We start from the raw sequence: 72089 nt of genomic DNA, 5'->3' as shown, positions 1-72089 counted from the left end.
CACAATCATCCCAGTGCCCGGTTTCACAGGCGCAAGCGTGCGCTCATCCATCCATCCCTTGAACACAGAGCCAAAGCCTCCCTCCCCGAGCAGGCTGTCGGGCCTGAAGTTCCTTGTGGAGCTTTTCAGCTCACTGAAGGTGAACTTGCGAACATTCGATGACTCCAGGATCTCTGTCTCCGTACGAGGAGTTGGTGGCACCGACGACGAAGAGCCGGACGTCTTGGTACCAAAGGTGCTGGTGTCGGTTGCATTCTTGCTGCTGTTTTTAGAACCGGTCCCTGGATTACAAGCATCTCTACTAATTTAGCAAGGAAGAAAAGTTTGTTCCTCGTGATGCTATGCTTCCAGAATTGAAGTGCTAGTGCTACTAGTACTTCTTTGGCTAATAAACCTCGCATTGTTACCATCCTGGAGGGGCCCTACTCTCTCCACCTAAAATTGGACAATTCCACTCACCACCTCTGACTCAATAGTCCCGAAATGGACTATTGAAGTCCTGAATTGTTCTATTCTTGGAGGCGCAGAAAACATGGAGATTTTTTTTCTTCAAATCCAGGTCGGCTATTACTTGTTTTTCGCCCCAAGTGCAACAAAACGAATCAGTAAACGCTCCTACTCCTACATCGGAAGATAAAAACAAAAGGTCGCTCCAACAATCAGAGACTCGGAGTTAAGAAGGCTGCGGACTTAAACACGCTGGCTCTCAGTAACGAGGAAAATGAGATTCTAGTACCTGACGAATTGGGGGCACTGAAGGAAGGGTTGATCTCGGCGTTCCCCTCCACGCCGGCACAGTTCCCCATCAGGAACAAAGATGCCCAGCACGAACGAGGCGGCAGCGCGCGGTGCTCCCTGCTTGCTGGATTGCACCGAGCTCTCGCGGCAGCCAGCGCGCGGGGAAGGAGCTAGAGGCAGATGAACGTCTGGGTTTATTTGCCTCGTGGTGTTACCCTTTCGCTGCTGCTCTGCTGGGTTGGAAGCAGATGTAGAATCATGGCTGCTGCTGGTGCTGGCCCGGCTGGCTCTGGCTGCCTGCCTGCCTGCGAGCGAGGGTGGTGGTGGGAGCCGTGGGGTCCGTTAGCTCATTAATGGACGGCGACGGCCAAGGCCGCCTTTCCGTCTCGGGCCTTGTTCAGATCCAAGTTTTTTCGCTCCTTTTTCATCACATCAATTTTTGGATATATGTATGGAGCATTAAATATAGATAAAAAAATAACTAATTGCACAGTTTAGTTATAAATCACGAGACGAATCTTTTGAGCCTAGTTAATTCATGATCGGACAAAGTTTGTCAAATACAAACGAAACGTGCTATAGTGTCCAGATTACAAAAATTTGCAATCTAAACAGGGCCTCGTCTCCCATTCTCTTTTCCAACCCTGAAATTTTTGCTTCCATGCGCTTCACGCCTTCGCCTCCTCACATCATCAGGTTCAGGAGTACCAAAAATTTGATTTGTTCCATCCGAAATTGTATGATGCGACCAATTCAACGTTTATTCAGTTTTTGAATTACGACGATGTCAGAGAATGTTCTGCTTCTTTATTTAATGTAAATTCACAAGGTCTTATGTATGGGCCACTATGTTAATTTCAAGTCTTGACTCTAGACTAACGGTATTTGCTAGCATGTGCAACCTTGAGGTAAAATGCCTAAAGTTCGCTCGATCGTAAACGATCGTGCATTATAAGTTAGAATAGTATTTTTCTCTCATATCAAATCAGTCAGCAGTAATAATCCACGATCATTTCAGTCGAAACGCACTGTATATGAGTGTGTCTATACGTGTCTTGAAGGGAAAGGGCTACAAACATACCTTTATATGGTTATCAAAAGTTAGACGGCACAAATGATTTCGCTTTTCCTTTTTGAAAAACAAGCACACCGCTCTTATCGAAACATTGTACCTGGAAGCCCCATTTGGAATATATAGAATTGAACCCTTTTTTTTCCTTGGTTATTTCAACCTATCCAAACAAATCAATCCATGGTCATATTTGGTAATATTATTTAGGGCTCAAAACATTAGGAAGTTGAAGACATAAAGAAGTACAATGTTACACGCTAGTAGTCTCATGCAAAGCTTCCTAGGGCTTTTGATGGCGTGGATTCGAGAGAGGGATGCCAGAGGAAAAGGCAGTTGTTTCGTAAAGCGATCGTCTTATAAGCTAAAATTTAGGAATATGACAACTTTTATACCTCCTATATGAGTTGTGGTTGCCACGGTACTTTGGTTCTACACCGGTTAATAATTGTGAGTTACTTTGAGACAAATAAAAGTATAACTTATTGTATAAGTTGTCTATTAAATTGATTAAGGATTCCATAGCACTGCGTTAGACTATTTATAAGAGAACACCACCCCTAAAAACACAAATTCCGAACCTCATCAGCTTTACGTGGTCTTTAGCTTTACGAGTTGTAGAACTGATAGTTTTTACGGCTGATAAGTTGGCTGAATCTGTTTTGTTGTGAGGAAAAAATACTGTACCATAACTGATAAGTTTAAACGATCGGGGTCTTAATAACTTAAAACAAACATCATTCCTAAAAGGGTCGGACATCTGGATTCGCGAGTATGTTTGGGAGATATATTATCAACTGTTTGCTTATTGGTTTTAGCCAGGGCTTATCAGTCATGGTACAATATTTTTCTCTCATAACAATCCAGCACCAGCTGAGCTTACCAGCCCACAAACCCACCAGCGAATATGCCGTATATATATATATATATATATATATATATATATATATATATATATATATATATATGAACAAAAACGACGCCATTCCAAACTGGACAGGTACAGGTACGCTCTTTTGGCTTTAATGATGTACATACACTGATACACATGTTTCATTTCCATACAACATCCAACAAGACGCAATCACACGTTATTATATATATAAATGAAGAAAAAACAAGACGCAATCACAGATCCAGCGAATACACAGTACGGCTACAAATTCGTGCAAAACAGCGCGCGATGGGGATGTATCGTAGGGCCCCCGGCCGGTGCTGCTGCACTGCACCTGTTTGACTAAGGGCACGCTCAACGGTGGCTAGGAGAAACCTTGACCGCAGCAAAAAGCGGTCATCCAGGTAGCTCTGGATGGACGGGGCTATCAATTCTCGTAGCTCAAGTCATTCGTATCTTTCTCTCTAAACATCGCTATTAGACTATTACTTTTTTAAATCTAACGGCCAATCTCATAGTGTTCTTTGGCTGCTTTGCGTCTTTTTTAGCCCAAGCCTATGCTTTTTTTCTGACGAGGCGATAGGCTCCTCTGCAAGACAATATGACACAATGTGAAGCCACCTTCACACCGTCTCTTTCCTCCATCTGTTTATCCGAGCCTACATGTCTCTACGGGGCTAAGGTACACGCTGGCGCGTTGGGCATGGCCTAAAGAGGCTCGGCTAGGTTGGAAGTGGCGGTGGTTGGAGCTTGCTTGGAATTTAGCGCGTGCCGATGCCGTGCCATGCCACCCCCCAAGGCCCAAGCTAGTCCAGCCAGCGAATCACATCGGAAACCTCCTCTCCTCGCCGTGCCGATCGCCACCCCACGACTCGGCCTCACCCTCACCCGCGATGTTTCTTTGTTGCTTGCCACCTACGCGCGACTCACTCGAGCCGCACCGTAATGCCCCGACGAGTCTTCGCGGATTGACAAGTAGTCGCGCGCGCGCCGAACGGGGGAGCGCGCGCGGAAGTCGCCGCAGAAACGTCACGCGCTGCGCCATCGCCGGCAAGTGGCCGTGGCAGAGGGAGAGGATCTCCAATCTCCGGACCGGAGGGCGTCGTCGCTGGATTGGCTCGGATGTGATGAATTCGGGGCGTCGCTTTCGACGGAGCTGGAGGGGGGGGGGGGGGGGGGGGGGGGGGGGGGGGGGGGGCGAGCGTCAGTCCAAGTGTCCAACCACTGGACTTGCCAAGTTGCCATGCAGTGCATGATTGATGTCTGAATTTTGCCGATTATTGTATGGGGGAAAATCGGAAACGTGTTGGTATACGCGCGTGTGTACGGTGTCCTGTACTACTAGCCATGGCAGGTACTCCTAACAGGCATTCGCATGTTTAGTTATTCATTCCACAGAAGCTTCGAAGCGTAGCAATATATCCTAGTATTTCCGTTCCACGCTGACGACAGAAAAACCGAATGCTAAGAGCTTGAAGAAGCTTCGAAGCTAGCGTAGCAATCCTATTTCCGTTCCACGCTGACGACGGAAGAACCGTCTGTTAAGAGCTCGAAGAATCTTGCTTCCAGCTACCACATGCACGTAACAAAGTTAGGAGTGTTGAAGAACATAATCTTAGCCATACATCTAGCAGGTACATCTTTCTATAAATATGATGAACACATTCTATAACTTTGAACTATTAGATCTAGAGGGAGAGTAAGGGATATAAAGGGCTGACCGTCTGTGCCCTTGGAGGAGGATCCGTTCGTGTCCGTCATGGAGTCGGTGAAGTCTGCGCACGGACAGCGAGGGTCGGTGAAGACGCTGACGGCGACCGGAGGTGGCGACCGGCGGCGGCAGAGCTGGTGGCTTCCCGTCACTGGCTGCGCCCCTCTCTGATCGGGTTAGGGTTTGTCGGTGGGGAGCTCAGCTCAGGCGAACCTCATACTCAGAGCCATCAACCCCCACCTCTATTTATTACGCAGTGTGACAGGGGCCCTCCAACCATAGTGGGCTGGGCGCCCCCGATCAGGACACGGATCAAAGGCCCAACTGGGTCGTTGGGCCTAGTTTGGGATTAGAGATCAATCTAACAATCTTCCCTTGATCTCCTACCATCTTTCAATTTCATATCATTTACCTTTGTTCATTCCATTATAGATTAACGCATAAAGTATATATGTTTCATCGTTACGGTCAATTGCCGATAGATTTAACAACTACAACACACCACTCTGTTCTGAAATAGATACTTAACTTTATGTCTTTTTTTATAGGAATTGTAGGCTTTCCCTTAAACCTATGCCGGCTATATGTTCTCTGAACACGTTGGGTGGCAAGCCTTTTGTAAATGGATCCGTGAGCATCTTTTTGGTACTTATATGCTCAAGACTTATGACATGATCTTGGACTTTATCTTTCACAATATAATACTTTGTCTCAATGTGTTTGGCAGCACCACTTGACTTATTGTTGTGAGCATACTGTATTGCCGGATTATTATCGTAGTATAACTTAAGTGGTCTATAGATGTCGTCAATCACCTTCAAACCGGGTATGAACTTCTTTAGCCAGTTCACCTGCCCCGTTGCCTCATAACACGCTACAAACTTGGCATACATTGTGGACAATGTAGTGACGGTTTGCTTTGAGCTTTTCCATGAAATATCTTCCCCTACGAGAGTGAATACATATCCAGACGTGGATTTTCTATCATCTCCCGCATAATCAGAATCTGAATATCCCACTATATGGAGTGAATCTGATCTTCTATACGTCATCATGAGGCTTTTCGTTTCTTACAAATAACGCAAGACTTTCTTTACTAATTTCCAGTGTTCTGTTCCAGGATTGCTCTGGAATCTGTCAAGTAACCCGGTAACAAATGCCAAGTCAGGGCGCGTACATACTTGAGCATATGCAAGCTTTCGACAGCTGAAACATATGGAACCGTTTATATTTGATCGATCTCATACTGATTCCTGGGGCATTGAAAATCCCTATATATGTCACCCTTGACTATAGGAGCAAGTGGAGGACTACATTTGTGCATATTGAATTTCTTTAAGATCTTTTCTATGTATGTCTTTTGTGACAGTCCTAATACTCCTTTACTTCTATCTCGGTGAATCTCGATCCCTATAACGAATGAAGCTTCACCAAGATCTTTCATATCAAATTTTGAGGACAAAACTTCTTTGTCTTCGGTAGTAGACTGACATCACTACTAGCAAGTAAGATATCATCCACATACAGGACAAGGAAGATAAACTTCTCATTCTTAAACTTTGCATAGACATAATTATCCTCTACATTCTATTTAAATCTAAAATTCCTTATTGTTTTGAAGCTTTTTTTAATCCATAAATGAATTTCTTCAAGCGACATCCCATTCGTTCTTTTCCTTCCATGACAAAACTTTTCTGTTGTGCCATGTAAACATTTTTCTCCAAGTCTCCGTTGAGAAATATCGTCTTTATATCCATCTGATGTAATTCTAAATCGTAATGTGCCACTAATGTCATTATGATTATGAAGAAATCATTACATGAGACTAGAGAAAAGGTTTTATTGTAATCAATCTTTTCTCTTTGCATAAAGTCTTTTGCCACAAGTCGCGCTTTATATCTCTCTATATTCCCTTGAGAGTCAAGTTTTATTTTGTAGACCCATTTATAACCTACTGTTTTGGCTCCTTTAGGAATTATTTTCAAGTCCTAAACTTTATTGGCATTCATAGATTTTATTTCATCTTCTATAGCCTCATGCCACTTTGATGAATGATCACTTCTCATGGCTTCCTCAAAATGAGGTGGGATCATCCTTTATTTGAAATTTCTCAGTGTTGTATATCTCATAGTCAGTAAGAATAGCTGATTTTCTAACTCTTTGAGACCTTCTAGGGGCCTTCACATTTGGCACATCTTCTGTTTGAGGTTGTTGTTGCCCCCCCCTCATGTGTGGCAATAGGTTCTATAGGATCCTGAAGAACAAGTTCCTCATCGTCATTCGTTGTTGCCACAGGCGAAATAACAACAGGTGCTGGCACCACAGTATCTTACACTGTCGATGCAACGATAGCAGGTAGTGAGAAAAATGACTCATGAATCATCGGAGTGGGCGCATACACCCGCTTCTTTTCAAGGTCAATTTCTCGAGCTACCATGCTCCCCCTCATCATTTTATCCTCTAGGAAGACAGCGTGTCTGATTTCCACAAACTTTGTATATCTGTCTGGACAGTAGAAACAAAAACCTTTTGACTTTTCTGGGTAGCAAATGAAATGGAAACTTACTGTTTTGGGATCTAGCTTCCTAATATTTGGGTTAAATACTTTAGCCTCAGCAGGACTCCCCCACACACGTAAGTGATTTAGTGAGAGTACTCTTTCTGTCCATAACTCATACGGTGTTTTGAGCACCGACTTACTTGGTACTCTATTGAGAATATGAATGACGGTTTTTAACGCCTCCATCCATAGGCTCAACGGTAAGGTGGAGTGACTTATCATACTGCGCACCATATCTATTAGGGTACGATTGCGTCTTTTAGCTACTCCATTCTGCTGAGGTTCGCCCAGTGTAGAATACTAGGCTACTATACCATTCTCCAATAAAAACCTTGCAAAAGGTCTATGAACTTGGCCATATAGGGTATGCCGACCGTAGTACTCCCCCTCACGGTCGGACTTGACTATCTTAATCTTTAAATTGTGTTGGTTTTCAACTTATGCCTTAAATATCTTAAATTTATCCAATGCTTCTGTTCTTTCTTTGATCGGATAAATGTAGTCATAACGGGAGTAATCATCTGTGAATGTTATGAATAAATCATAACCATCCACACTCTTTATAGAAAACGGACCAGCCATGGCGGCCGGAGGAAGTGGCGGCGCCGCTGCGCACCCCTTCGTCGGTGCGTGCGTCCACCCAAGGGTGAGCGGACCGCCGTTGAAGGGTTGCGCTGCGGTGCCCTTAACACTCGAGCCCAAGGCGGAGCCACGCGGTGGCGTGACCTGCCCGGTCGACGCCTCTGGTTCTTCCCGCGCGTCGGCCATGTAGATGGTCGGCGGCGAAGACGGGACGGCCAGGCCCTAGGTAGGAAGCCCCTTCTCTACCGTCCCCTTTCTCTTTCTAGGGTTAGGGTTTCTTTTTTCGATTCGATTCGTTTGAATTCGGTTCATCTCTTTCATTTGATTTCTTTTTCTCTGTTCTTCTCGGATTTCATCCGATTGGGGATTAGAGTTAGGGTTCGGTGACCCTCTTCTTTTCATTCACCCTGTTAGGGTTAGGGCTTCGTTAGGGTTAGGATTAACCCGGTTCATTTTTTCATTCACCCGATCTAGATCTAAAAGCCCTAGAAGACCTGGCTCTGGTACCATTGTTGAAACAACATAACCTTAGCCATAGACCTAGTGGGTACATCTTTCTATAAACATGATGAACACATTCTAAAACTTTGAACTACTAGATCTAGAAGGAAAGGAAGGGATGGAAAGGGCTGACCGTCTGTGCCCTTGGAGGAGGATCTGCCCGCGTCCGCCATGGAGTTGGTGAAGTCTGCGCACGGACAGCGACGGTCGGTGAAGACGGTGACGGTGATGGACGGTGGCGACCGGTGGTGAAGACCGGTGGCGGCGTAGCTGGTGGCTTCCCGTTACTGGCTGCGCCCCTCTCTAATCGGGTTTGGGTTTGTCGGTAGGGAGCTCGACTCAGACGAACCTCGTACTCAGAGCAGCTGGCCCCCACTTCTATTTATTGCGTAGTGTGATAGGGGCCCTCCAGCCATAGTGAGCTGGGCGCCCCTGATCAGGGCGCAGATCAAAGGCTCAACTGAATTGTTAGGCCTAATTTAGAGTTAGAGATCAATCTAACCAGGAACGTACTAAGTAGATTCAGGCCCGTTCGCTTTGCTGCTGTTCGCTGATTGCGAACAGGGCCAGCTACGGTCTCGTGGGGCCAGCTACGGTCTCGTGCCAGTCCATTCCTGGGCCTGGCTTATATCGATCTATCTCATCGGAGGGAAACGTTGGTGCGGATTTTGTGGGAAACTGATCCGTTGTCATGGATGGAGGGAAACGTTGGCCTCTGAACGACTCGAAACAGTGCGAGATTAGACGGCGAACAGCTCCGATACAACTTGCAATGCCATCGGCCCATCGCTAGAAAAGAAGAGGCCACGGCGCACATGAAGCGTAGCATCAGACACTCAACTAGAGCAGTTAATTCGGGGTGCCCCACCCCGACGACCCATCGCCCGGAGTCGGCGCGCACGGGCTAACGACCACCGGCACGGCAGCGGCAGAGCCAGGCAAGTAGCCAACGGGCGACACTGCTCTGCCTCTGCCCCTGTTTCATCAGACTGCGTCTGCGTGTAGATGCATGCATCTGCAGATCTGCCCCCGCCCCCCCGCTTCGTTTTCACCTCCGCTGAATGGATACTGGCGCTCGGGCGAGGTGGATACCGGCCGGGTCAAGAACTCAAGACGGGCGCGCCTCGCGTCCGCCGCCGGCCGAGAGGACTCGCTAGCTACCTAATCGGAATTGCTTTCAGAAAGACAGGGACGGATGAGCCCCGGCTCGCCACAAGCGAATGAACAACGGTACAAGCCGTGTCGAAAATTCTGCTGCTGCTGGTATTCTATCGTTGATGTCGACGGAATCCACATATCGGATTCATCATCAGACACTACACTAGGATTTCTCTCTGTGTGTGTGTGTGTGCAGCGATCATGTTAGATCCATCTTCAGAGTCCTGACGGTCGTCGCTGTAGCTTACGATAACAAGGATCGTCCAAACTCCAAAGGCCGTTTATTAACTTGGCGATGGTGTGGCTGTGAGAGTCTGGCAGCGCACCACAAAAAGCGTGACAACCGGGCAGTTTTGACTCCGGGAGCAACCGCTCTTCGATACAGAGCGCCGACGGCAGCGACGGCCGACGGCGACAGGTGACGCCGACGCTCTCCTTACCAGAGAGGGCATCTCGCCCACCGTTGACTCGTGCACTGCTCCTGCACGGCATGCATATTCCTGGACGAAATGGAAACTATAGTAGAAAGACTCGGAAATTGGGAAGGCCCGTCAAAAGCATTGGCCCAAAATAACAATAACTGTGCCTTTAAAGTTCGCTTCGGCTTTGGGCTAACTTCCAGCGGACTGGAAAGACGCACGGGCCGATTGCCCAAAAAAAGGCCGCCATGCTGGCGAGCTCACAAGTGGGCTGAGCGTACAAGTCTGCAATTGTTTTATTCTTTTCTATTTTTATAGATGAGTGTTCGTGCGTTGCAACGGGTGCAACATAAATTGAATGAGATGTTTATTAGCCAAGTCAAAATCAAGAATATATCAATTTAATTTTTCACGTGTATTATACCATGATAATGTCTAGAAACACATTCATTATCGTAATGAATCTGAAATAAAAGCTAGCCTTGGAGCTTGTTGTCTGAAAGTTACGACAAACATTAGTTGCCTCAAAGGCTGAAAATTTATTGATAGGCATCGAATTGAATTTATCTATGCTCTGTCTTGCCAAAACATGTATACTCGGACTTACAATATCCTAGCCTGCACGAGGCATGGCAATAATTCATTTTTTGGGGAAAAAAATATGTGTTGTCAACACGCAACGTGAAGGACGATGAACGAGATTTGGATCACGATCATGATCATTGCGTGGTGATATTCCAATAAATTCCTTTCTCTTCCCATAATTCCCTTTCCGTTTTATTCTATTTTATTTACTTGCCTTAGAGTGTCTCCATGCGGTGATTATTTGTCTGTCGGTGGTTCCGTGAGTTTTATTCCATTTTATTTACTTGCCTTCCAGTGTCTCCATGCGGTGATTATTTGCCTGCCGGATATGGATCGCATGAGATGCGGTGATTATTTGCCTGCCGGATATGGATCGCATGAGTGTTTTGGTCCTGCCGGGTAGATGTTGACAATATGTATATTTTAGTTGTAGAGATAGAGATAGAGATTATTTACTTGCCTTACAATGTCTCCATGCGGTGATTATTTTGTTATAAACGATAGACAATATAAACGACGAAGAACAGCAGATCAAGCATAGGGGACACAAGATTTTAACGTGGAAAACCCTTCCAAGGTGGAATGGAAAAAACCACGGGCACCAGCCAGCAAATCTTCACTATATCGGGTGAGGTTACAAACGTCGGGGATTTACAACTTTTCTTATCCCAAGACGACGGCTTACATGAAGTATATATAGATGGAAAACCCTAATAGGTGATGGTCCGTACTGCCCCGGCAACGGGTTTTGCTTCGCTCCGGCCAAAACTAGCCTTTATCTTGTACATAACTGAATTTTGATCACAACTCAACATATTTGCCCGTCCCGTGATTCCGTGAGTTTTATTCCATTTTATTTACTTGCCTTCCGGTGTCTCCATGCGGTGGTTATTTGCCTGACGGATATAAATCGCATGAGATGCGGTGATTATTTGCCTACCGAATATGGATAGCATGAGTGTTTTGGTCCTACCGAATAGATGTTGACAATCTGTATGTTTTAGTTATAGAAATTTCTTTTTGCAAAAAAGTCGTCCCAACAAAAAAGGACTGTATATTTATATTTCCGTTGCCAATTGCAGTTTGGCAGGACTCCTTAGAGCAGATTCTCTATGATAATCACTCTTCTTCATCCAAACAACAAAACTTTACATAGATTCTTTTTTTTCGTATCACGCAAACTTTACATAGATTCTAGTAGGGAGCAGACAAGGATCACTTTCCATTTGACAGCTGTGAGCTCAAAAAAATACGATTCTCACTATTCCTTATTCGATCTCTGCCAAAATCATGCTAGAATGAATTGTCAGCTGCTCCCCACCCTGCTCCATCGTCAGAATCAGTTATCGATGAATCAAGGTAGCTAGAACTAAAAATCAGGGAGTGGCCAAATAGGAATATGACGATATTAACATATTGCCACCAAAAGAATTTCCCATACTACCTACTTGAATGGCGGAATTTCTTTTTTTCTAGATAATACTCCTTAAAATCATAACATTCTCATATGAATTTGGATGAAGATAAAATTTATATAAAAATTATAGAGCTTGATAAAATCTATAATTTTTCTATTTGAAACCATATTGGTGTCAAAATAAATCAATCTAAGATATGAATCCTGTATTAAGCGGCTTATCCTCTATTGAATATCTCAACACCAATATGGTCTCAAACAAAATTGTTGTGAACTATAAAATTATATATCTGGTTGAGAACTATAACTTTGATATAAATTTTACTTTTAGTATAACTAGATGCATACCCCATGAGTTGCTGTAGGAATTCGGGATGATTTAGGCCTTGTTTAAATCTAGGATGTAAAGTTTTGGGGTGTCATATCGGGTGTCACATGAGGGTGTCGCATGGGGTGTTTGGATACCAATAAAAAAATAAATTACAAAATCCGTCAATAATCCGCGAGACGAATTTATTAAGCCTAATTGATCTATCATTAGCATCTGTGTTACTGTAGCACCACATTGTCAAATCATGATTAATTAGGCTTAAAAGATTCGTCTTGCAAATTAGTCGCAAACTGTGTAATTAATTATTTTTTAGTCTATATTTAATACTCTATGCATATGTCCAAACATTCGATAGGATATGAAGTAAACTTTAGAGATAGAAACTAAACAATGCCTTATAATGTTATAAATTAATGTTAGTGGATTGTGTGGCATGTTGACATGGATTGCAAAATGCATGTGTGTCTTGCTTGAAAGCATCTAGGCCCCTAGTTGGGTTTCGGTGATTAATGACAATACGTGATTACTGTGACTAACGTGTGTTTTGCAGAGACAATTAAGTTAGGTCACGGTAATGAAGATCGATTGGGCTATCATGGGGGTCATGCCCCTACGATGGAAATCGTTTCGGTTTTCAAATGATGGACGACAAGGTTATGGATGGAGTAGTTCTAAGTATCATTTGGTGTTGAAGAGACACTTAGAGTAGTTTAGGGCTTTGTTTTTTCTTTGGCCGTACTATTAAGGGGGGTATGGATGGGTAGCTTGACCTAGGTGAGTCTAGTGGGTTAGGTGTGATGCACACTTGCTAAATCTAGCACTAGATAGCTCCTAAAAAGCCCTTAGATCCATTAGAGCAAACTTCATTCATGTATGATTGAGAGTTGAAAGTGAATGGAGGGTCCAATGCTGACCGAACGCTGGTTCTGGTGTGATCGTACGCTGGCGCAAAGTCCAATCAATTCATTTGATCAAGGTGATTTCGTCTAGTGCGACCAGACGCTGAGAGGTGAGCGACCGAACGCTGGGTGCCAGCGTCTGATCGACTCCAGTAAGGTTCCAGAGAGGGAAATTCGTGACCGGACGCGTTCGGTCACAACTTAAACACCGAATTTCTAGGAGAACTGATTGGAGCGTCCGGTCAACATGATCGGAGCGTCCGATCACCTCACAGAGGCACATAACGGTTCGTTTTTCAGCCGTGTGTATAAATACTTCCTCCATTCGTGTGTGGGGGTACTTTTGCTCATTCCAACAGCTGAGAAACACCTTTGAGAGTGCTTAGAAGAGCAAGGTCTTAGTGAGGTGATTGAGATTTGAGAATCCCAAAGAGAGCCCTCATTAGTGAAAGCAAGAGTAGCAAAGTGTGCATCCACCCTTCTCATTAGGCTTGTAATGGTCAAGTGAAAGTTTGTGCTTGTTACTCTTAGTGATCGCCATCACCTAGATGGCTTGGTGGTGATTGGGAGCTTGGTGATCATTCGACAGAGCTTGTGGATATCCCAACTCAAGTTGTGAGCGGTTGTGGGTAATTCACCGCGACGGAGTATCAAAGAATCAACCCGTAGAGAGCACTTGATCCTTACGCGAATCAAGAGGGAGCTACACCCTTGCGCAGGTGCTCCAACGAGGACTAGTGGTGAGTGGCGACTCTCTGATATGTCGGTAAAATATCGCCGCGTTCTTCCTTCTCTCTTTACTTTGAGTATTTGTTTTGAGCAATTCAATTCTTGCCATTTACATTCATATAATTGCCATGCTACAGTAGGATTGGAACATAGGTTGCTAAACTTTTATGCGGTAGATCAATAGAAACGCTTTCTAGGCACAAGGGGTTAATTGGGCTAACTGTAGGGTTTAATTATTACAAAGAATTTTAGAATTAGCTCAATTCACCCCCTTTTGGGCATCTTGATCATTTCATTGCTGACGTAGACATCATAATTGCATATGCTAATGAGTTTTAATTACATATGATAGCGCATCACTGAGGTGGACAACTTGTATGTTGAGACATATCGCTAGTGGAGTTTAGAATTATTAGATATAGAGATAGAGATAGAGTATCTCTAAACGTCAAAGTCTTTTTATGTGACCTCACATAAAAATAAAATTTATATGAAAACAACAAGGCTCGACGAGATATAGAATTTTTTTCATTTGAAGTCATACAAGTGCTGAAATCATCGATACTAGCGTATTGATTATTTTGGTACTAAAGTTGCTTCAAACGGGAATTTTTTAAACTTCAACAATACAGACCTACGCTCTGTTCGTTTCGGCTTATTTGGCTTATAAGCCATGACTGAAAATATTGTTGACTGATTTAGTATGAGAGAAAAATAATATTCATTGACTAATAAACCATGACTTATAAGCTAAATACGACCGAGAAAACACGCTGCTAGTGGTCTCTATAACTTTTATATAATTTTAAGGTACACTGCCAGAAAAAAAAGAATGAGAATGGGCTCTATACTCATTATTTAGAACTCAGATTCTCATTATGAGAATGAGATAGTATGCAAATGTTTTGTTGGGATAGTTAATTTTAAAAACGAATGTTAGTTTAAAATATAAATTATAAATTCATGGTACTATCATCATGTTCGCTTGATCGTATCGGTCATATTTATTGGCTATGATATAGTATTTTTCTATCGTAAAACAGCGTGAGGCGGCTTATAACACACGCGAACATGTGCATGTCTGCCCGGCACGGCACCGCCGCACCGTCGCGGCAGGGGCGTGCGCTGCGCGGACCTCGGACGGAGGCGTCACGCGGAGTCACTAGGGGCGCAGCCGCGCAGGCCCCTGGCAACGGCATGCGCGGCCGCCGCTGCCCGCCTTGCGTGTGTGCGGCTCGATCGGCGCAGACCCGCAGTCACTCAGGCGGGACTGCGCGTTGGTGTCGTCACTGTGGCCGATGCCCGATGGCAGTTTGGCTGCCAGTTTCGTTGGCACTAGAAAAACCAGGCGCGGCCTGGATTGAGTCCGTATAAGTAACAGCCATCAATGTAGTACAATATATATATATATATATATATATATATATATATATATATATATATATATATATATATATATATATATATATATATAAGAATTCATGTGGAAAAGCTTTTAAGTACAACACTGTATGTCTAGTATTTGAGCCCATCCCAATTTATTTTACATAATTATGTGTGAATGTTCTCAATAAATATAAAGCTTTCAGTAGTTTTGCTTTTTAACTTCTGAGTGGCTGTAGAGCACTTTTTTTTAATACAAATTGGGGGGCTGTTTCAGTATATACAGAAGCTTTTTAAAAGCATTACGCTCTAGTAATATTTCGATAATGGAATTGCACACTTAAAATTTGGAACTTTTTTTTCTTCCACAAAAGGTTGAGGAGCATAAGTATGAAGAGCAAATTGAGAAGGCCAAGTGGTCACTATACTTCGTCCGTTTCATCACAAAGCTTGCAACTATGTTGTTTCATTATCTAAAATGTGGAATTTTATATAGATCTTGTCCTGTGCGGAGTAGGACTAAGACTGTCTCCAATAAGGAGACCCAAATCTAAAATGGGTAGTGAGAGATCTAAAATCAACCTCCAACAAAGTACCTATACGGGAGACCTATTTTGGATTGTCTGAGAGACACAACCCAAATATGGGTATCCTCTCTCCTGAAAACCCATTTGTAGAAAGGATTCTCTTTTGGGTCTTATTGTTGGAGAAGATACCGAATATGTAGTGACCCTTTTGCCTGTAGCGCTACTAAAAGTACGAATGTGTCTTATATTTTAGGTGTTGTTGTTGGAGATAGCCTAAGAAAGGGAACAAACATTTACCTTCATAGTATGAACATGTCCTTGCTGACTGCTCAGGCACGCAGGAGGTTGAAGTGTAGGATCCGTTCGCTTGTCTTATGAGCCGTACTATTTCAGCGAACGAATAACGTTTTTCTCTCATAACAAATCAGCGAATAATACTTTTAGCCATGACTTTTCAGCGAAGCGAACGGGACAGTAGTACTGTAGTAGTGAATGGGCGTTAGAAGCTAGGAGCTCTTCAGCCGGCGTTGCATCTCCATCTCTATGCAACATGGTCTTCACATGGGCCAGTGTCATCGATGCAACATGGTCTTCACATGGGCCAGTGTCGTCCTTTTCTCCATGGAAAGGGCCTTGAGCATTGCTGTCGTCTTGAGTAAGCTCAAGCTAGGTGGGACATTCTGTTGAATGGTAGGCACACGAGTCATGTGAAGCTCGCGTGTCGAGACGCTCATGGCTGTCGGCTGTTGCTGTGCGTGAAGAGCCTTGTGTTGTGGACCCAATTTTTTTTACAACTTGGTCCTTTTTTAAGAAATTTTTTGTTTGCCCCTAGAGACGTAAACTTATCTTTGAACCCTAGGATCGGCGTCAGGACTCATGGCTCCGAGGTAACATGTCTTGGCGCCATAGATCTTGGCTCCAAGGTGCCTAGCCATGCACAACAGACCATCCTAGGTGGCGTTGACGTGGCCAGTACCTCAAAGCCATAGATCTTGGCTCCGAGCTCGGCGCCAAGATCTGTGGCTCCGACCTCGGCACCCGTAAATGTAGTAGGTAGGACAAATGGCATACCTCCTGTTGACGGTTGAACACATGACTTATCCTCCCACTCACCAACCTATGTCGGGTCATGTCGGTGTTTCGAGTTGTCACCAATAAGTAAATTTTTAATGTTGCGTGTTTCGCTTGGATGGTTTGCTAAGAGGACATGACGTTTATATTGGTTCAGACAGAATGTTCCTACGTTTAGTTCATTGCTGCTGCTCGTGTTACTAGCACTGAAAGTTCATAGTAGGGTGAAAGGTCCTTGTTTGGTTTTGGTAATTGAGTGACAACTTAGGTGGACTAATTGTGTTTATGTGAGATACACAGGTAATTAGTCCACAGGTACATGTGTGTGAGCAACATATGCCATGAAGGTGAAAATGGCTTGCAGATGTTGCAAAGCTCACACATGTGATGATGAAGGAGCTTAAATGCACATGTGACACGACATTGAGTCATGTGATCAAGATGGAGAAGATCAAGACAAGACTTGGCTTGATGGACCGGTTGCAAGCGTGAAGGACAAGTTGAAGGCTTTGGAGTGATGGACCGCGTGGCGGTGAAGCTTGAGCAAAACTTGGCGCCGATGGACGATGGCAACAGTGAAAAGCCAGTAAAGTCAAGATCGATGAACTAATATGATCATGTGATGATATGAAGTGGATCATATCATTATTGATCGTGTTGGTGCATGTGTTGCATCGACATTGGAGGAGATGGAATGGAATGCGCAAGGCAAAGGTATGACCTAGGGCATTTCATTTCACCGATCATAGGTGTGTAGAGAAGTTTATGATCGGGTTTAGGATAGATGACCGTACTATCAAGAGGGGCAAACTTGTTTGCATATCGGTCATCTAGTGCCACTCGAGTGATCTAACTTTGCATCATCGCTAGGATTGATTGGCGTGGCATGTTGAGTGGCTAACATCCATTGGGAAATGATTGTGAAAAGCTAACACATATACACATGGTGGTGTACACTTGGTAGTGTTGGGACATTTACAAAGGAGGTGGTGTTTGCAAGCTCAGCGAGATTCGGTGCCTTCGGGAAAATGGAATGCCTATTTTTCTATTGCGCTGGATGCAAATTCTTGTGGTTGACACATTAGAGTAAGGGTGAAGAAGTTAGAAGTGAAATCGAGTTGATCGCGAAGATGCTGGCGTCGGTCAACTGACCAGACGCTGGATCTGAAAGCACCGGACGCTGGCAGGGTGCGTCCGGTCAGGATAACGTACGGTGACGTAGAAGCTGGCGTGTGACCGGACACTGGGCTGCGTCCGATCACATGTGACCAGACGTGCCCGGTCGAAGAAATACACCTCGGGTACCTTACTGGAAACGACCGGACGCTAGGGTCCAGCGTCCGGTTAGTTGAAGCTGCTGCGTCTAGTCAGGACAAGTGACCATTGGAATCGGGACACGTGGCCATCTGTGGGCGACCGGACACTGAGGTCCAGCGTCCGGTCAACACAACCAGAGCGTCCGGTTGGCCCGACTTTTGCCCAGTGAAGGGGTAACAGCTAGTTTAGCCCTTGGGGCTATAAATAGAAGTGGCCTTCAGACATGGCAGGTGCTGAGCACCTAAGGGGACTTAGTGTCCATGCTTGTGAGTGCTTAGGTGCCCTCCATCTCACACATACTTGATAGCGATCATCCGATTGTGTAAGTGAGCGATTCTAGTGCGATTGTATTATGAGGTTGCATCGAGTGGCACTAGGTGATCAAGTTGCATGCTGGTGGTGCTTGTTACTCTTGGAGGTTGCCACCTCCTAGACGGCTTGGTGGTGGTCTCCGTCGAAGCGCGCAAGAAGCTTGTGCGGCGCTCTGGAGAAGTGCTTGTGAGGGGCACTTGTGCTCGCCCCGCGGGAGTCGCGAAGAGCAACTTTAGTAAAGCGTGTCATTGAGCTACCCTCACTCAAGGGGTAGGTTCTTGCGGCACCTGATGTGTGGGCTTAGCGGGTGATGCTAATTAGTCGCCGAACCACCAAGTGAGCGGTCGACACAACGGGGACTAGCGTGTTGGCAAACACGTGAACCTCGAGAGAAAAATCATCATGTCAACCTTGTTCTTCCCGTTGGTTTGCATCCCCGCTACACAAGCTTGCGTTTACTTTTATATACATTAAGCTTGTGTTGTTGCTTTTGTAATTAGTTAGCTTTTATAGCTTGCTAGTTACCTTCATGCTTGTGTAGCATAGAAGTAGCTCACTTGCGTGGCTAATTTGGTTTGTGTAACCTTGTTAGTCATATTACTTAGTTTGTGTAGCTAAGTAATTGCGCTCTCTAATTTGGCATTGGTTGTCTTGTTATTGAGCATTGCTAGTGAGCTTAGTTGGCTTTGTGCTTTTGCTTACTAGCATGTGTAGGAGCTCCCTTGTAGCTTAAAGTACTAGTGGCATAGGTTTGTGTGACCTTGCTTCTAGAATTGGTTAGGAGAGCTCTTGCTAGCTCGGCACCTTTATTGCTTGATTAGTATCTTTGCAAGGTGCTAGTGAACATAGATAGAGGGGTGTAGTCTTGGCTAGACCGATAGTTTTAATTCCGCACTTGTTTCGGTTAGCCAACGTGATTAAGTTTTAAAAAGGACTATTCACCCCCCCTCTAGTCACCATCTCGACCCTTCATAGGGGTTACCAACGATCGAGAGAGGGACATGTCCCAAGTCTCTGGTGAGAGGAACGAATGGGTGCCGAGAGCTCGGTCGCTTCTCGGCTATATGCTTGTGTGTTCTAATCGGTTCCGGGTTTGAGTCCGAATCGGTGTGATGTGTTTCGATGCAATCGATTCGAGTCTCGTCGAGTCCAGTCCATAGGACGTCTTACATGAGCATCATACTTATGTGTAAATGTGTGTAATATAGGGTATAAAGCAATATACAGAACTTGAAACATTCATTTGAAACACGAAACGAATGTTAAATTTCTTGTCGCGTTGTATTACTTAGGGTTCTAAATGAATTTCTATTAAACGAAAATGCTATAGAACGAATATGCGAAACTTTAGTAAAGTTTGTAGCATAAACTTCATAGGTGATGATGAAATATGTGCGGTTGAGAACGGGATTCGCTAGATAGCTTACTTAATAGCTTGAAAATGGAATTCGACACGAAACCGTTTGAAACTTAGTCAATTTTCGTAAGTTAGAAAATGGTTCAACGAAGCTAAGTTCGACGATTTGTATAGGGGAATCGGGTTAAGCAGTGGCAGTCTTATGGTTGGGTTTAGTAGCTTAATATACCATCTCGAGCATAAAATAGTTGGTTTAGCATTTGGATCATTGAGTTGGATGTTTGGGACGCTTTAAAAACCATGCACGACACATAACCGATGGCCGCTTCGTTTGGCCATGGTCACCCCTGCCTCGGCTTGTCATGCTATGCTGGTTCACTAACGCGCACATGCACCGCTGCCCGGGCCTACCTCTAGCCCTCGTCACCCGCACCGCACGTCGCGCCTGGCGAGCCCAGCCACTCAGCCGCCACCGCCGTCGTGTCTGCCTGAACCACCCTACCACCTAGTGCTCGTTTGTGTGGGACCATGTGCGCATGGCCGTCCTTGGCTAGCCTATGGCTTGGCCAGCTCGGCTGCTGTTGCACGGTGCCACTGTGGCCCGGTTGCGCTTCGCTTCGGCCGCCGCCGCCGCGCGGCCACTGCTCCTGTTGACCTTCATAGCTGCACACATGTGAGCTTGCCCTGCCTGCCTCTGCCACCACATCTGAGCTTGATGCGACGCTACGTGGAAGCCTCTCCCTGGACGGCGTCGTCCACTATGGCACAAAGGATCGAGCTGCCGTCGGCTTGCATGTTAGGCAGTGCGGCCAGCCGTTTGGAGCACATTTTGCTGTTCCCCACTGCCCTATAGCCCATGCATGATTGAGCACCAAGTTGATTGCCACATCCCACCATGGTAGCGATAGGCCAAGCCATGCCGACTTTCCCCTATACCGCTATCGCCATGGTCGCCGAGCCGTGCCTTTCAATTTGGCCTAGAGGAGCCACCTTGGTTCAATTAACTCAGTGCACGGCTTTGCGAGGTTGTCAGCCAGCCACCCGACCCCACTATGCTATGATCCTTACTGTGCTGTGCTCCAATTTGGAGTTTTCCTGTCGCCGGGTCGTTAAGACTGTCATGGCACGTCGACGGCCAGCCCCCTCTCTAGAGCTGCTCGCGTCCAATTAGTTGCATCGGTAGCTTCACCTCCACCCACTCGTCCCCCTACACACCTTTGCCTAATCACTACCACCGTCTAGCCATCCTTGACATAGCCATGCCACCGCCATGCACCATCGCACTATTTGTGCACACATGACCATCTCGGCTCGAGCTTCCTCCAGTCAGTCCACCAAGTCAGGTAGGTTCAGGGTGAGTCACCGATGCCCATTCTTGAGCTCATTTATGTTGTCGATGCCTTGGCTCATGGGAACATGGTCGCCACAGCAGGTAGGAGTCCGCTGTTGTGGAGGGGGCTTGAGACAGCAACTCCGTTCGCCGCTTCGCCGCCCATCGCTTTGGGTCTACGTCTAGGTGAGCATCGGCTCGAGATTGGGGGCGGGGAAGGGCTAGTCTGGCCAGCGTAACCGCTCGGTGCTAGCGCCGCCATGTCGGTGCGTGCGCGGGTGGCCGAGGGTGTCGCCATTGCGAAGACGGTTTATTCCAAGGGCTTATCTACGAAGTAGCTGTCTGTAGAAATAGTGCCATTGGTCTTAGGGTGATTCGCCGATAGGTCAAGGACATTTTCGCAAAACAACCATCGTGCGCGGGCCACCACCACACCATTTGTGCACACACGACCATCTCGGCTCGAGCTTCCTCCGGTCAGTCTGCCATGTCTGGTAGGTTTAGGGTGAGTTGTTGATGCCCATTCTTGAGCTCATTTACGTTGTCGATGCCTTGGCTCATGGGAACATGGTCGCCGTCGCTGGTAGGAGTCCACCGTCGTGGAGGGGGCTTGGGACAGCAACTCTGTTCGCCGCTTCACTACCCATCGCTTTGGGTATACGCCTATGTGAGCATCGGCTCAAGATTAGGGGCGGGGAGGGGTAGGTCTGGCCGGCGTAACCGCTCGGTGCCAGCGCCACCGTGCCGGTGCACGCACGGGTGGCCGAGGCTGTCGCCGTTGCGAAGACGGTTTATTCCGAGGGCTTATCTGCGAAGTATTTGTCTATAGAAATAGTGTCATTGGTCTCAAGGTGATTCGCTGGTAGGTCAAGGATGTTTTCACAAAACGGCCATCGCGCGCGAGCCTTCCCGTCGTGGGCCGGCGTCGCTTGGCTGGGCCACGCCCCCGCATGGGCCGCACCGCGCGTTGCGCTGGACTAGGCCGAGCCGCGAGCGTTTGGGCCGCACAATAGAAATCGGTTTTTCATTTTCCAGTAAAGTAGTAAATGCTTATTCAATTTAGTTTTTGAGCTAAACTTTGATAATTTGTAGTAAATTATGTAGATGTCCAAAAATAGTGAAACAAAATTTGTTAGGTTCACAAAAATGCCATCTATCTGTTAGTGTAGTTAGTTTACAGTTAGCTATGAGAATGATAGATTCATAAATTCAATTTAGAAAGCTTAGTATTATTTAGCTTAATATTTGTAGGAATTATTGTGGCAAATTGGTGATAGCCTTAGCTACGTAACTTTTACAGTAGACTCATTAGATTATTATGTACTTGCTATAAAATTTGTAGCCCTAGAGTAGGTTGATAAATAGAGTAGCTATTATCCTTGTTTTATCATATATCGAGTAAATCGATATTAGGAGTAAGAATACTTTTAGTTGCTATGATAATGTATGCCATGCTTCATACTTGTTAGTGGTAATAGTAGGTAACTTAGTACCTTAGTCGGTAGCACTAGCTTAGTAGTTGATAGAGGTATTTTTATTTTGAGAGTTGATGTTGTCATGTTGCTAAGTGTTGCATCATTATTTCATGCATGTGGATCACGAGTTGATAGAGTTCATGCCCGTGGACGAACAGGCCTATGAGGAGGTCATTGAGGATTACAAGGAGGAGATCCTCGTGTAGGAGGGAGCCCCGAAGCCTTTTGGTGCTGACTTTGTTGACCCACCGCCTGCCCAAGGCAAGCCCCGGTGCATAACTCCCTATTTTTAATGATCACTATATATATATGATGTGCATTTATGTTACAGGTATTTTATGAGAACTACATGTATAAATATATCTACCTATGAGTCCTACTAGTACAGGTTGAGTAGTTGCTATGCTCAGTATTTCGGTAGCGCGAGTAACCTGCCGTTATTCGCAATAGGTGATAATTATGGTCACTCATGATAAAATGGTGGAAAGGAAAAGTGATGACCGAGCAGGGATATGGTTTGGGTAATGGTGGGTGTAAGAGGTTGTGTCCTGCGGCCAATAGGGCATAGCTTGGTTACACTTTATCCCTATCTGTGTCGGTTAAGGATCGGTCATTGCATAAGGCTCTAGGCAAGTGACAGATTTATTATCCTGAGCACATACTTGGGTATGGACGTAGGGAAGACTTGTTGCTCTCTTATCGTGGATTCGGCTCTTTCTAGACTGACTGATTGGAGACGGGGATGGTGGAGGTCATTGCACAGTACTAAGTTCGAGACTCATGAGTGGGGGCTTAGAGTCCAAGTTTGGACGGGGACTTAGACACCCAGGACAGGAGGGTGATGGGTTAGTCCTACTTGTGCCTGGGATACAAGTGGGGCGTGTGTTTTTGAGGTACCTAGCTGGGGGCATTGATTCACGAATCGCTGGGCGATCCGGTATGGCTTGTCTATGGTTTAGCATCGTAGTAAGAACTAAAAGATGGAAGGTGATGAAATGGACTGATTGCTCAACTCTTGCTTGAAAGTAGAATAGGTGCTTACATAGAATGGCTAGATAATAACTTAATACGGCTATTAATAATAACATAAATAAGGACTCACTATTAGTATTGCTTTCTGCAAAAAGAAAACCAGCAAACCATAAAGCTCATCATATTCCATGGAGTCAGGAAATTATTCCCACTAGTCAGGTAAGTCTTGCGAGTACATTGTGTACTCAGGGTTTATTTACCCCTGTTGTAGGTAACACATGAGGAGTACCTTTGTGTGGATGATTCATCTGGTGGGCACATACTGATCCTTGTTCTTTATCGCTAGATGTTTATTTTCAATTCCGTTGTTTAATATTCCGCACTCTAACATTTGGCAATGTAATAAAAATTTTCTAAGAACTCTGGATGTATGAAATGTATTAGTATTGTAACTCATTCTCATTATTGGATCCTTGGGGAAAATATGGATCTTTTGGGTTCTCCCTTGGGGTGTGCCTAATAGATACCACCCGTTGTAGCATCCTTTTGGGGTGCTTAGTGTCTGGTGGAAGACGTGCGCCTCCGTAAGTGTGTTAATTTGGGCGGTTCTACCATAGGTGCGCTATGGTAGCCTAGTCGATGTGGATGTGATATTCATCACAGAATTGGAGGAACTTCTTCTCAGTGAACTACGTGCCGTTGTCCATGATAATGGAGCTTGGTACTCCAAAGCGATGGACGATATAAAGGAAGAACAGCACGGCTAACTCAAACTTGATCATAGAGATTGGTTGGGCCTCTATACACTTTGTAAACTTTGTATGGAGACAAGAAGGTGGGTATAGCCCCTAGGTGCTCTTTTGAGAGGTTCGACCAGATCGAGCCCCTAGACCACGAATGACCACATGATGGGGATCGTCTGGAGTGCTTGGGATGGCAGGTGGGTTTGCCGAGTATAGTACTGACACCCTTCGTAGGTGCGCACAATATGTTTGGCGTCGGCTACTGTAGTTGGCTAGTAGAAGCCTTGATAGAATGCATTTCTGACCAAGGTTCTAGGTGCGACATGGTGACCACAGATCCCACCGTGGATATCGCTCAACAACCGCTTCCCCTAATCGATGGGGATGCAGCACTGTAGGATCCCGGTGTGGCTTCGCTTGTAGAGTTCGCCCTCAACAAGGACAAAAGACTTGGCACAATGTGTGAGCCGCCAAGCTTCCATCTTGTCCATCGGCAATGCCTTGCAGAGAAAGACATTGAGGTAAGGCATCCTCTAGTCGGCCAGAGGGTCAGGCTCTATCGCTGGATCCTCGTCAAGTTTCATGACTTCGAGGTTGGATGGAGCCGATGGCTAGTTAGCCCCTGAGCCTAGGGAAGGTGGCTTGTCATTGGCTTGTTCTGGCTCCTCGTAGCAGACCAAGGGTTTGTGCTGATCGCTGGCGAAGATGCTTGTCGGCACCGGCTCTTGGCCAGACGCTGCCTTCGCTAGCATGTTGGTCGCCTCATTGAGATGCCTTAGGATGTGATTAAGCTCAAGGCCATCCAACTTGTCCTCTAGCTGGTGAACATCTTGGTAGTATGCAACCATCTTGGCATTATGGTAGGTTGACTCCTTCATGACTTGGTCGATGACCAACTGGGAGTCACCTCGAACATCGAGGCATCAGATACCGAGCACGATGGCGATGCGTAGGCCATTAACGAGCACCTCTTATTCAGCCACATTGTTGAAGGAGGGGAAATAGATGTGAACCATGTACCTCATGCGTACCCCAAGGGGTGAAATGAAGACTAGCCCTATGCCGATGCCTTTCTTCATCAGTGATCTATCGAAGTACATTATCCAGTACTCTTGGTTGACGACCACTGGTGGCATTTAGACCTCAGTCCACTCTATAACGAAATCAGCTAGCACTTGGGACTTGATGGCCCTCTGGGGGGCATACGCAATGTCTTGACCCATCAGCTCGAGTGCCCACTTCGTGATCCTTCCTGTGGCATCCTAGTTTTGGATGACCTCACCGAGGGGGAAGGATGTCACGACCATCACTGGATGTGACTCAAAGTAGTGGCATAGTTTCCTCATGGCGATGAGGACGGCATACAGGAGCTTCTAGATTTGGGGGTAGCAGGTCTTGGATTCAGACAGGACCTCACTAATGAAGTACACTGGGTGCTGTACTTTGAGGGCATGCCCCTCTTCTTCTCGCTCCACCACCAAAGAAGCGCTGACCACCTGTGTGGTGGCCACAATTTAGAGCAGAAGCGGTTCTCTATCGGTCGGAGAAACTAGGATCAGGGCCTTCATCAGAAGCTGCTTGACCATGTTAAGCGCCTCCTAGGCCTCGAGCGCCCATTTGAAATAGTCAGCCTTCTTCAGAAGCTGATAGAGGGGGAGGCCTCATTTGTCAAGGCGCGAGATGAAATGGCTGAGCATGGTGAGACACCCCATAACTCGTTGTACCCCCTTTATGTTCTGAATCAGGCTCATCCTTGTGATGGTCGAGATCTTCTCTGGGTTGGCTTCGATGCCACGCTCAAAGATGATGAAACCCAGTAGCATACCCCTTGGAACCCCAAAAACGCACTTCTTGGGGTTGGGCTTAATGTTGTTTACTCAGAGTTTTGTAAAGGTCTACTCAAGGTCAGCTATGACCTAGTTAGCCCATTTGGACTTGACCATGATGTTGTCCACGTAGGCCTCAACGGTTCACCCGATGAGGTCTCTAAAACACTAGAGCATACAATACTGGTATGTAGCCCCAGCGTTCTTCAGACCGAACGGCATTGTGACGTAGCAGAATGATCTAAAGGGGGTGATGAAGGATATCATGAGCTGGTCGGACTCTTTCATCGTGATTTCATACCCAGAGTACGCATCAAGGAAGTAAAGGGTTTCACACCCTGAGGTAGAGTCGACTACTTGGTCTATGCGTGGCAAAGGAAATGGATCCTTCGAACACGCTTTGTTGAGACCCATGTAGTTAACACACATTCTCCATTTCCCGCTCTTCTTTCATACAAGAATAGGATTGGCTAACCATTTGGTGTGGTACACCTCCTTGATAAACCTAGCCGCCAAAAGTTTCACGATCTCCTCGCTGATGGCTCTGCATTTCCCCTCGTCAAAGCGACGCAGGTGTTGCTTCACCAGCTTGGAGCCTAGCTTGATCTTCAATGTATGCTCGACGACCTCTCTTGGAATGCCTGGCATGTCTGAGGGTTTCCATGCAAAGATATCTTTATTGGCGTGGAGGAAGTCGATGAGCGTGCTTTCCTATTCGGAGGAAAGTGTGGTGCTAGTGCGCACCACTTTGCTTTTGGGGCCGTTGGGGTCTATGAGGACCTCCTTAGCATCCTCCATTGGCTTAAAAGACCCGGTCGACTGCTGGTGGTCGAGTGTTTCTTTGGCAACCTCCTTGGAGATGATGATTGTCATGGCATGATCGCAGCATTCAACCTCGCACTCATAGGCGTGTTAAAATGAGGTGCCGACAGTGATGACCCCGCCTAGGCCTGACATCTTTAGCTTTAGGTAGGTGTAGTTGGGGACGGCCATAAACTTCACGTAGCATGGTCATCCCAAGATAGCGTGGTAGATTCCATGAAACCCAACCACCTCGAAGGTGAGGGTCTCCATGCTATAATTGGATGGATCCCCAACGGTGATGGGCAGATCGATCTGCCCAAGTGGCATGGCCTACTTTCCAGGCATGATGCCATGGAAAGGTGCTCTGGTCGGTCAAATGTAGGATCAACTAATGCCCATGGCATTGAGCGTCTCGATGTGCATGATGTTGAGGTCGTTGCCTCTGTCCATCAGTACCTTGGAGAGCCGCTTCATGCCGATGATTGGGTCAACCATGAGCACATACCTCCCTAGGTACGGGATGCTCTCTGGCTAGTCGGTTCGATCAAAGGTTATGGTAGACTCTAACCACCGGAGGAAGGTTGGCAGGGCCAGCCTGGCCATATAGACCTCATGGTGCACGAGCTTCTAGCGACGCTTGGAGTCATAGGCCATCAACCCTCTAAAGATCATGAGGCAGCCATCCAGCATCAGAAAGCCACTGTCTGTCCCCTCGGCCTCGTCCATGGTCAGCTTAGGTCCTTCCCATGCTCCCCACTATTAAAGCCTATGGACAAGAACCGCTTCATGAGGCCACAATCCTTGTTTAAATGCTTGACGAGGAAGGAATGGTTCAGGCATGGCCCTTTGAACAGCTTTTCGAAGTGGCCTAGAGTACCCTCCATAGGATTTCGGTGCCCCTTATGGTCTGCGGTGGCCATGAGCAAGCCCTCACGTCGTTGTTTGTTCTTCTTAATGGGACGATTAGAGGCACCTTCACCGGCATCCTTGTCCCATTGTGCCTTGCCTTTTAGGCGATCGAAGATCGCTCTGACTGCCTCCTCGCCCAAAGCATGGCTGGTGGTGACGTCGAGGAGCTCCTTGGTGGTTCACAGGCCCTTACATCCTTGCTTGTGAACCTAGGACTCATAGGTGGTCCCAAACAGGAAAGCTTCTATAACGTCAGCGTCGGCGATGTTAGGCAGCTCGTTGCACTGCCAAGAGAAGCACCGGATGTACCCACGAAGGGTTTCTCTGGCCTTCTATCGGTAGTTCTTAAGATCCCATGGGTTCCTAGGGTGCTTGTACGTGCCCTAGAAGATCCCTACGAAGATCTCTTTTAGGTCCGCCCAACTTTGGATTCTGTTGGGCGGAAGGCGTTCCAACCATGTTCGCATCGAATTGGCTAGGAACAATGGAAGGTTGTGGATAATAAAATCATCATTATCTGCTCCACTAGCTTGGTAGGCAAGCTAATAATCCTCAAGCCATAGTCTATGATTTGTTTCCCTAGAGTATTTTGGGATGTTGGTTGGTGGTCGGTACCTTGGCGGGATAGCGGTGTTGAGGATGTGTCGGCTGAAGGCTTGAGGCCCTGATAGGTCAGCGCTCGGGCTTCGGTCCTCGCTGCTATCGTAGCATCTGCCACAATGAGGGTGATAGCCATGGCTAGCTCCCTCTCTTGGATCCTCACGGGTACGTCTGGGGGCATTGAGGGTGTCATGTAATAGAACTGACCAATTATACGAAATTAAGTAAGAAAATCATCCGCCAGAGCAGACGATTTAGCAAACTTAAGCCCATATAACCCGGTAGTCCGTGAAATCATGAAGGATTTCAAACCAACTCACATACCAGCCAAGATCGTAATAAGTTTAGCGGTCACCATCACATATTACATAAAAGTTCGCATCATAGGTACATTAGAGTTTAAACATAGTTATTACAAAACGAGTTCAAATAGAAGTAGCGGAAGCCATTTGTTTAAAACCACACACACTCACACAGAGTTCAAATACAGTGCCAGCTAATGATCATCTCCAACAAAAGCATTAGATGAGACATAAGGGATGACCATTCCCATGGTCCTAAGCATCACCCGTCGTAGGATAAAGGCAGTTGATACAGTAGCCGTAATACATCTACCCATCTGCAACAAGTGGGAATAAAACCCTGAGTACGAGAAGGTACTCAGCTAGACTTACCCGACATAACCGAAAATAAAGTGACACCAAGGATTATGAAGGGCTTTATAGTAGGGTAGCTGACTCATTTGCAAAAAGAGGCATTTTTAGTATTTCAAGAACCTTTCTAAAAGCATTATTATCAAGTTAACTATTATTAACCTATCAACTACATTTGCACCTATACTAGAGCAAGCATGTGATTAAGCAAATAATAATAACCAATGATCATAATGTCATATTCATTATAACTGTCCAAGTGTTCCATCAACATTACTACGATGAAGTCACTCAAGTCAAGTGCTCACTATCCAGGAGCGATGGCGATTTGAATCTATTCCTAACCAGCTGGTGATTTATTCCTTACACAAACCTTACTCACCCGCTAAAGTGAGGTATCGGTCATCGAGTCAACTATCCAGGAACATCTCGAGTTTGCCAGGAACCACATGTACCCGAGGGCCGACCGACTACCTTTCGGTCTTATAATCGCGCCCCCATGTCCTACCACACCTGCTCCGGTACAGTGCGCTGCGGGCAATCTACTCGGCCCGAATAATCTCCCAGCTTTATGGTCAAAAGGTACTTTAGTCGGCTAGCTAAATGTAAGGCATGCGTTCAACATGACTCGAGGCCCAACAACGGTTGGTCCTTAATCAACATAGACGGAAAGCACTATAGTCTAAAACTCTGTAAGTCTCCGTCCGGTCTCAACTTCAATTAACACTTAGTTATACCATGACTACATAGTTATCCAAGCAGATCTAGGTAACCACCTATAGCTCGCAGGTGACAGGAAATCACCTGACTTCTACCAGTCTAAGCCAGCTAAGCATTGACTCGACTACGGATACCAGGGTAACAAGGATATAATATAACAAAGGTAGATAAGGTATAATGCAGCAACGGTTGCAAACAACTCCTAAACATAATGCATCAATTAAAGTAAAGCATTTAATTAGTAATTGCAAACCGGGAAGAAAAATGCTCTAGGGCTAGTCTCTCTCGAAGGAGCTCGGGCGGTGATCGGGGCACTCCGGAAGTTCCTCAACGTCCTCCTCATCTGCTTCGGTCACTTCTTGCGGCTGCACCTCGAGCTGCTCCTCGAGATCCTCGGGTATGATGATCGGACTCTCGGGTTGCGATCCTGTATGATGCAGATATGTAAGTGATTATGCAAAAAGTACATCGGATGAAATGGACAAAATGAATATGCTTGCATGCAAGGTAGTCAACATCATCCAAGAACATGTACTACAAGCACATGTCATCTATTGTATTCTCTTCTACTACTAAGATGCTAAGTCAACACATCTCATTAAATGCTTCAAAGATACACCAAAGCTTCACTACTTTCTTAATCATGCATAAAGCAACATTTGACTAAACCCTAATTAGTAATAGGTTTGAACAGCAACATCTATTTTTATAGCTTAGAAAAATCTTAGAAAATTATCATAGCACAGTACTACCCTAAGTAGTCCACCATTAGATTTTTATGGCATTTCGATAAGTAGAATAGCCTACACAAAAATAACAAGCTATGGCATAATTATGATCATTAAAATACTTTGTACTGTGAAAAGTGTCAAACAATAGATGTAATATTTTTCCTATGTTCTACACAGTAAATAATCACTGCACAAAAATTATCACATGCATGTTTTATACAAATTTTGCTCTCCAGCAAAAATAACAAAAATTAGCCATTAAAGGCACTTGAACTACACCTCATACTTTTTCTATAGGACATGCATGGAATATATTTTTCACAGAAAGTACATTACACAAGGAGAGTAACAAACTTGGAATCATATTTTTTTATCTTTCTATGATTTATTATGCCTTTCTCAAGAAAACAACAATTTCAATGATTAAATAAAACTCCACAGAAAAGTATCTCAAAAATGACATGCAATATTTTTATCATGTAGATCTAGTGACAAGAAGCACAACAAAATTTGTTTCACCATTTTTGGAGCAATATAACTGGAGATATACATTTTATAAGCTTTTTAAATCAATTTTTGAATTCATTTTCTTTAACACTGAAATTCCACCAACCCAAAACCGCTAGGTGCACCCGGTGCAGTGCACCCAGAGGGGCTGCCAGGCGGGACCCTTGGTCAAACCGGGCCCACGTGTCAGCCAAAGCCGAGCAGGGCCGTCGCTGACCGGTCGGCGTTCGCCGCCGGTGAGCTCGCTGGCGATGAGGTCACCACCAGGGGCTCTCCACAACGAGGCGGACCCGATGCGCTAAGAACAGACACTGGAGGAGCTCGGAAGGAAGCTCGGTGGCGCGCATGGCGAAGCAGAGGCATGGCTCGTCGGCGGTACGCCGACTCCAACCACGGCAAGGCACGGGGAGGAGCGCATGAGGTCCGCGAGGGCAAGGCGGTGCTTATGCACGTGAAAGGAAGGAGAAAGGTGGAGCGGAGAGGAGGTGCCCACGGGAGTGGAGCTCTTCGGTGAGCTCGGCCATGCTCTGGCGAGCAATAGCGGCCGGCTCGAGCCTTACCACGTCAAATAGAGATGAGCACAGGCTGCGCGATGTGGAGGCGGAGCTGCGGGCGAGATGGAGGGGTCGACGACGAGCTGGGGTGGCCGAGCGAGCGAGTTCCGGCGAGGCACGTCGCGCGGCGGTGAAGGCGGGCGTGCGCTGCGGCTGTTGCTGCTGCTGAGCGAGCGAGGGAGAAAATGAGATGGAGGAGGGGAGGCAGACGCTGCTCGGCAGATGTAGGCGCGCGCGTGGAGGGCGAGGCAGGCCGGCTGCGACGCACGGCGAGCTTTGCCGGCGCATGGCGGCCGCGCGGCGTGCGTGCTCTATCGCTGGTCGGGCGCGGCGCAGGCGAGCGAGCGAGCGAGCGAGCGGGCCAGCGCAGAGGCAGGCCGGGCTGGCGTCGCGAACTGGGCCGAAAGCGAGGCGGCAACCCGTAAAGTGAAAATGTGATTTTTTTTTCCAAATAAATTTCTATTCCTATTTCATTCAATGCAAACTTTGAGCAATTTCAAAGCAGTTTCAAACTTTGGCCCAAAAATAAAAGTTGCTCAAAAATTTATTCTCTACAACTTTGCTTTTATGACCAAAGTCAAGTTCCATATAGATTTTGAACTATAGATTTAAAGTAAATTAAATCCCAAAACCCTAATTTTTAAGAATTATTTTAAAAGCATAATTTGACAAAACTTTGAATATAAACTTTGCTCCAAATTGCATCCTAAATATTTCCAAGTTAATTGAGTGATCAAAACAAGTAATCATGGCATCCAAACATGAGCATGGCATTTCACATGTTTTAAGCATACTGAATTTCAATCAATTTAAGCACCACATGAAATGATACTTCATTTCTTTCGAAATGAAATGCATGAATGATGCTTATGCATAAGGTGATGATGATTATGCTCATGGGATGGAATGTTAGTGCATGCTTAACACCGAGGTGTTACATGTCACGTGCATCATGGTTGCGGCCGAGACGCTCATGCACCGGGACCGTGGTGCGTTGCCTGCCACCTTATGGTGGCTAGTGGACTAATGCATCCTTATCTGGTCGCTCCAAGGGTGTGCGCTGGCTGGCGTCAAGCTCGCATCGCTAAGACAGCGAGCTCTCGGCATGTTGTGCCGTCGAACGCTCAAGCAGCGTGTGAATCTCACGGTGGGCCCGATGATCCTCGGGCGTCACGGGCCTAGAAGCCCATGGAGCAAGGCCGCCATAGCAGCAATGTTCTGACTTTCCTAGGCAAAGTATGGGAGGGCTTCATCATCCGTGATGATCCTTCAGTTCATGTCATGGGCCATGGCATGCGCGCGCCCACCGTCTCTGTGGTGCTCGATCCCCTGATCAAGCTCCGTGTGTTCCTGCTCGAGCTAGAGTTGTGCTTCCTCGAGTTCTAAGTGCCAGGCCTTTAGCTGCTCCACCCTCAGGTGGGGTGGGGCACCTGTCTCCCCCTCGACCTCATCATTGAGGTCATTCATTAGGATAGCCTCCTCTTCGTGGATGCTTTCGACATGTCCTGCGGGGGTACCTACCATGAAACACTGACGAGAGGGGTGATTACTCCCCCTACTAGAGTCAGAGCCAGAGGGCAACTCTAATTCTCCCGCGAGGAGGTCGTGGAAAGACTCCATGACATATTTGGTCATCCCCATGAACTCATCATTCGTGGGGGATGGAGGCGTGCGTTGCGCCATAGGGTGGCCATCGGTCTCTGTGGTGTTGCAAAGACCGAACAGAGTGATGTTGGGGCATTCTAGATGAGGTATTCTAGAGAGAGCGGCTCCTCTTCAGCAAGCTATGCCATGATATTGGTGAACGAGAAGGTGAGGTGGCGTAGTTCATCCTAGGACAGCCAGGGTCCTAGGAAGACACCGAGTAGGCGCTCTAGCCTCCCATAGTCGAAGTTGAGGAGCTAGTCGCTTCTAGGGGCGCTTGCCTCCGATGTGTGCAGCGTAGCTCCTCAAGCGCCTCAGCAATTGTGTCAAGGCCGGTAGAGTGAATAGGTCAAACAGTGGTGAAAGCCATCGCCAACTCTCCCTCCATTGTGATGATAAAGTTCAGGTCCCCAAAGCGCACGTGCACGCCCAAGACCCAGGTGAGGTCATGACTAGCCATCCGAGGCCTAGTGTGGATGTTGAGACATGCAAAAGGCCCCTACCTGGCACGCCAACTGTTAGTGTTTTGAGTTGCCACCAAGTAAATTTCTAATATTGCACGTCTGGCTTGGATGGTGTGCTTAGAGGATACGAGATTTATACTAGTTTGGGTAGAATGTTCCTACATCTAGTTCGTTGCTGCTACTTGTGTTACTAGCACTGAAAGTTCATAGTAGGAGTTACAAATGGTCGAGAAAGGGACAGGTCCCAAGTCTCTAGTGAGAGGAACGAATGGGTGCCAAGAGCTTGGTCGCTTCTCGACTGTGTGCTTATGTGTTCTAATTGGTTCTGGGTTTGAGTTTGAATTGATGTGATGTGTTTCGATGCGATCGATTAGAGTCTCATTGAGTCCAGTCTATGGGATGCCCTACTTTCCCTTTTATAGGCCAAGGAAAAGCACGGGTTACAGTCGAGGGAAAAGGAGAGAACAAGAAGGAGAAGAAGTCCTCTAGGATCATTGGGCTCTTCTTTTCCTTCACGCGGGTCCCATTGACCCTATAGACATCAACAGGGATAGCTCCATGTTGCAGCCCTATTCGTCAATGGTGCCATGCGCAAGCATCGTCTCCTAGTCATGGCATTCCACTTCATCCTAGCGAATGCTGTGGTGAACTGACACGCCTATCAGTGCTTATACGAGGGTTAGGCAGACTAGTACAGGTATGCTCGATGCTATTCCTGATGTGAATCCCTAGGTATGGCCCATCACGGCCATGGGGTATATCGAGGTGTGCCAGTCACCTCCCTAGTGTCAGAGCTTTGACCTAGGCCCATTCACTTGGACCTAGAGTGGTTGGTGGCGGTATGGGTCTTCATCAGGCGAGACAGACCCCCTAGCCTCGGGGTTGGGCAAGGCAGAGTCCTCCCCCAGAGGCTGGGCGAGGCGGAGCATAGACCCAAGGGTCAGGCGAGGTGAAGCCCATGGCCTCGGAGTTAGGCGAGGCAGAGTCCTCCTCTAGAGGCCGGGCGAGGCGGGACCAGCCATGAAAGGTTGGGCGAGGCGGAGCCCATAGCCTCAGAGGTTAGGCAAGGCAGAGTCCTCCTCTAGAGGTTAAGCAAGGCAGAACCAACCCTCAGAGGCTGGGCAAGGCGGAGCCCATAGCCTCAGAGGTCGGGCGAGGCAGAGTCCTCCTCTAGAGGCCAGGCAAGGAGGAACTAGCCCTCAGAGGTTGGGTGAGGCGGAGCTTGTGCACCTAGGGGTCAGTTGGAGATGTAGTTGCACCCTTGACTGCTCAGATGTATCAATGTTGATGGTTATTAGCTCCTCCTCTTTAGGTACCCTAGTATTGGTCCCCGATAGGTCATAACTCATAAGTGTGTCGCCCATCATCATATCTCCGAGATATGCTAAACTTTGTGTCATAATAAATTTTAATGTACTCGTCCGTTGGATACCACTATACTAATTGCATGAAGTATACATTATCACATGCAACAACAAAAAGATAATTTATAATAATCAAAACCATGAAGTTCAAAACGGGTTTAGTAGGTACTAACAAGAGTAGAAGAACCAATATTGGCCATCAAAATATGAGCCCAACAAGAATTGCTTTGGTCGAAGCGTGCTCTAGTTTTGAGTGTTTGGTTGAGCTTAGAAATCAAGCTTAAAACTAAACTATAGCAATTCCAAATGCCCAAACCTCAGCACTAAACCTTAGCCCTAGTACTTCCTCAAGAGATAGTTAGATTTAGATAAGAGTTTATATAGCAGTCATGTCGATATAGCTGCATTAGTGGTAGCTTATAACTATATTATAGAAAAATAGTTACTTGATGTTCTTAGGGCATAAGATGCACCCGTCTCTAGCTATGATTGCCATTTCAACAAAAGCAATAACACATGGTCATACAAAAGATGGTTACTTGATAGTACTAGTGCACAATGTAGCGCCTCATTTTCTAGCACGAGGAGGGGCACTTCACACATCAAGTATGATGTGGTATTTACATGATTTACATATGATGTGGTATCTACACAATTTACATTTTCTTATTACTTGTGAGATTCCTCATAGGTTGATACATATGCTATGTAATGATGACACCTATAGATGTAGGTAGGCATAATTGCATATCTTATATTAACCATCTATGGAAATACCTACCGCTCAACTTGTAGCTTGTCATCCATAACACTTTGTCGTATAAAAAGTTCCTAACACTTAAATAATGTATCTGAGGGCCCATGCCTCAGCATAAGTGCACCGCTCATCAAGGCATATTGCCATGATCGGAACACACCATGATAGCTTTAGGATCTTTTTAATGGTCGAGTGATACGGAACACCCCATGTGGCAAACCAACACATGTAACTTCCAACATCATGCCCAAATAACATGATTATTATGCTTACAAGAAATTACATGATTCACATATGTATATAATCATTATTATCCTTTCTAGGCTCGTCTCTTCGATAACTCGCTCAGATTCTTATTAGAGTTAACTGGTAGCTCATCTTGGATTCGCCTAATCCAAGGTCGACTATGCAACAGTGAATAGAATGCTACTTCACACCCACCGGGCAACAACACCTACAAAATAATTTAACGACAGCATCGTGAGTACATTGTGTACTCGTAGGGCTTAATTCCAACATATGATATTTGGTGGATGCATAGGGTAGTTATTGGGCATTTGTATAAGTGCGAAAAGCAATGATGTTCATTAAGATTATGACATGCTATGCTCAACATAGAAGTAAAGGTGTTCATCATTATAACAAAGTGTTCATAGTCCATTGTTCATGCTACCATGGGTACAGAAAGAAAGAATAACCAAATAGTTCCGTCCGAAAGGACTCTAGGCTTTCAAGACTTGATAGAGTTGTACAACTGTATCCACATGGAAATACAGGACTAACCTCCATATTTTGGATCCTTGGAATAAGGGTTTCCTCATGATCTCCAACCTTTCCCTAATCCAGCAAGAGTGTCTGATGAAAGGTTCGAGCGGTTGCCCGGTCAATGTCCCAGGCATTCCCAATCGACGCCAACCCCCTTGCTAGTTTCATGGATAAACTGGTCACAACTAGTTACTTGGCTTGTCGACCCCATCCACGATATGTGGTCTATACGGGTGGTTACTCAAACTTACATATCCCAATACACAGTCCTTACTGCTCCAAGAGCTATGTCATCTAAGATCCCCCGCTCACAATGACCTACCCCTCGCATGAGCAAGATTATCATCAAGATTACCATATTAGAGATACTAGTCCTTAGCAAGATTAGTTAGGTAAGTCAAGTTGTACCCTCATTGGTTTTAGTAGTTAATTATCTAGGTGTAACATCCTACGTGCGCGAGTATGAGTTCCCTTCTCATGCTCGACTTCTACCATTGCCCAAGCAACTAAGCAATAAGCATTAAGCATTTTTGTTCCCATTGTTTAGATGAGAGGCTTCTATAGATTATTAGGCTACTCTAGGTGTAGTATAAGAGTGATTATTATCTAAGACAACATGTAATACATAACTCATAATGCAACTTGATAAGTATCCAAAGTAGGGTTTATAATAGTGGGGTGCTTGCTTGGGTTTTGTCATTCGAATGAAGTCGAAGTTGTAGACGACAACTCTCACACGTTCCTTATGCTACTCAGCTCCTGAAAGAGAACAAGGATCGAGGCTGAGGTCATCCGAGGAGGACTTAGGAACATATCTCAACTTAGAGCTTGGGATAGAGGCTTCTACCTATGGCTCTACTAGTTCCCTTGTGGAAACCGTGCTTAACCTAGTGCTGTTAACTCCTTGGGTAAGAAGGATGAATAGTTTCACACTCTTTGTATGTTGTCAGACACTCTGTCCTAGCTGACGGACACTCTGTTGTGCCAAGTGCTGAGGTGGATTGTCTCTAGGTTGGCTCTACTCAGGCTGTTGGATACTCTATGGGAAACACAGATAGTTTGGTCAGTTGATGGACACACCGATGGAAAATGGGTTCTCTCGGGCTACTGGGTTGATGTTCCCTATAATTCATCGGATGCTCTATCATGGGTGACGAACACTCTGCTATGCTGGTTAGGGTGGAATTTAGGTTGTTGGTGGCTAGGCTCAGTATTGGTGGATACTCCGTCCCAGTGATGGATGTTCCATCTGTTAGGCGATAGACATATGCTCTTGGGTGGTCTTGGGATTCAATTCTTGATGTGCTCAACTGTGATCTATGCATGTGCATGGTATTCCTAGGATAGCTTAGGTAGTTCACTAGGCTCAAGGTAGCTAGGGTTAGAGCTGGTTTTGCTAAGTGTGGCTAGGGCTCTTAGGATCAAATTTAGAGATACAAGGACTCGAGGATAAACCAAGAGATTGGGGTAGAACCTTAGCTCTGAGATCTGAGAGATTCCATAGCAAAAGGTTGAGGATCCAAGCTTCTTTCACTCATACATTCTCTGTTCAAACTTGGCTTGGCTTCACATGTGCTTTCTCTTGCATCATACCAAAGAGATGGATCAAAGGATTATCCAAGGGATGTACATGATTATTCCTAAGCTTACCATGAAGGGGTTGAGGGGTGGAGGGTGTCCATGGGCTAATGCTGATGCTTTCCCCATTCCTCTCCTTTATCTTCTTCAATCCCTTCTCCAATCTTTCCCCTCTCTAGCTTCTAGGGTTCTTGCTTGCTCTTGAGTGAGTTAGAGAGAGAGAGAGAGTGAGTGTTGCAAATAAGAGGATGAGTGAGAGAGTGAGGCTTTAGCTAAGAGATATCCATTCCTTTTTCATGCTAACATGTGGGTCCCACTCGCTTAAGTGGCAAACAACTCATTTCTCATTCTCTGCTGCTGTTCTGTGCTCTATCGGACGGTCTGGTAAGCTGGCGGACTATCCGGTAGTCTCTTCCTTTGCCAAATTGATTAAGTCATTAAGTGGTTAGTCATTGGTGGCCAATGCTTTGCTCCTAGGTAGTCCCTTGGGTTGAATTGTTGTCAATGATATCAATAGAATGAACTCTTAATTTGTTTGGGTCCTTTTCCTTCATTACTTTGGTTGTAAGCCTGACCATGGCTATCTAGGCTCGCGTTAGATGCTTCTACGTCTTGTCTGGCTAGCATAATTTGTTAAACAGGATTCGGGTGATTCAAAAGATGACTTCCTAGATAGCCGGACATGACTGTCTAGGGTGTACTGAGTTCGGGTCGTTACATATATCTTCAAGATATACAAATTTAATACCTCTCAAAAATCAAAACATAAAGATTTGTTGAGTGGGCTCGTTACTTCTCCCTTGTGAAAATCCTACATTGAGAGAATTGAGTGCAATTCCATATGTGTGCCATGCAACATTCATATGAGAAGAATCTTTAAATTTATGGGAACTTTTACTTGCCAATTTCACATTGCGTGCAATATGGCCAAAGCAAGCCTCAATAACACCGTCAAATTCAAGTAGTAGTAGTTAACTAAAACCCGAGCACTATTACTGCTAGAGTACCTATGAGCATATTAGGATATAAATTAAAGCCACTGAACCATCATATCTGATCTCACCCACCTTGTTACAAGCAACACATACAGAATAATGTATTGATCAACATTACATATAAATGCTACAAATTATAACATGTAATGTAATAATTATGACACCAGTAAATGTAGGTTGGCCGGATGGCATATCTACTACTGATCGAGCATATGAGTTATCGACCTGACTACCAAGCTTTGTCGTGTACTAAGTTCCTAAGATTTGAATCATCCTGCCTGCACCTAGATATAAGTGTGCCGCTTGTCATCATATCCCCAAGATATGCTTCAATCTTGTGTGATAATAAATTTAACATATCCATTTTTTGATACGATTACACTGATAGTGTGAATTTTACGTTATTCACATGTATTAACAAAATGAGAATCTATAACAATCAAAATCGTGAAAGGTCAAAACCGGGTTCAAGTAGGTAAGATAACACTAACAAGAACAGAAAAACCAATATTTTCCACCAAGTATGGGCCCAACAAGAATATTGCTTAGACTGAAGCTAGGTCTAGTTTTGGCTTGTTAGTGGGGTTTAGAAATAAAGATTAAAACCGAATGATAGCATTCTAGACACTTAAGACCTAAATAATAAACCTAAATTATTACTTCAAGCTATGGCTACATGCATAGAGTTTAGGTAATAGTCATGCAAATGTGAGCCCCTCATGTTAGGGATAGCCATATTAGTGGTAACCATTAATTATAGAATACATGTTACTTGATGTTATTAGAGTGCAAAACCCTTGCTCTCACCAATTGCATGTAGATTGGCCAGATGGCATATCTCCTGCCGATCGAACATATGAGTTATCGTCCTAACCACCAAATTTTGTCATGTACAAGTTCCTAAGAGTTGAATTGTCGTGCCTGCACCTAGATATAACTGTGCCGCTCGTCATCACATCCCCAGTATATACTTCAATGTTGTGTCATAATAAATTTAACTTATTTGTTCGTTGGATACCACTACACTAATAGTGTGAATTATACCATATGTATTAACAAAATGAGAATCTATAACAGTCAAAATCGTGAAAGTTCAAAACCAGGTTCAAGTAGGTAATATAACACTAACAAGAACAGAAAACCAATATTTTCCACCAAGTATGAGCCCAACAAGAATTGCTTAGACTGAAGCCATCTCTAGTTTTGGGTTGGTGACGAGGATTAGAAATAAAGATTAAAACCGAATGATAGCAATTCTAGATGCTTAAGACCTAAATAATAAACCTAAATAGTACTACTTCAAGCTATGGCTACACGCATAGAGAGTTTAGGTAACAGTCACACAAATGTAACTCCCTCATCTTGATAGCCATATTAGTGGTAACCGTTAATTATAGAAAACATGTTACTTGATGTTATTAGAGTGTAAAACCCTTGCTCTCGAAATTTTCATGTAGGGCGTTGGCCAGATGGCATATCCTACCGATCGAACCTATGAGTTATCGTCCTAACCGCCAAACTTTGTCGTCTACTAAGATCTTAAGAGTAGAATCGTCGTGCCTGCACCTAGATATAAGTGTGCCTCTCATCATCATATCCCCAAGATATGCTTCAATCTTGTGGCGTAATAAATTTAACACATCTGTTCTTTGGATACGACTACACTAATAGTGTGAATTATACGTTATTCACATGTATTAATAAATTTAACATATCTATTCTTTGGATACGACTACACTAATAGTGTGAATTATACGTTATTCACATGTGTTAATAAATTTAAATTTAACATATATGTTCATTGGATACGCCTACACTAATAGTGTGAATTATACATTATTCACATGTATTAACAAAATGAGAATCTATGGCCGTGGAAATCATGAAAGCTCAAAACCGGGTTCAAGTAGGTAAGGTAACACTAACAAGAACAGATAAACCAATATTTTGCACCAAGTATGAGCCCAACAAGAACTGCTTAGATTGAAGCCAGCTCTATTTTTGGGTTGTTATATTGGGGTTTAGAAATAAAGATTAAAATCGAATGATAGCAATTCTAGATGCTTGAGACCTAAATAAAACATAAATGCTAATACTTCAAGCTATGGCTACATGCATAGAGAGTTGAGGTAACAGTCACACAAATGTAACTCCCCCATCTTAGCGATAGCTATATTAGTGGTAACCGTTAATTGTAGAAAACATGCTACTTGATGTTATTAGAGTGTAAAACCCTTTCTCTCACAATTTGCATGTTTGTTGGCCAGATGGCATATCTCCTACTGATTTAACATATGAGTTATGGTCCTAACCGCCAAATGTTGTCGTGTACTAGGTTCCTAAGAGTTGAATCGTCGTGCTTGCACCAAGATATTAGTGTGACGCTCATCATCGTATCCCCAAGATATGCTTCAATCTTGTGTCGTAATAAATTTAACACATCTGTGCTTTGGATACAACTACACTAATAGTGTGAATTATACGTTATTCATATGTATTAATAAATTTAACATATCTGTTCTTTGGATACGACTACACTAATAGTGTGAGTTATACATTATTCACATGTATTAATAAATTTAGCATATCTGTTCTTTGGATACGACTACACTAATAGTGTGAATTATACGTTATTCATGTATTAATGAATTTAAATTTAACATATCTGTTCTTTGGATACACCTACACTAATAGTGTGAATCATACATTATTCACATGTATTAACAAAATGAGAATCTATGGCAATGAAAATCGTGAAAGTTCAAAACAGGGTTCAAGTAGGTAAGATAACACTAACAAGGATAGATAAACATATTTTGTACCAAGTATGAGCCCAATAAGAATTGCTTAGATTGAACCTAGCTCTAGTTTTGGGTTGTTATTAGTGAGGTTTAGAAATAAAGATTAAAATCGAATGATAACAATTCTAGATGCTTGGGACCTAAATAATAAACCTAAATGCTAATACTTCAAGCTATGGCTACATGCGTAGAAAGTTTAGGTAACAGTCACGCAAATGTAACCCCCTCATCTTAATGATAGACATATTAGTGGTAAGTGTTAATTATAGAAAACCTGTTACTTGATGTTATTAGAGTGTAAAACCCTTGCTCTCACCAATTGCTATTTTTTAACAAAAATAATAATGCCTTGACATAAAAATGTGGGTTAGTTGTTAGTATTTGAGCGCAAGATGGCACCTCATTTTCTAAGACAAAAAGGGATACTCGACATATCAAGCATGATGTTGTATTAAGGAATGCGTTGTACATAACCTTACTAACATTGGCGCAACTAACTATAACACATAGGTCGATACATTGCTCGTTGTAAATTCCATGCAATGTATGTAACATATTAAGCTATACTATACTTTATAAAGATGACACCTATAAAATTATTATAGTGTAATTGCATATCTCACGTTAACCATCCATGAGAATGCGCACCGCTCAACTTGTAACCTATTTACCATCCCATTCTGTCGTGTACTATAAGTTCCTAAATGTTAAACCGGCATGTCTGCAGTCGGCGCCTAGACATGCGTGCACCGATCATCATCGTATCTTCAAGATATGCAATCATTAATTTTCTCAATGAATCCAACCGCAAAGATTTGTTGAGTGTGCTCGTTGCTTCGCCGCTCTTCACCCTCCCCCCTCGGCTTGGGCCTATATAAAGCGAGAACCGAAGCCTCTTTGATTCATCCCAGAGCTTTCAGTGCCTTAGAAAGCCATTCCACAAGAATTGGACAGTGTTGTGGGAACTGAAGCCTCAACGCCTTCGGTAGCCTCCAAGCCCTTCCATGAGAATTAGATAGGGTCGTTGGAACCAAAGCCTCATCGCCCGCGTTAGCATACAAGCCCTTTCGTGAGAATTGGGAAGAGCATGTAGAGAAACCATGGTGTTTTAGCTTTGGGTACCCCCAAGCAAGAGCGCCACCATTCACTCGAAGGTGGGCCTGCCCCTCGTCACATCACTGGACTCCAACTATAGTCAACTCCCATAAACAAATCATCTTCTCCTCTACCCTCCCTTTCCCAGGTCATCTCATCAGTCCCCTCCACTCCACCGATCCCCAAAATCCAAATCCCAAGAAAACAAAATGGGCAATGGCATCACCAAGAACCCATGCTTCTCCGGCGACCCGTACGCCGCCGCCATCGTGTCGGACCCGCTCCCGAGCGACAGCCAGGGTCACTCCTTCACCTACGTGCCATCAGGCGCCGCCTTCGACCAGCCCACGACGGCTGCCGCGATGTCGTCGGAGTCGTCGTTCTTCTCTCTGTCTGGCGCCGCCATCAGCGCCAATCAAGTGACGTCGGCGTCCATGCCTTCTTTCCGTCTTTACAATGAAATGACGTGGCCGCTGTCGAGCGCGTGCATGTTCGAGAGCTCGCGGTCCTTCACCGCCGTTCCACTCCAAGCGGCGCCGCCTCCGCTCTCCATGTCAGGGCCGGTCCAGTTCACGTCTGGCCGGTTCTCCGAGACGTCAGGCTCCGCGTCCACCACCTCAGACTCACCATTCTTGTCGGGTCCACTTGACCGCCCCTCGGCCGCCTCCTCGGCCGTGGCCGTGGGGGTCCAACCGAGTGTTTCTCAGCTCATCGCTGAGCGCCGCGCCGCGCGCTCCCGTCTCCGTGACGAGCGATCTCTGCTACGGTTCTTCGTGAGGACCGCATCCAAACTCCAGCTCGGGTCGCCGCGCTATGGCCGCGGGCCACAGGAACATCCTGCTGAGCCGATAAAGGTCTCCTTCAGCGATGGGGACTACCGCTCACCGCCGAACGATAATGTGGAGTGGGCTCAGGGCATGGCCGGCGAGGACCGGTTCCACGTCGCGGTGTCCGAGGAGCACGGTTGGGTGTTCGTCGGAATCTACGACGGTTTCAATGGGCCCGACGCGACCGATTACCTCTTCGCCAACCTCTACGTCGCCGTCCACAACGAGCTCAAAGGCGTGCTCTGGGACGACATCCAAGCAGGCGACGGCGCCAGGTGCGTTCAGCAAGAAGCGGCTGCAGGCAATGCCGAACGCCTCTGTCTTGCTGGGGCCGACGGTGACAGCGCGGAGGCTAAGCGCAGGCGGACGGAAGTGCCCATGCCAGGCAACAACGTCACTACGCCAGTGCATCGCGACGTCCTGAGGGCGCTGGCGCGGGCACTGGAGAAGACGGAGGAGGCGTTCTTCGCGGCGGCGGAGGAACGCGCGGCCGATAGCCCGGAGCTGGGGCTGATGGGCTCCTGCGTGCTCGTCATCGTGATGAAGGGCAAGGACGTTTACGTCATGAACGTCGGGGACAGCCGCGCCGTGCTGGCGCGGAGACCGGAGCCCGACCTGAAGAACGTCCTCGGCAAGGCATCGCAGGACCTGCAGCAGTTCAAGGCCGAGATCATGCGCGAGCTGGAGGCGCACGACATGGACGGCCTGCAGGCCGTGCAGCTCACCGCAGAGCACAGCACCGCGGTCCAGGAGGTACGCCATCTTTCCCTCCTCTACTCGTCTCCTCTCCTCTCCTATTTATAACTTCAATTATGACTAATGAGGATGGTGCAGGAGGTGATGAGGATCAAAGGTCAACATCTGAATGATCGGAACGCCATAGTCAATGGCCGGGTCAAGGGGAAGATCAACGTCACTAGAGCGTTTGGGGTCGCCTACCTGAAGCAGGTAACTTCGGTTCTACTAGTATTTCGTTTTCAGTGCGCATGCTCAAGTATATTTCTATTGTCGGTCAGGCCTCTGCAGTTTGTTCTGCATATTACTGCAGCGTTTAAGATGTGCAGTTCTTCTGAACATGCCCTGTGCACTGTGCTGTGACAGTCTAGGACTATGCGACTGCGAGTAACCAACCATGTAGTTGTAGGCCCTACGCTCCAAATCATGGCTGATTAGTGGTCGTTCAATAGTGGATTGGTGGAGTAGGACTGTAGGAATTCCGTGTCTCGTGGTCCCAAAGCGTCAAAATTGGCTTCAAATGTCAATCTGCAAACCTGACGATTCTGTCGATGTTCGTTAGTAATTTTTTTATCTCTGGCACTGCCAGCCCAAGTGGAACAGCAGGCTTCTGGAAGCCTTCAAGATCAACTACGTCGGCACGGACCCGTACGTGACCTGCACGCCGTCGCTGTGCCACCACCGCATCGTTGGCTCGCAGGACAAGTTCCTGGTGCTGTCCTCCGACGGGCTGTACGAGTTCTTCACCAACAAGGAGGTGGTGGACCAGGTGGAGGCCTTCACCGCCGCGAAGCCCGACGGCGACCCCGCGCACCACCTCGTCGGGGAGCTCGTGCACCGCGCCGCGAGGAAGGCCGGTGAGTAACTCAACCATCCATGAGCACGCACTCTACCCTCTACGTACAGGGCAGCACGATCAGACTGGTTTCTCGTTCTCATTTTGTTGCGTTGCAGGCATGGAGACGCGCCGGCTGCTGGCCATCCCGCGCGGCGAGAGGAGGCACTACCATGACGACGTCTCCATCATCGTCATCTCGTTCAAGGGACGGATCTGGAGGTCGTCTGTCTAGGCGTGTCCGAGTCAGATGACGAGGTTTCAGAGGTCCAAGGCGTCCTCGTAGTTCAGATGAGAAGAGATGGATGAGGCGATGGTCGACAGTGTTCGGCTATTGTTTTTTTTACCTTATATACTAGTAGAAACCGTGTTCGTTCTTGCCGAAACTGTTGTACATAGTTCCGCAAGACGAACTCTATATAGCTAGGGCTTATGTAGTACTCCGTAATCCCAAAAAAAAATGAAGAAGAAAAGGAAAAAAAAGGAAAGGAATGTAGTAGTAGTATGTAATTATTAGGGGTTTCGCATGATTGCGATCGAAACAAGGGGGTAATATTATATTTAATAGCAAGTAGTAACTGTTGTGTGTATCGCTCTCAGTCTCAGCCTAGCAACAGTAGAAACAGGGAATCGACATGTTCTAGCACATCTGGGGCAACAATAGGCTTTCGAACATATGCATCCTGGTTTAGTTAGTCCATGTCTTCCGAAGAAAAATATAATAACGTGACCACACATCACGGCACTGTTTGCTTGAACTTATCAGCCATGATATAGTATTTTTCTCTCGTAACAAATTAGCGAACGGTATCATCTGACGTAGCCTAATACGTCACACAGGGTAGCAGCGCCTATCACAGTTTCTTCGGTGCAAAAGACATCTGTTCGTGCCTTTCACAAAAAGAAGGATTAAATTATCCCCCAATCATCAACGTTCAATTCGACCGTGCCAAATACTATCTGTCCCAATCATACTGTTTGGAGGTGAAATTACAACGAATCACTGGAGAAATCACGTGTTAAACGAGGGTGAGTCGTGACTGACGAGCGAATTAGTCCTGTTAGAGCTTGTTTGATATACATGTATACATCTCAATCCACGTGTGCTAGAGTGAGTTAAATTTCATACCAACTTACTCCAACATATAGGGACTGAGATTAACTCTAACTAAGTTTTACTCCAACACACACATAGATGTGAGGTGGATACATTTGCATCCTAACAAAATCTAAAATGGAGAAAGAAGAAAAAATAGCAGTGTGCGCCCCCTCCTCTTTCCCCAAATTTTGCTAGTGTTACAAAGCAAATTGAATTCTTTAACTGTTAGATTAATTTGGGCCAGGCCCATTATTTATTCTAATTAATCAAATAAACTTCAAAGACCCACAATTATTGTTAAGTGGAAAAGTAATTAGTACCACATGGGAAATTCACTAAAAAGGTTCTCAACTTAAATAGTGAGTCTTAAGACTCTCACATAGACAAGTTGAGAGGGAGAATCGGGAGGCCACACGCGCGCGCCGCCGCCGAGTCGCCCGCCCGCCCGCGCGCGCGACGCGCCGTGGGCGTGGGCGTGGCCTGGTTTTGTCGCTTGGCCCAACCAAAACCCTAGCCGCCGCAGCCAACTCCCAACGCCCAACCACCCTGTCCAGGTTTATTCCCCCTATAGGGCCTAACAGATAGATGAGGAACGGCGCGGCGCCCCTGTTCGGCGGGGCACAGACCCAACTCTTCCTCTACCTCCTCTCCGCAACATCTAAGCGTTGAGCTGTTCGTCTGCATCTCCGACCGGAGTTGCCTGCGCGCACAGGGAGCTTCGGTAGCAGGCCTCCGGAACTTCCCCCGTGCACACAGGGAGCTTCGGTAGCAGGCCTCTGGAACTTCCCCCGTCAAGCGTACCTGCACGGGTAGGCGGGGAATCAAGTTTTTGGGGAGCGCCGGCTTCACGGCGCGACTGCTGCCCCATCTCCGTTTCTGCAGATTCCTGTTCGGGTGCTTCTGCTTCTGCTTCCTAATGGGAGAGTCCGTGCTACTGCTCCGACACCGCATCTGCAGAAGCTTCCCGGCACGACCTCCTCTGCAACATGGTGGACACGAGGAGGACTGGTGCCCGCACCAATGCCACCGATGGAGAAGATGGTGGCTCACTGTCCGCGGGTACCCACAGTCCCACCCTAGGGTATAAACCTAATCCCACTGTGCGCTATTGTTCATATGCTTTTCTGTTAGCGTTGATAGCGTACTTGGTTGCTGCTCCGTTAAATACTACCTGCAGTAGTGGTGGTGTTACAGTATGGTTAGTGGTACTGTTACTATTGGTTAAGTCATTTTTATAGATTAATATAAGTCGTAAATTGACCAAATGTTCAACAATCCAAAAACTTGATAGGTCTTTTTCGGCTGCTAGTTTTGCTGCGTCACTAAAACCACCACCATTGAAAGATGATGGATCCAACTATAAAGTGTGGCGTGTCCGTTCCAAGCTGTGGTTCACTAGTATGCATTGTGAGCATGTGATCAAGGGAAAGCGCATTGAACCTCCTTTCTCTCACGAGGAGGAGATTAAGTTCAATGAGGCAGATAACTTGTTCAAGGGGGCTCTCATCAGCATATTAGCTGAAAGCATAGTGCAAGTGTACATGGATATGGACACTGGCAAGGACATGTGGGATGCACTTGAGGCCAAGTTCGGTGTTGCCGATGCTAGCACTGAGCTGTACATCATGGAGAAGTTCTATGACTACAAGATGGTCGATGATCGATCTGTAGTAGAGCAGGCTCATAAGATACAGATGCTGGCAAAGGAACTCCAGAACAATGAGTGTGAGTTGGCTGACAAGTTTGTGGCCGGCGGTATCATCGCTAAGCTGCCACCTACTTGGTCGAGCTTTGCCACTACTCTAAAGCACAGGAGGCAAGTGTTCAGTGTGACTGATCTCATTGCTACTCTTGGTGTGGAGGAGAATGCTAGGGCAAAGGACACTCATGGCAAGAAAGCGCATGAGAAAGGTTCTAGCGCCAATCTGGTGCAAAAGAACTTTCATGCCACACAGAGGAAGAAGAAAAATAAGCCTGCAGTCAAGCCTAAAGCTGCAACTTTTAAGAAGAAGGGCAAGGAAAAAGAAAAGGGTCTTTGCTTTGTCTGTGATGCATCTGACCATTGGGCAAAAGAGTGCCCTGACTGCAAGGACAAGCAGAAGAAGACCGCAAACATGGTTGTTAACGAATCTGGAGGATTTGGGTACGGTAATCATCTACCTACAGTTTTTTTAGTTTGTCTCTCGCCTGAGTGGTGGGTTGACACGGGTGCTAACATTCATGTATGTTATGATGTTTCTTTGTTTTCTTCTTATCAGGAACAAAGAGGTTGCTCCTTGCTGATGGGAAACGGTACGCATGCTGCTGTACTTGGTGTTGGTACGATCAATCTGAAGTTTACTTCGAGAAAGATCGTGCAGCTAAAGAACGTGCAGCATGTCCCCTCCATCAAGAAGAACCTCGTTAGTGGGTCTCTATTGTGTAGAGACGGCTTTAGACTTGTGTTTGAGTCCAATAAATGTATTGTATCCAAGTATGGAACCTTTGTTGGAAAAGGCTATGAAAGCGGAGGCTTGTTCCGCTTCTCTTTGATGGATTCTTGTGATAAAATTGTGAACCATGTGAGAAATGATGATGAGTCTAATGTTTGGCATTCCTGACTCTGTCACATCAATGTTGGTTGTATGACGCGCTTAGCTTGTTTAAAATTAATCCCTAAAATCGATCTGGTCAAAGGGTCTAAGTGCCATGCTTGTGTTCAAGTGAAGCAACCTCACAAGCCTCACAAGGCTGTGAAAGAGGCGAGAAATTTGGCACCGCTAGATCTTATTCATTCTGATCTGTGCGAGATGAATGGTGTGTTGACCAAAGGAGGAAAGAAATATTTCATGACTCTTATTGATGATAGCACTAGATTTTGCTATGTGTACTTGCTAAAAACAAAGGATGAAGCAATGCATTATTTTAAAATCTATAAAGCTGAAGTAGAGAACCAATTGGAAAGAAAAATCAAACAGTTGAGGTCTGATCGTGGGGGAGAATACTTTTCACATGAGTTTGATTCATTATGCGAGGAACATGGAATTATTCATGAGAGGACGCCTCCATACTCCCCCCAATCCAATAGGATTGCCAAACGAAAGAATCGCACTCTAACTGATTTGGTTAACGCCATGTTAGACACTACAGAACTTTCCAACGAATGGTGGGGTGAGGCTATATTGACGGCATGTTATGTCCTGAATAGAGTTCCTACAAAGAATAAAGAAGTAACACCATTCGAGGAGTGGGAAAAGAAAAGGTTGACTCTCTCATACCTGCGCACTTGGGGATGCTTGGCCAAGGTGAATGTGCCAATCGTCAAAAAATGCAAACTTGGACCAAAAACTATAGATTGTGTGTTCCTCGGTTACACTTTACACAGCGTCGGCTATAGATTCCTAGTTGTAAGCTCTGGAGTACCTGACATGCGTGTCGGTGCAGTGATTGAGTCCAGAGATGCTACATTCTTTGAGAATGAATTTCCTATGAGAGAAAATGTACCTAGCACATCTAGTCAAAAACCTATTGATTCCCCCATGGCGCCAACAGAACATCTTGAACAAACATGTGTTGAGAATCCTGAGAATAATAGTGGAGCTACTCGAAAGAGTAAGAGACAGAGGACTGTAAAGTCTTTTGGTGATGATTTCACTATATACCTCATGGATGACACTCCAAGCACCATTGCTGAGGCATTTTCCTCTCCCGATGCTGACTACTGGAAGGAAGCAGTGCGAAGTGAGATGGATTCAATTATGACCAATGGAACTTGGGAGATTGTTGATCGTCCTTATGGGTGCAAGCCTGTAGGATGTAAATGGGTGTTCAAGAAAAAGCTTAGGCCTGATGGTACGATTGAAAAGTACAAGGCAAGGCTTGTGGCTAAGGGTTATACCCAGAAAGAAGGCGAGGACTTCTTTGATACTTATTCACCAGTGGCCCGATTGACCACAATCCGAGTACTGCTTGCCCTGGCTGAGTCTCATGGTCTTTTCGTTCATCAGATGGATGTTAAGACGGCTTTCCTAAATGGAGAGTTAGATGAGGAGATCTACATGGATCAGCCTGATGGTTTCATAGTAGAAGGTCAAGAAGGAAAGGTGTGTAAATTATTGAAGTCTTTGTATGGCCTAAAACAAGCACCTAAGCAATGGCATGAAAAGTTTGATAAAACTATGACATCTGCTGGCTTTGTTACGAATGAAGCCGACAAATGTGTGTACTACCGCTATGGTGGGGGAGAAGGAGTAATCCTGTGCTTGTATGTGGATGACATACTAATCTTTGGGACAAGCCTCAATGTGATTGAGGAAGTCAAGGACTTTCTATCAAAGAGCTTTGACATGAAGGATTTGGGAGTGGCTGATGTGATACTAAACATCAAACTACTAAGGGGAGAAAATGGTGGGGTAACACTTGTACAAACTCACTATGTGGAAAAGGTACTGAGTCGCTTTGGTTATAGTGACTGCAAGCCTATGTCCACTCCCTATGATCCAAGCGTGATCCTGAGAAAGAACCGAAGAATAATGAGGGATCAGTTGAGATACTCCCAAATCATCAGCTCGCTAATGTACTTGGCTAGTGCAACGAGGCCTGACATCTCATTTGCTGTGAGCAAATTAAGCTGGTTTGTTTCAAATCCGGGAGATGATCACTGGCGTGCTCTTGAAAGAGTATTGCGCTATCTAAAGGGAACGTCGAGCTTTGGCATTCACTATACTGGGTACCCGAAGGTACTCGAGGGCTATTGTGATGCAAATTGGATATCTGATGCTAATGAGTTAAAGGCCACAAGTGGATATGCATTCACACTTGGAGGTGGCGCTATTTCCTAGAAGTCTTGCAAGCAGACCATCTTAACGAGGTCAACAATGGAAGCAGAACTTGCAGCACTTGATATCGCTACTGTTGAGGCTAAATGGCTCCGTGAGCTCCTTATGGATTTGCCGGTGGTTGAAAAACCTGTGCCCGCAATTTCTATGAACTGTGATAACCAAACAGTAATTATCAAGGTAAACAGTTCAAAGGACAATATGAAGACCACTAGGCATGTAAAGCGGCAGTTAAAATCTGTTAGAAAATTGAGAAACTCCAGAGTAATAGCATTGGACTATGTCCATACGTCTAAAAATCTGGCAGATTAATTTACTAAGGGACTATCACGTAATGTGATAGATAGTGCATCGAGTGAGATGGGACTGAGACCCACATGAAGTTCTATCGTAGTGGCAACCTGTCCTATGTGATCGGAGATCCCGTGAATTAGGATGGTGAAACAAGCTATGGGTAGACTGAGGGAAGAGACCCTTTTAATAAAGATCAATCTCTTGAGTAATGCACTTCTCTTCCTATCTGTATGGTAGGTTGGCAAATACCTCAATATGATCCGAGTGGCTTAATGAGAAGCAAAGATGTCGGCCTATAGGGCATCTTAAAGGAACACACCTATGTGAGTTCGATTGCTAGTCACAATCTATGAGATTTAGGTGATCTCTAGATACTCATGAATAGGCCAGGAGTATGACTTATATGCTCCAACCAGAGGGGATGCTACAGGCAGCCTAGTATTAGTAAAGGAATCGAGTGAGCCTCACTTTGCACAAAACTGTCAATTCAAGGCATAGTCCATTGGTTAGTTGTAAATAAGTGTAAACTCCTTTTCTAGATGGATGTTCAACTTAACAGTCTCCATCGAAACATTGGTATATCAAACAAGCTTAGAACTGAAGACATTAACTGTAGACTTCTGAAGTTTGGTGGGGATTGTTAGATTAATTTGGGTCAGGCCCATTATTTATTCTAATTAATCAAATAAACTTCAAAGGCCCACAATTATTGTTAAGTGGAAAAGTGATTAGTACCACATGGGAAATTCACTAAAAAGGTTCTTAACTTAAATAGTGAGTCTTAAGACTCTCACATAGACAAGTTGAGAGGAAGAACCGGGAGGCCACACGCGCGCGCGGTCGCCGCTGCCGAGCCGAGCCGCGCCGCCCGCCCCCGCGCGCGCGCGACGCGCCGTGGCCTGGTCTGGCCTGGTTTTGTCGCTTGGCCCAACCAAAACCCTAGCCGCCATAGCCAACTCCCAATGCCCAACCACTCTGTCTAGGTTCATTCCCCCGACAGGGCCTAACGGACAGATGGGGAACGGCGCGGCTATAAGGGGAGGCGCCCCTGTTCGGCGGGGCACAGACCCGACTCTTCCTCTACCTCCTCTCCGCAACATCTGAGCGTTGAGCTTTTCGTCTGCATCTCCGACCGGAGTTCCCTGCGCGCACAGGGAGCTTCGGTAGCAGGCCTCCAGAACTTCCTCCGTCAAGCGTACCTGCACGGGTAGGCGGGGAATCAAGTTTTTGGGGAGCGCCGGCTTCACGGCGCGACTGCTGCCCCGTCTCCGTTTCTGCAGATTCCTGTTCGGGTACTTCTGCTTCTGCTTCCTAACGGGAGAGTCCGTGCTACTGCTCCGACACCGCATCTGCAGAAGCTTCCCGGCGCGACCTCCTCTGCAACATGGTGAACACGAGGAGGACTGGTGCCCGCACCAATGCCACCGACGGAGAAGATGGTGGCTCACTGTCCGCGGGTACCGACAGTCCCACCCTAGGGTATAAACCTAATCCCACTGTGCGCTATTGTTCATATGCTTTTCTGTTAGCATTGATAGCGTACTTGGTTGCTGCTCCGTTAAATACTACCTGCAGTAGTGGTGGTGTTACAGTATGGTTAGTGGTACTGTTACTATTAGTTAAGTCATTTTTATGGATTAATATAAGTCGTAAATTGACCAAATGTTCAACATTAACTAGATACTACTAGTACCTTTCTCCACTTCTTTTTACAAGAAAACTACAGTGGGCAAGTTGCCAGCCTAAACCATGTAGAGGTTTTTGCGTACAAGCTTTGCAAAATTCAGGGTGGTAAAAAAAAGCCGCAATCTATGTTACTTGGAAGTTGGAACAACAAGGAGCTCCATGATTCTAAGGACGCGTTTGGCGCTGCTCCTGGCAGCTCCGGCTCCTCACCTCGCGGTACTGTAGCGACACTGTAGCAGAAGCCGTTTCGAAAATCAAGACGCAAAATGAACTGAAAAGAAGCCAGAAAGAGGAGGAGCCGGCGAAGCCACGATTTTGAGCTTCGCCGGCTCCGTGCTACAGTGCATGAACAGTCGGCCGGAGCCTGCCGGAGCTCCTCCAAACGGGACCTAAGAGGGCCTCGTCTGCTTGGTTCTTTTTTCAGCGCGTTGAAGAGCAAGGTTTGCCGAGATGACATGCAGCACCTGGGCAAGGGGTTGTTGCTCCATCAGTCCAAGACTCGCATCATCCCAGTATAATTGGCGTACACTGACTAATCTATCAACTCGGTATTCATGCACGAGCACGAATATGAGAAAATATAAGTTTGAAGATGCTTAGTAACTATAATTGATCGAAATTATATATCTAAGTTTTCAAAAAATATTATTTTAGTTTTCAAAAAAATTATATATCTATACTAGTTCTAACTGAACTAGGTTTTTGCCCGTTTGTGGTCACAGGAGCCAGAAAAGTTCAGGAGAAAACAGAATGTTTAGGATCACCAAACGTTACAATCCACCTAATCTTTGTAACATGTTTCGAATGACATTGATATACATAAGCATTAATTTTACATGACAATGATGTCAAAGCAAAACATATTTAACACAAATGTGAGAGCACATTTTCCATAAAGCATAGCCAAAGGGTGCCCAGCTGAACTGAGGTCCTGTTCGCTTCGCTGAAAAGCCATGGCTAAAAGTATTGTTCGCTGATTTGTTGTGAGAGAAAAATAATGTTTCTTCGCTGAAACAGTACGGCTCATAAGACAAGCAAACATGGCCTGGTTATGTGACCTCGGCGGCACTCCTCAAGGTCTGAGTTTGACTCCCCATCGGAGCAAATTTCAGGCTAAGGTTAAAAAAAATCCTATCGTTTGTCCCACGGCCAAAGCACAGGTCAGAAGGACCAGCCTTGTTCTCACATGAACATGATGCCCCTGTGTCAGGGTGGGGCAAGGGTTCAGAGATTTTCTCGGCCTACGTGAGAAGATCTTCTCTCTTACAACAATACCCGGGGTGGCTTACCCATACAGGTCGAGTTTTTTTTTTCATAAAACATAGCCAATGCCTCTCCACACCCCATCCTCTCTTATGTACTTTCTCGATTGAGATCTTCTGTCACGTGTTGCTATAGGCACCAAAAATATTAAAGCTAGGATTCGCAAGGTGCACTATATTTTTTCTCGGTCACACAAAAGGTTTGCGCGTCTTAGTATTAAGGTAGAGAAAATGTTTGATACAACACGCCTTAGTGACGCCATTTGGGGTTAAAAAGTTATACATGGATGCTCGAATCCTCCCTAGTGTATTATAAGCTAGGCTGTTAAATTGGATTGTGATCAACCCAAATTGTGACGCCGGCTGGGAGGCCTATGCCCAGGCTACCGAGCGGCGGCACTGCTTGCGCGTGCCCACCTTGCCGTCCGCTGGGAACAACTCACATAACGCCTACGTATGAGCGGGATCACCGCTGAATATTTTTTCATACGCCTTCTCGGCCGATGTCGACGAAGACAGCCTCCCGCTGGTTTGTCCCAGGCGCTTCATGACAAGGTACTCATCTCGCTTGGATGCTAGGATATGAGATATGCTTTGTGCCTCTATCCGTTTGCTTCGCATGGAGAGCGGGGTTGGTGCACGTTCGCCGTGGGCCGTATCATCTCTGGGCAGCTCCAGGAGTGGCGGTTGCTTCCTCTTTATGATTCGCTCTGTTAGTGAAGCGCTTGAGGCGTCTGTCGGCCGAAGTTGTCTAAGGTGATAGTGTGGTTGACGCTGTCCATCGTAGCCACAAACGTCGTGTATTCCAGGGTGGTTTCCCCGACGTTGGCCGATGCTGGGCTCATGGGCAGGGGAGGGGTGGCTGTGTCCGTGCCAGGGGGATCGATGTTTGCGCATTGGTGGGCCGGTCCCCCAACCGTCATGGATGGCAGGCCCAACAGTGTTGACGATGGTGCTGGAGCTTTTTGGGTGCGCCATGGCATCCACGATGTTGGGTTGTCCCCCGTGGTGGCATGACTTGTGGCTGCCCTTGCACAGGCAACAATGGAGGTGAGTCCGTCGTCCACTGGGCAGCCTTCACAGGAGAACGGGTGTCCCCAATGATGCTTCAACTTCCTGAGAGGTGGTCACCGGAGGGCACCCAAGCACTGGTGCTCCTGCTGGCCGGGTCACGACGAGCGAGGTAGCGAGCTCCTCCAGCATTGGGTCGACCCACGCAGCAGGTCCCGCGCTCACGCACAACTCCAACACGAGCGGATCTCGCTCGTGGAAGCAGCGTGTAGCAGTAGAGGTAGCGGCATCCCCACGACACCCTACGAAGCCCATCCGATCTCGGTGGACCGCCATGGGGCACGTGCTATGAGGCTACTGGGTTGTTGCCTCGAGCAAAGTGTCATGGCAGGTCACCACCCCTCGTCGTTGTCGTCATAGCAAACCTAGACCACTTGTAATCCCTAGCGAGGTGGCGGAAGCCGTGGCAGCGCACGCAGCGCCTTGGTAGCTGACAAGTCGCTACTCGGTGCGAGTAGGAAAGACAGTTGAAACATCTGTCATGATGCTCTGTGGGGATCTTTCGGGTGTGCGATAGTTGCTTTGGGCCACGACAAGGCTCCAGTTGTGCGGTAGCAGGCCGCATCTCCTTTCGAGGGAGGATCTCCCTCCACGCATGGGCGTTGGGGGAGAAGACCCGTCCGCAGGGGCCAAGGCATTAGCGGGCAACACCAGGTGGGGACGCTAATGGCTGCGCTTCCTCTGCCTTCACGCGGGTCCCTGTCGTCCAGCCTCCGCTCCGCTTTGTCCCAGAACCATGATTGAACAAGTCTAGATGCGAGCAGGGGATACGACGACCGGCTTCGTCGGGCGGCTTCCAGGTAGGTTGAGGGGTGGTCATCGTCGGACTCATCGCCATCACCGTCCGCCCATCGATGGTGCTTCGTGCGCCCTCCCGAGCAGCAACCTAGGTAGAACGGTACCATGTCCTATGAGAGGGAGGATGAGCTAGGGGTGGCCGACGGTGCCGCAGCGGCCTCCGAGAGGCCATGGGTCCTGAAGGCCCGGACTTGTGCCCGGACAACGCGGATCTGAGCAGATCGATAACAGCTGGAGGCGTGACGCAAGTAGCGCTCCATGCGCCGACCTATATCACTAACGACATGCCGGCCTAGGACCTTGTGGTCGGCGGGGCCATCCCCGGCTCTAGTGACGAGCAGCCTGCTTGGCGCGGCATCAGCCCACCGCCTCCGCAGGCACCGGCTTCGGGGCCTCAAGGCCGCACCACGGAGGAGTGGGGTGCGGGGGGAGGGAGGGGAGGTGGGGGTGGCAGCTAGCGCCAGCTCCGTTGGTGGTGGGGTTGGCGACGAGGCAGGGGCACACCGCGCATGGTTGGTCAAGCGGTCGTGGGTGGGATGGAGGGGGAGGCGAGGGGGAGGTGGGTGTCGGAGGATGGGAAGGGGAGGGAGAGGGGGGGCGGTGTCGGAGGATGGGAAGGGGAGGGAGAGGGGGGGCGGTGCCGAGGAGGCAGCCGGCGGCGGTGGCGGCAGAGAAGTGGCAAGGGTTGCGGGGTTCTCCAATATGAATCTATTTCATGTGCACTACATTTCTACAATCGCTTACTTAGGGGCGGTTGCAAAAACCAGTTACAAAAATCAGTTTTTCCATCTCTAGAAATAGTTTATGCATTCGCTAATAAGCAGCTTATCCTGTCCATCTGTACTACTCACAACTCATTTTGCGTGTGCACACACAAACACATTTGTCCTGGTGATGCTTTCTATTTTTTTTCCTTTGATGACCAGTTCCAGTCCCTTCATGATTTTTTTTGTTCCTTTGTTCCGTTTACATTTGTGCACTTTGTCCTTAGAGAGTTGAAGCAGGAGAGAAAGAAATTATTTATTGATTACCAAAGACATTGTGAGACTGCAAATTTAAGCACTACTGAATGCAGCAGTAGACCCTTGACCACATATCGCATCACCATATAGGACGCTCATAGTAGCACCAAAACCAGGATATCTCTTGGTCAAGTGTCATTCTTGGTTGGGTTTCCAAGTTCCAACAAAAACATCATGGTCAGATGGTTGCTTCCTCCAAATAGTTGCTTCAAATGCTAGGGTGGCATTCAGTTCCATATCAATCTATTCTAGGCATATTGTTAAGCCAGCCCTTCAACATATCCTGTTTGAAACTCTTACTCATGATACCGTAGTTGTAGTTCTTGAGTAACATAACAAGCAAATTAAAAAATTGGCAATCGCATAACCTGCTGAACTCTTAACCAACATATTTTCAGAAGGGGCATATCATCAGCCTGAGCTCCTTTGCCGTAGTACCGGACTAAACACAAACCGCTTGCCCAGACACTAAATAGGTAATGAGAAACCTTGACATTCTGTCCAAAACTCTTCACAAGCCTTCTCAGGATTTATCTCCATAAACCTCCCAACATGACACACATAAGCACAATCCTCATCAATCTATTCTAGGCATATTGTTAAAGCCAGCCCTCCCACCACAAATTCAGTAAAGCTATTTACTCAACCAAAAAAAACATTATGTAATCCAGCAGGATATGACATCAATGTTCAGCTGGTCAATGTCGACCAAAAAAAAACATCTAATGAAATAAGGGCCATATGTGTACCTTGAGCTGGTCATGTCGACACCGTCTCGTTGAAGCTCAACTCGATGGAGCTGCCAGACCTGCACCATCAGGCCAAGAAGTGGATCACCATACAGCACAAGTAAGCAAAGACAAACGGACACCTATTGCTCTGCGCAGATTCATGGATACCACAAAATGCCATGATATTTCAAGATGGATTTTATAGTTAGTCCACCCACCCACCACAAAACTCTGTCCCTGCAAATAAAAGACATCATGGATAATGTAGCAGTGAGTAGATATTAAGGGAGAGAATTCTTTATTTGACACTGGGAAAATGAGTCGTTCCTTTTTTGGCCCTGAAATTTTTTTCGTTCCCTATTTGACACTCACTTCAACTTTTATCCCTAATTTGACACTACCGTCAAATCCGTTAGCTAATGGTGTTAACTGGCTGTTAAAAAGACGTTTTTGCCCCTAGAAAAAAAAATGGCGAAGCAAATTTGAGAGGAAAAAAACCTGCGCCTTTTTTTTTTTGCAGCTGGGCGCATGCATCAGAGGCGGGCGCATGTTTTTTTTCCTCTCAAATTTGCTTCGCCGCTTTTTTTTTAGGGGCAAAAACGTCTTTTTAACGGCCAGTTAACACCGTTAGCTAACGGATTTGACGGTAGTGTCAAATTAGGGGTGAAAGTTGAAGTGAGTGTCAAATAGGGAACGAAGAAAATTTCAGGGCCAAAAAAGGAACGACTCATTTTCCCATTATTAAATAAGGAATTCTCTCAATATAAGGGGCACATAAGTACCATGAGGAAAGCAAAGTTCTACTAAATACAACAGCTATACCTGAACCAAATCAGTGTTAAGGTGGCGGAAATGAGAAGTCAGTAAGTCACTAATGGTAGTCCAATAATTGACAATGCACAGAAAACCCTTATTGAGGAGCTTGAAAACCCAAATATCAGACAAACCTTGCATGGAACCTTTAAGTAAATTAAATCAAAACCTCCGTAAAAAAGAAATTATAAATATGCGTATCAAAATAAGCTCAATTAAATACATCCACAAAGGCAGAAGTTATGAATAGGCATATCAAACTAACCTCGATTAAAAAGATATTAATCCATGAAGTAGTACTGCTGTTTGAAGAACATCCCACAGAAAGAGAGCACACCAGTTAGATGTAACATAAGTATAGTAAGAAAATCTTATCGATGAACGTGAATCATTCAAGAGGGAACTTTCATCTGCCACATTGAACATTATTCTCTAATGAACACAGCTACTCACAAATATTCAGTGGCACAACTACAGCACGTAGGAAAAGGAAACATAAAATCTCTCTCACACACACATAGAGAGTTAACCTCTAATTTTGGAAAAAAAAAAACAGTGCAAAAGGAAAACAAAATGAGATCTGTATCTCCAAATCATACCATGCAATATTTGATTAATTGAATTGTGTTAGATCTATCCATGAGCACCTAATAGCTATCCAATAACTGACAATGAATAGCTTCTATATTTTTATTTCAGACTGGAGAAGAGAAACTGAAAAAAAATCGAAACAATGCATGCAAAGGCATCCTCAAATCAAATTTCCGTTCACATGTACTACTCCAAAAGCAATTGCATGATAAACAATATTAAATAAAGGTTTTTTAAAATAGGAAAATTAAACGTGAGTGTGCTCACCGGAGACAGGATGCAGGTGGTGCTGAACGGGAGCCGGACCTTGGACGGCAATGGTGTTCTGGGCATGGCTAACGATGTTTTAGGCCAGCGACGATCTGGTACATCTAGATTGGCAGTTTTCTTCAAACTGAATTCCTCCCAGTACATCTAGATCAGAAACAGGAGCGTGGATCATCAGCCCGGTGGCAGAGAGGATTCGGCCGGCCCCTTGAATTCGACGAAGAATTCCTGCACCCCGTCGTTCACCATCTCCACCTTGTAGTCGCTCATCATCCTGCGACGCCAAGAAACCAAGAAAGCCGGCAAGAATGGCCAGATCGAAAAAACAAGCAGAACACGTCAAGGAAAATTGGAAAACAAACGAGAGGTCCAGGATCCTCACAACTTCATGATGTCAATCTCGCGGCGCTTGCTCGGGGACGACATCTTGGAAAGCGGGCAAACAAGAACAGCAGCAGAAGGGCCCTCCTCTCCTCTCCGCTCCGTTCCTGGCCTTGGGGATAAGAGGGAGAAAGGGATTCCTCCGCCTGCGCTCCGCGCCGGCAGCGACGGCGGCCCCGCCCGGCTTCGCGCCGCGTCCGCCGCGCCCTCCCGATGCCCAGAGGCGGTCGCCTCCGCCACTGGAGAAGCCGGAGCCGCCTCGTCTCCGTCCTCCTCATCCAGCCCCGCCGCCCCGCTCCTCAAGGCCGCACGCGAACGATGTGGGGCAGGAAGTTGTGGACCCCAAGCAAGAGCGCCACCATTCACTCGAAGGTGGGCCTGCCCCTCGTCGCATCGCATCACTCGACTCCAACTGTAGTCAACTCCCATAAACAAACCTCATATTCTCCCCTACCCTCCCTTTCCCAAAAGGTCAACTCATCCATCCCCTCCACTCCGCCGATCCCCAAAATCCAAAGCCCAAGAAAACAAAATGGGCAATGGCATCACCAAGAACCCATGCTTCTCCGGCGACCCGTTCGCCGCCGCCGTCGCGTCGGACCCGCTCCCGGACGACAGCCATGGTCACTCCTTCACCTACGTGCCATCGGGCGCCGCCTTCGACCAGCCCCCGGCGGCTGCCGCGACGTCGTCGGAGTCGTCGTTCTTCTCTCTGTCCGGCGCCGCCATCAGCGCCAACCCGGCGACGTCGGCATCGATGCCGTCGTTCCGCGCGTTGAACGAGATGACGTGGCCGCAGTCGACCGCGTGCACGTTCGAGAGCTCGCGGTCCTTCGCCGCCGTTCCTCTCCAGGCGGCACCGCCCAGGCTTTCCATGTCCGGGCCGGTCCAGTTCACGTCCGGCCGGTTCTTCGAGACATCCGGCTCCGCGTCCACCATCTCCGGCCCGCCCTCGGACTCACCATTCATGTCAGGTCCACTTGACCGCTCCTCGTCCACCTCTTCGTCCGTGGCCGTGGGGCTCCAACCGAGCGTTTCTCAGCTCATCGCTGAGCGCCGCGCCGCGCGCTCCCGCCTCCGTGACGAGCGATCCCTTCTACGGTTCTTCGTGAGGACAGCCTCCAAACTCCGGCTCGGGTCACCGCGCTATGGCCGCCGGCCACAGGAACCTGCTGAGCCGACAAAGGTCTCCTTCAGCGATGGGGACTACCGCTCGCCGCCGAACGGCAATGTGGAGTGGGCTCAGGGCATGGCCGGCGAGGACCGGTTCCACGTCGCGGTGTCCGAGGAGCACGGCTGGGTGTTCGTCGGAATCTACGACGGTTTCAACGGCCCCGACGCGACCGATTATCTCTTTGCCAACCTCTACGTCGCCGTGCACAGCGAGCTCAAAGGCGTGCTCTGGGACGACATCCAAGCCGGCGACGGCGCCAGTTGCGGTCAGCAAGAAGCGGCCGCAGGCAATGCCGAACGCCTCTGTCTTGCTGAGGCCGACGGCGACAGCGCGGAGGCTAAGCGCAGACGGACAGAAGTGCCTATGCCAGGCAACAACGCCACGCCGGTGCACCGCGACGTCCTGAGGGCGCTGGCGCGGGCACTGAAGAAGACGGAGGAGGCGTTCTTCGCGGCGGTGGAGGAACGCGCGGCCGATAGCCCGGAGCTGGGGCTGATGGGCTCCTGCGTGCTGGTCATGGTGATGAAGGGAACTGACGTTTACGTCATGAACGTCGGGGACAGCCGCGCCGTGCTGGCGCGGAGACCGGAGCCCGACCTGAAGAACGTCCTCGGCAAGGCATCGCAGGACCTGCAGCAGTTCAAGGCCGAGATCATGCGCGAGCTGGAGGCGCACGACATGGACGGCCTGCAGGCCGTGCAGCTCACCGCAGAGCACAGCACCGCGGTCCAGGAGGTAGGCCATCTTTCCCTCCTCTGCTCCTCCTCTCCTCTCCTATCCAGAACTTCAATTATGACTGATTTTGGAACAAGAATTGATCCTCGTATATTCTTGTCACCATCTCATCTCATAATTAAAAAAAGAGGAACTTTTAAGTTTTGACTACGAGACACAACTGCTCATGAACCGGAAAAACTGTACTGAATGAAGCACACATTATAAGACCGACGAAAAACCTGTTACACGATTGAGTTTTTGGGTTCACCGAGTCGCTCTTGTCGGAATTTTGGGATGATGCAGGAGGTGATGAGGATCAAGGGCCAGCATCTGAATGATCGGCACGCCATAGTCAATGGCCGGGTCAAGGGGAAGATCAATGTCACCAGAGCGTTTGGGGTCGCCTACCTGAAGCAGGTAACTTCAGTTCTAGTATTTCGTTTTCAGCGCGCATGCTCGAGTACGTAATTTCTGTTGCCGGTCAGGCTGCTGCAGTTTGTTCTGCATAATTAGCGTTTAAGACGTGCAGTTCTTCTGAACATGCTCTGTGCATTGTGCTGTCACAGTCTAGGACTAGAACTGCGACTGCGAGTAACCAATCATGTAGTTGTAGGCCCTACGCTCCAAATCATGGCTGATTAGTGGCCGTCCAACACTGGCTTGGTGGAGTAGGACTGTAGGAGTAGCTTCTACTAATTCCGTTGATTCGACCACCCCTTACTGTGTCTCGTGGTCCCAAAGCGTCAAAATTCGCTTAAATGTCAATCTGCAAACCTGACGATTCTGTCAATGTTCGTTAATTTTTCCCCCCTCTTTGGCAGCCCGAGTGGAACAACAGGCTTCTGGAAGCCTTTAGGATCAACTACGTGGGCACGGACCCGTACGTGACCTGCGCGCCGTCGCTGTGCCACCACCGCATCGTCGGCTCGCAGGACAAGTTCCTGGTGCTGTCCTCCGACGGGCTCTACCAATTCTTCACCAACAAGGAGGTGGTGGACCAGGTGGAGGCGTTCACCGCCGCGGAGCCCGATGGCGACCCCGCGCAGCACCTCGTCGGGGAGCTCGTGCACCGCGCCGCGAGGAAGGCCGGTAAGTAACCCAACCGTATGTCCATGAGCACGCACGGGCACGACACACGCATGGACCCCCATGATCAGGATTCAGACGGGTCTCTTGACAAATTCGCTCTCTTCGGGTTGCATTGCAGGCATGGAGTCACGCCAGCTGCTGGACATCCCGCGCGGCGCGAGGAGGCACTACCATGACGATGTCTCCATCATCGTCATCTCGTTCGAGGGACGGATCTGGAGGTCGTCTGTCTAGGCGTGTCCGAGTCTGATGACGAGGTTTCAGAGGTCCAAGGCGTCCTCATAGTCCAGATGAGAAGAGATGGATGAGGCGATGGTCAGACAGTCTCAAGGGCGAGGCCACAGCGCTGCCATGAGCTGCCTTCAGTGTTCGACTATCTTTCTTTCTTTCTTTTTTTTACCTTATATGCTAGTAGAACCGTGTTCGTTCTTGCCGAAACTGTTGTACATAGTTCCGCAAGATGAACTCTATAGCTAGGCTTATAGTATGTAGTAAGTAGTAACCCCCAAAGAAAAGAAAGAAAAGCAAAGGGAATGTAATAGTCGTAGTATGTAATTAGGGGTTTCGCACGATTGCGATCGAAAGAAGAAGGGTAATAGTATATTTAATAAGTAGTTACTGCTGTGTGTATCGCTCTCAGTCTCAGCCTAGCAACAGTAGAAACATGGAATCGACATGTTCTAGCACATCTGGGGCAACAATAGGCTGCAACATTCATATTGCCAGTATCAATCATTCGAACGGTGGATCCTGGTTTGGCTAGTCGTTTCGTGTCTTCTGAATGAAGAAAAAAAATGTGACCAAACATCGTTGTCTGATGCAGCCTACTCTACGTCACACAGGCTAGCAGATCAGTCACAGGTTTCTTCAGGTGCTGTTTAGTTCCCAAAATTTTACAAAATTTTTTAAGATTCCTCGTCACATCGAATCTTTGGACGCATACATGAAGCATTAAATATAAATAAAAAATAAAACTAATTACACAGTTTAGATGAAATTCACGAGACGAATCTTTTAAGCCTAATTAGACTATGATTGAACATTAATTACCAAATAACAACGAAAGTGCTAGAGTATCATTCTCCAAAAAAAAATTCGTCAACTAAACCAGGCCTCAGTGCCAAAGACAGATCCGTTCATGGCTTTGGCAAAAAGATATATTAAGTTGTCCCCCAATGATTCATTAATGATTCAACGTTCAATTCGGTTGTGTACGTCAAATACTATCTGCCCCAATCATACTGTTCGGAGGTGAAATTACAACGAATCACTGTAGAAATCACGTGTTAAACGAGTGTGACCGGGCCCGTTTGCCTGCCCTTAAACCCAGCTTGATCCGCTTATTTTTTTCATCTGGAACCGTGTTTTTCTCTCACAAATTCATCCAGCATTCCTCCGAACCATCCAGATTCCTCCAGAATTCAGACAAGCGAACAGGCCCAACAAGCAAATCCTAGTGCCCTCTTTCCCCAAAATTTGCTAGTGTTACAATTACAAAGCAAATTAAATTCTTTAACTAGTATAGTACCTTTCTCCAGTTCTTTTTAGAAGAAAGAAAACTACAGCGGGCAAGTTGCCAGCCTGAACCGTGTATTAACACGCGAGGTTTTGCGTACAAGTTTTGTGGAATTTAGGGCGGTAAAAAAAGGCGCAAATCCCATCTATATGTTGCTTGGAAGTACGATCGACAAGGAGTTCCATTATTCCAAGAGGGCCTCGTCTGCTGGGTTCTTTTTCAGCGTGTGGAAGAGAAAGGCTTGCCGAGATGACATGATGCACCTGGGCAAAGGGGTTGCTCCATCTGTCCAAGACTCGCATTACGATCCTTTCCATTTCTTCTAGCCTAATAATTTTTTAACTTTGTTTTAGAAAATTAATATAGTTGGACACATGATGATTGTTAGAGATTGAAAAAAAAAACTCATTTTATTGGGTGCTTTTTGCAACCACCCATAAACAAACGTTTGGAGAAATACAGCGCACCATGCAAATCCTAACTTTAATATTTTGGTGCCTATTGTAACACACTTAACAGAAGATCTCCACTGAGGATCTCAATCAAGAAAAATACAAAGGGGGAAGCCGGGGCATGGCCTATGTTTTATTGGAAGGTTCTCAATTGACGAGAAGAGAGTGGGGAGAGGGCCGCTGGCTAGGTTTCTTTTTTTAAAACAAAAAAATAAATAAAGCATAGCCAATGCTCTCTCCCCACTCTCCTCTTATGGAAAATGTGTTCTCACATTAGTGTTTAACATGTTTGGTTTTGCATTATTGTCATGTAAACTTGATACTTGTGTATCTCAATGTCACTGAAAACATGTTACTAAGATTAGGTAGATTGTAACGTTAGGTAATGTTAAACATTTTGTTTTCTCTTGAATTTTTTTGGCTCCTGTGGTAATGCACGAGCACAGATACAATTCAGTTAAAACTAGATACATAATTTTGATTAGTCATAGGTACGAAGCAACTCATACGTAATCCTTCCCATTATTCTTATCCGCCGTACGCTATTACACTTGGATCATGGTCACAGAAAAATATTTACAATCATACAAAGTGCACTAATGTAAACAGAAAAAAGAACCCCAAAAATTCATGAAAGGACTGGAGCTGCTCAACAAAGGAAAAAAAATAGAAAGCATCACCAGGACAAATGTGTTTGTGTGCGTGCACTAATGTGGTACAAGTGGATAAGTCGCTTATTAGCGACTGCATAAACTATAGTCCTGGTGATGCTTTCTATTTTTTCCCCTTTGTTGAGCAGCTCCAGTCCCTTCATGAATTTTGGCTTGTAGAGTTGAAGCAGTATAGAAATAAATTATTTATTGATTAGCAAAGACATTGTAAGACTGCAAATTTAAGTACTGCGGAATGCCATGAAAGCCACGCACAAATAACAACCAATGTATATACAGTAAACAAGTGCTGGAAAAGAATGCTTTTTAATAGAGTTCAGTACTTTTATTGCTTTTGTGATCCGATATATGCAATAATACACGTAAATACAGACATGCAGACAGTTAGTCCAGTGAATTAGTAGAACCATGATTAGGAGAAATTGAGCAGCAAATTAGAATAAGCAGCAATCTGAATTCTGAAATTAGCTAGTAGGTATAGGAAAGGTGGAACAGAAGAGCGTCACTGCATGAGGTGGAATACTGGGTCACACGCACGCACAGCTTCTGGGGCAGCAGCTCGATCTCATCACGCCGGTGGCTGCCGACGGCCGGACGTGCAACTAATCGCTTGCAGATAGGCGAACAGCCAACCGTCTGGAGTACTGGACACGTGCGAGTGATGATCGCGGCTAACGTGCCGACGTGCGACTGAATACTGATGATAGCTGCAGCTGGGCTAACGACCCATGCATGGGACGGATGAACGTGTGAGTCATCGCGGCGGATAAAGAGACATCAAATCGAGTAATCGAAAGATTCCCAGCTACATGCCTAGGAAACTGACAAAAATTCAAAAATGAGTTGTATATACATAAGACAGAGATATGAAAAGAATCTGCGTTGATTTATCTGGTTTGAATTCGTTGGTCCAAGTTGAGAGCTCGATGCCTTCGCAAACCTTCTGGAAGGGCGTAGTTTATATATGGCTCGTTTGGTAGGTCAACTCTTGCACAAAGCGCACACGCCTAGTTGAAAGCCTATAACGTAATCGCACATCTCATTTTGAAAGCCTATAACGTAATCGCACATCTCATTTTGCGCAAGTGGGGATAAAAGTACTTGGGTTAGTGATCTGCCCTGGCGCTGCATCGAGACGTGAGACGTGACCCATGTCAATCTGTGCTGTGCTAAGTGTTAACGGTATCATTGGCCTTTCAGCAATATATAGTTTCCATTCTTTTTTGTAGTCAACGTCATCACTGGTTATATAAGTACGCAGTACAGTTGTTTACATGATGATGAGCAATTTTTCTTTGAGAATCCTTATGTCCCAAGGAAACTTCGGTTTTATAAAGAGCACGGTGGCCTACAGATTGTGCTTGGGGCATAAGAATTGTGATTGATGCCGTTTTGTCGTGGTTTGTCCGTGCTCATGAGGGCCTTGTTAAATACTGCAGCAAAAGCGCCTCGTGGTCTAACAGGGCTCTCGATGGGGTTTTGCTAGAATGCTAGTGTATATTATCAAGGATAGAGATGCAAATAGTCTGATCCGTAAGCATGTAAATGAGTCGATTTTAAGACCTACTATCTCAGTCTTAGTCTTTTAGAGGTACTTATAGAAGTAGAATGTATATGACGTTTATATAGGTGAGTGCACATAATCGAGTGGATATATCTATTATGTGATTTGCATAAAAAGAGTCATTTCTAAATTGTTTTCACAAAAATCATTTTAAAATAACATATTTATGGGTTCCCACACAAGTCTATCCATGTGTTTACAGATAAACACATAAAAACAAAGCGTAGAGAAGTACATGGCAATGGGCGTCATCATCATCAGGTTTCTTGAGCGTAGAACGTAGACCCATCATTAGTTCCAACCATTATTCTCGAAGTCGTAGCTGGTTCTTCTGTTCAAACCAAGTTATTTCAATATGTTTTATGCTGGCCAACATCCACCCTATGATTATGTAAGCTTTGTGACTAGAACAATGCAGGGGGGTAATAACTTATCCTTTTTAGCTATTGGACTAGCTAATCCTTAACAAACTTATATAAAGTATCAAGACAATCACCCTTGTCCTCCTTCCACACACTCCATCCACCTGAGACCCTCTCACACACACCTTCCCTTCCACAAGCCTCACCACCACACCCACTAGTCGACGAGCACAGCTCCCACGTGCCCCCTCCAGCCGGACTTTAACGAGAAAGAAAGACATACAACTCTTACAAGTCAGAGAGAAATAGAAACACACGAATGTCCATGACCGGATACACGGCTATATGTATAAATATAGACTCTGCAGAGTGTGGCCTATAGGCCGGCATCAGGTAGATAGTCGGTGTGATACCATCCAGCTCTCAGCCCTAAATCACAAATCCACCAGCACATTGAGGCTGTGAAACATAACCTCCGCTCACAAGGAGCACTACGAGTCTCGGGACCGCCAAAAAGCTCCGCTCTATTGAGGGACATGTCGTCTGCCCGTTGAAAATATAGTACTATTAGATTATAAAATAAATCTAGAAAACATATGAGCACTCATGTCTAGTTAGAACTTAAACTAGGACAGATATATTTCACTGCAAGGAACTTTAAATCAGTTGAGCTACATTTCGCTCACATCTGATTTTATAGGCGCTAGCTTTTGCGTTTTTTCGTAAAAAAAAAAAACAGGCATGAAGGTGGGCTCTTGCACCTCGTGATTAGCCCATCCGAGTAGAAAACTCTGGGCCCTGATCGCACAGCCCACAATAGAGAGGCCCTAGACGACCACCGCTGGTCCACGGGCCATCAAGCCTATATACTACACTAAACCTAAAAGAATATTTTCCATGATGGTGATGGTCAGGCCCCCAGTGATGCTACGGACGCTGGAGCCAATTAAGAGCAAAACTGCCTGCCCCTGCCCATGGCCCCTGCTCCTTGTACCATGGACTTACTAGCGCCCGTATGTCTTGATAGAAGCGCGTGTTCATACGCCTGCAACGCGCTCGCCGCTCAACCTAGCATGTGCTCGCTTGTGCGGCCCACACAGCGCCCTCGCCCCTGCATACTCGCGGATGTGCAGTCGAACAGCCAGCGGAGTGCACCTACCTCGGCTGTTAGCTGGGCCTGCCAGTGGGCAAAACTGATTGGCAGAAAATGGCAACGCACCAGCGCCCCTATCTCTACGACAGGCCCCACGTCGAGTGGTTGTCTCCCACGCAATCCCTCTGGTTGCCCCCCTCACGGATGCGTATCGGAGAATGCATGCCCACCTTGCTGCTCGCTACGCCCTGCTCGCCTTGTTGCTCGCCCGCGCCAGGCTACACGCCTGCGTCTGCTGCACCCCCCTGCGCTCGCCCGCCCCATGGGGACCCCCTGCGCCAAAGGGACTGCCTGCACCTCATGAAACACTTGCAACATAGAGGACTTGCTGCAACATACGTCTAAAACAGATAAAAATTTGAAACATATGCTTGCAACATATGTGTGTAGCCACTGCAACATATGCAACATTCAGATAAAACACTTGCAACATATGTTGTACACCTGAAATATTCGAAACACACACTTACAACATGCTTCTGAAACCCTTAAAAACATCTGAAAATACTTAAAAACCTTTGCAAACACATGCAATATCTAGATAAACACACATGCAACATATGTGTGAAACATATACAATATCCAGATAAACGCACTTGCAACATACATCCGAAAACACAGATGAAACATTTTTAACAGACCTTTACAACATACGTGTACAACCATTACAACATATGCAACATCCCGATCTACTTTTACAGCATCAATATAAAACACTTGCAACATACCTCTGAAACACCTAAAACACTCGAAACATACGTTTGCAACATGCTCTTTCAGCGCTAACATCTCCTTGTTTCTTCGTAAATGGAGGCTTGTCGGCGCGTGGAGGTCACCGGTGTGCTCGTCAACGGCATGGAGCTCACCAACAACGCAGAGCTAGGCAGCGGCGCACAGAGGGCAAGTGTGGCGATAGCACGAGCGCGCGGTGCGTGCAGAGGACAGGTGATTGGCGCGTGGAGGTCATCGGGTGCTTGCCGGCGCGCAGAGCTTGCCGGTAACGTCGAGCTAGGCAATGCGACACAGAGGGTCGGGTGGGGGTGGCACGGGCGCGTGGAGCTCGCCAACAACGCGAAGCTGGGCAGCGACGCACAGAGGGTAGGTGTGACGATAGCACGAGCGCACGGTGCGTGCAGAGTGAAAGGATCAAGATGCCCAAGAGGAGGGGTTGTAGGGTCGAGATGGCGGACTAGAGGGGGGTGAATAGTCTTTTCTAAAATTAATCGCGTCGGCTAGCCGAAATAAGTGCGAAATTAAAACTATCGGTCTAGCCAAAACTACACCCATATATCTAAGTTCTCTAGCACCTTCCAAAGATACTAATCAAGCAACAAAGGTGCTGGGCTAGCTAAAACTCGCCTAACCAATTCTAGGAGCAAGGTCACACAAACCTATGCCACTAGTACTTTAAGCAACAAGGGAGCTCCTACACATGCTAGTAAGCAAAAGCACAAAGCCACCTAATGCTCACCAGCAATGCTCAATAACAAGGCAACCAATGCCAAATTAGAGAGCGCAAATACTTAGCTACACAAACTAAGCAAAGTGACTAACAAGGTTACACAAATCAAATTAGCCATGCAAGAGAGCTACTTCTATGCTACACAAGCAAGAAGGTAACTAGTAAGCTACACAAGCTAACTAATTACAAGAGCAACTATACAAGCACAATGTATATGAAAGTAATTACAAGCTTGTGTAACGAGGATGCAAACCAACGGGAAGAACAAGGTTGACACGGTGATTTTTCTCCCGAGGTTCACGTGTTTGCCAATACGCTACGTCCCCGTTGTGTCGAGCGCTCACTTGGTAGTTCGGTGGCTAATTGGCATCACCTGCCAAGCTCGCACATCGAGCACCGCAAGAACCTACCCCAAAAGTGAGGGTAGCTCAATGACACGCTCAACTAGAGTTGCTCTTCGTGGCTCCCGCGGGGCGAGCACAATGCCCCTCATAAAGCTCTTCTCCGAAGCACCGCACAAGCTTCTTGTGGGCTCCGACGGAGACCACCACCAAGCCATCTAGGAGGTGGCAACCTCTAAGAGTAACAAGCACCACCGGCTTGCAACTCGATCACCTAGTGCCACTCGATGCAACCTCACGATGCAATCGCACTAGAATCGCTCTCTCACACAATCGAATGATCACTATTAAGTATATGTGAGATGGAGGGCTCCCAAGCACTACTACACAAGCCACCAAGGCTCTAGTGTGCTCAGCTTCTGGCCCAAGGCCGACTATGGCTTCTATTTATAACCCCACGAACAAATAGATCCGTTACCCCTTCACTGGGCAAAAGTCAAGACGACCAGACGCTCCGGTCTGATCGACTGGACGCTGAACCACAGCGTCTGGTCGTGTGATGCACGCCATGTGTCCCCTTCTTCAAACGCTGTTCACCCAATCCCAATGGTCATCTGACAACCGGACACAACATCTTCAACTGACCAGATGTAGCAACCTCAGTGTTCGATCGTTTTCAGTAAGGTACCGGACATGACCGGACACGTCTGGTCGGTCACGATCGGACACAGCACTAGCGTCCGGTCACCTCTAGCAACATTGCTCTACCTGCGTCATCACATGTCACCTTGACCGGATGCACCCTGTTAGCGTCCGGTCACTTCCAGCGCCAGCGTCCGATTGAAGACCGACGCCTGCCCGCTGACTGCCACTACTGACCGGACGCTGAAACCCAGCGTCCGGTCACTACATGACCAGTGTCCGATCCACTCTGTGAAACCCTATCTTTTCGGAATAGGGCATCGGTGGCACCGTCGGACTGTCCGCACTCTACGGGGGGACACTCCGTCGGTGGAGTTCCGAACCCTTCTCACCTCCGTTCCATCGCCGAGTTGATCCACATCAACTCTAACTTCATCTCCTTTGTAAATGTGCCAACACCACCAAGTGTACACCACCATGTGTATGTGTGTTAGCATTTTCACACTTATTTTTTCAAAGGATTAGCCACTCAACTTGTCACGCCACTCAATCCTAGCGACGATGCAAAGTTAGATCACTCGAGTGGCACTAGATGACCGATATGCAAACAAGTTTGCCCCTCTTGATAGTACGGTCATCTATCCTAAACTCAGCCATAAACTTCTCTACACACCTATGACCGGTGAAATGAAATACCCTAGGTTATACCTTTGCCTTGCGCATTCCATTCCATCTCCTCCAATGTTGATGCAACACATGCACCAACATGATCAACAATGATATGATCCACTTCATATCATCACGTGATCATATTGGTTCATCGATCTTGACATCACTTGCTTTTCACCGTTGCCTTCATCCATCAACGC

At 46.6% G+C, this 72089-nt stretch overlaps 3 protein-coding genes and 1 pseudogene across 3 annotated transcripts in view; 3 read left to right on the top strand and 1 right to left on the bottom strand.

The window, feature by feature from the left end:
- Nucleotides 1-1030, bottom strand: part of LOC136535936 (receptor-like cytoplasmic kinase 176) — a 3098-nt gene extending 2068 nt beyond the window's left edge. The window contains exons 1-2 of the mRNA XM_066528381.1: nt 737-1030; nt 1-281 (exon numbers count right to left, since the gene is read on the bottom strand). The exon at nt 1-281 is cut by the window's left edge and continues 51 nt beyond it. Of these exons, the coding sequence (XP_066384478.1) occupies nt 1-281; nt 737-806 (351 nt within the window). The 5' untranslated portion in view covers nt 807-1030. The remainder of the gene's footprint in view (nt 282-736) is intronic.
- A 42027-nt stretch (nt 1031-43057) lies between these two features.
- On the top strand, nt 43058-45480 carry LOC136540877 (probable protein phosphatase 2C 31). The gene is made up of 4 exons (XM_066532909.1): nt 43058-44428; nt 44510-44623; nt 45000-45267; nt 45365-45480. The coding sequence occupies exons 1-4, from the start codon at nt 43058-43060 to the stop codon at nt 45478-45480; spliced, it is 1869 nt and encodes a 622-aa protein (XP_066389006.1).
- A 14226-nt stretch (nt 45481-59706) lies between these two features.
- Nucleotides 59707-60533, top strand: LOC136537537 (uncharacterized; annotated as a pseudogene).
- Nucleotides 60480-63628, top strand: LOC136535934 (probable protein phosphatase 2C 31). Its single transcript, XM_066528377.1, has 4 exons — nt 60480-61986; nt 62272-62385; nt 62790-63057; nt 63176-63628. The coding sequence occupies exons 1-4, from the start codon at nt 60610-60612 to the stop codon at nt 63289-63291; spliced, it is 1875 nt and encodes a 624-aa protein (XP_066384474.1). The 5' UTR covers nt 60480-60609; the 3' UTR covers nt 63292-63628.
- Nucleotides 63629-72089: the final 8461 nt, after the last annotated feature.

Source organism: Miscanthus floridulus, chromosome 2, assembly GCF_019320115.1.
Source record: "Miscanthus floridulus cultivar M001 chromosome 2, ASM1932011v1, whole genome shotgun sequence".
NCBI classification, from domain to species: Eukaryota; Viridiplantae; Streptophyta; class Magnoliopsida; order Poales; family Poaceae; genus Miscanthus; species Miscanthus floridulus.
Note: the sequence above shows the minus strand (reverse complement) of the source record. Positions and strands in the feature narration are given on the sequence as shown.

What these genes read in the sequence shown, in the direction of transcription:
- LOC136540877 (XM_066532909.1), top strand. Translation starts at nt 43,058, where the DNA reads ATGGGCAATGGCATCACCAAGAACCCATGCTTCTCCGGCGACCCGTAC. An exon ending in ACAGCACCGCGGTCCAGGAG is followed by an intron (nt 44,429 to 44,509) that starts GTACGCCATCTT and finishes AGGATGGTGCAG; the next exon opens with GAGGTGATGAGGATCAAAGG. An exon ending in CCGCGCCGCGAGGAAGGCCG is followed by an intron (nt 45,268 to 45,364) that starts GTGAGTAACTCA and finishes GTTGCGTTGCAG; the next exon opens with GCATGGAGACGCGCCGGCTG.
- LOC136535934 (XM_066528377.1), top strand. Translation starts at nt 60,610, where the DNA reads ATGGGCAATGGCATCACCAAGAACCCATGCTTCTCCGGCGACCCGTTC. An exon ending in ACAGCACCGCGGTCCAGGAG is followed by an intron (nt 61,987 to 62,271) that starts GTAGGCCATCTT and finishes GGGATGATGCAG; the next exon opens with GAGGTGATGAGGATCAAGGG. An exon ending in GGGTCGCCTACCTGAAGCAG is followed by an intron (nt 62,386 to 62,789) that starts GTAACTTCAGTT and finishes CCTCTTTGGCAG; the next exon opens with CCCGAGTGGAACAACAGGCT.